The 72,089-nt window shown below is 40.3% G+C and overlaps 1 pseudogene; it reads right to left on the bottom strand.

The window, feature by feature from the left end:
* Positions 1 to 17,338: 17,338 nt before the first annotated feature.
* LOC149472874 (uncharacterized) lies at positions 17,339 to 70,384 on the bottom strand (annotated as a pseudogene).
* Positions 70,385 to 72,089: the final 1,705 nt, after the last annotated feature.

Here is a 72,089-nt window from a genome sequence, read left to right as displayed (position 1 = left end):
CTAAAATCCACCATCCCACTGCAAGACATCCTTAAAATGTCACGTAAACTGTGCATGCATTTCAGCCATTCCTACACCGCAAAGAACACCCTCATTGAGCTGCAGCGGCAGAACAGAATTCCACAGCATCGCCTGATCTGCGACGTTGCAACAAGGTGGAATTCAACCCTACACATGTTAGACCGCCTTTACGAGCAGCGAAAGGCCATCACCGATTTCCTTATGTTACAAGCGGATAAAGGTACTCCCCTGTGTAACTTAGATGTCAGCCATTGGCAGCTCATGCGTGACACCTGCCGCTTGCTCAGGCCCTTTGAGGAGGCCACGCTATTCGTGAGTCGGCAGGACTATGGGATGAACGACGTCATTCCTCTGTTGCACGTCCTGGAACAAATGCTGTTAACAATGGCTGGTCAGGGTGCGGTAGACGTGGCGCACAGATCTCAACGCCACATGACCTCTGTGGGGGCAGGACAGGAAGAAGAGGAGGAGGTAGAGGAGGACATTTGTGCTCAGGAATTATTGAGTGAAATGGGTAGTTTTTCCACTCAGCGGACAGGAGTGGAGGAGCAGGAGCATCTGGTAGAGGAGGAGGAGGAGGAGACAGAGGACCCAGACGCACCGTGGCAGTATGCTGTGGAGATGGAGGCAGGGAGTCCCTCGCATTCCTTGGCACAAATGGCCCATAGCATGCTCGGTTGCTTGCGTAGCGACAGCCGAATAATAACCATCAGACAGAGGGATGACTTTTGGCTGTCCACCTTGTTGGACCCTCGCTACCGGTCCAAAATGGTGGCCTTTTTCACACCTGCTGAGAGGGAGGCCAAAATTACGTACTATAAAAACCACCTATGTAGTCAGTTGGTCTCTGCCTTTGTGCGCCAACGTCCATCCTCAGACACTGTGGGCCCTGTGCGCTCGCGTTCCGCTGGCATGGCAGCAGGGGAGGGGTGGGGTGGTAGGAGCAGTGGCAGCTCCACCAGCAGCGGCTGCCTCAGTCTGCAGTCGATGATGAGTAGCTTTCTTCACCAGCGCAGTGAGGAAACTACTAACCAGCCGCAGCAGCAGCAGCAGCATCAGGTGGACCTGGAGCAGGAGCTCAAACAACAGGCTTGGGCCTACTTGGACAGCACCCTGCCAACCGAGGTAGACAATCCCCTTGACTACTGGGCAACGAAACTTGACCTTTGGCCCCAACTAGCTGAATTTGCCCTTGAAAGGCTGTCATGCCCGGCCAGTAGCGTGGCATCGGAGCGCGTGTTTAGTGCGGCAGGAGGTATTGTAACTCCGCGGAGGACACGACTGTCCACCCAAAGTGTGGAGAGACTCACGTTTGTGAAAATGAATCAGGCGTGGATTAGTCTGGATTTCAAACCACCAGTTCCTGACACAACTGACTAAATCCGCCATGAATCATGCCTCAAACATGTGCCACTTTCAGGTCTCCTCACACACTGCTGGTGTGTTGAATTTTTTGACATAGGGTGCTGGCAGATTACGGGCCTCCTATAGCTGCTGCCAGGCCCCTAATCTGCCATAGGCCCCTATATACCGCCTCCTCATGCTGCTGCCAAGTCCAGAGTCTCTCATGGGTCCCTGTACGGCCTCCCATTGCTGCTGTCTCCATCGCCACACTCTGCCATGTGCCACATTCAGGTCTCTTCACACTGCTTGTGTTTTCAATTTTTTGACATAGGGTGCTGGCAGATTACGGGCCTCCCATAGCTGCTGCCAGGCCCCTAATCTGCCATGGGCCCCTATATACCACCTCCTCATGCTGCTGCCAAGTCCAGAGTCTCTCATGGGTCCCTGTACGGCCTCCCATTGCTGCTGTCTCCATCGCCACACTCTGCCATGTGCCACATTCAGGTCTCTTCACACTGCTTGTGTTTTCAATTTTTTGACATAGGGTGCTGGCAGATTACGGGCCTCCCATAGCTGCTGCCAGGCCCCTAATCTGCCATGGGCCCCTATATACCGCCTCCTCATGCTGCTGCCAAGTCCAGAGTCTCTCATGGGTCCCTGTACGGCCTCCCATTGCTGCTGTCTCCATCGCCACACTCTGCCATGTGCCACATTCAGGTCTCTTCACACTGCTTGTGTTTTCAATTTTTTGACATAGGGTGCTGGCAGATTACGGGCCTCCCATAGCTGCTGCCAGGCCCCTAATCTGCCATGGGCCCCTATATACCGCCTCCTCATGCTGCTGCCAAGTCCAGAGTCTCTCATGGGTCCCTGTACGGCCTCCCATTGCTGCTGTTTCCATCGCCACACTCTGCCATGTGCCACATTCAGGTCTCTTCACACTGCTGTTGTGTTGAATTTTTTGACATAGGGTGCTGGCAGATTACGGGCCTCCCATAGCTGCTGCCAGGCCCCTAATCTGCCATGGGCCCCTATATACCGCCTCCTCATGCTGCTGCCAAGTCCAGAGTCTCTCATGGGTCCCTGTACGGCCTCCCATTGCTGCTGTCTCCATCGCCACACTCTGCCATGTGCCACATTCAGGTCTCTTCACACTGCTTGTGTTTTCAATTTTTTGACATAGGGTGCTGGCAGATTACGGGCTTCCCATAGCTGCTGCCAGGCCCCTAATCTGCCATGGGCCCCTATATACCGTCTCCTCATGCTGCTGCCAAGTCCAGAGTCTCTCATGGGTCCCTGTACGGCCTCCCATTGCTGCTGTCTCCATCGCCACACTCTGCCATGTGCCACTTTCAGGTCTCCTCACACACTGCTGTTGTGTTGAATTTTTTGACATAGGGTGCTGGCAGATTACGGGCCTCCCATAGCTGCTGCCAGGCCCCTAATCTGCCATGGGCCCCTATATACCGCCTCCTCATGCTGCTGCCAAGTCCAGAGTCTCTCATGGGTCCCTGTACGGCCTCCCATTGCTGCTGTCTCCATCGCCACACTCTGCCATGTGCCACATTCAGGTCTCTTCACACTGCTTGTGTTTTCAATTTTTTGACATAGGGTGCTGGCAGATTACGGGCCTCCCATAGCTGCTGCCAGGCCCCTAATCTGCCATGGGCCCCTATATACCACCTCCTCATGCTGCTGCCAAGTCCAGAGTCTCTCATGGGTCCCTGTACGGCCTCCCATTGCTGCTGTCTCCATCGCCACACTCTGCCATGTGCCACTTTCAGGTCTCTTCACACTGCTTGTGTTTTCAATTTTTTGACATAGGGTGCTGGCAGATTACGGGCCTCCCATAGCTGCTGCCAGGCCCCTAATCTGCCATGGGCCCCTATATACCGCCTCCTCATGCTGCTGCCAAGTCCAGAGTCTCTCATGGGTCCCTGTACGGCCTCCCATTGCTGCTGTCTCCATCGCCACACTCTGCCATGTGCCACATTCAGGTCTCTTCACACTGCTTGTGTTTTCAATTTTTTGACATAGGGTGCTGGCAGATTACGGGCCTCCCATAGCTGCTGCCAGGCCCCTAATCTGCCATGGGCCCCTATATACCACCTCCTCATGCTGCTGCCAAGTCCAGAGTCTCTCATGGGTCCCTGTACGGCCTCCCATTGCTGCTGTCTCCATCGCCACACTCTGCCATGTGCCACATTCAGGTCTCTTCACACTGCTTGTGTTTTAAATTTTTTGACATAGGGTGCTGGCAGATTACGGGCCTCCCATAGCTGCTGCCAGGCCCCTAATCTGCCATGGGCCCCTATATACCGCCTCCTCATGCTGCTGCCAAGTCCAGAGTCTCTCATGGGTCCCTGTACGGCCTCCCATTGCTGCTGTCTCCATCGCCACACTCTGCCATGTGCCACATTCAGGTCTCTTCACACTGCTTGTGTTTTCAATTTTTTGACATAGGGTGCTGGCAGATTACGGGCCTCCCATAGCTGCTGCCAGGCCCCTAATCTGCCATGGGCCCCTATATACCGCCTCCTCATGCTGCTGCCAAGTCCAGAGTCTCTCATGGGTCCCTGTACGGCCTCCCATTGCTGCTGTCTCCATCGCCACACTCTGCCATGTGCCACTTTCAGGTCTCCTCACACACTGCTGTTGTGTTGAATTTTTTGACATAGGGTGCTGGCAGATTACGGGCCTCCCATAGCTGCTGCCAGGCCCCTAATCTGCCATGGGCCCCTATATACCGCCTCCTCATGCTGCTGCCAAGTCCAGAGTCTCTCATGGGTCCCTGTACGGCCTCCCATTGCTGCTGTTTCCATCGCCACACTCTGCCATGTGCCACATTCAGGTCTCTTCACACTGCTGGTGTGTTGAATTTTTTGACATAGGGTGCTGGCAGATTACAGGCCTCCCATAGCTGCTGCCAGGCCCCTAATCTGCCATGGGCCCCTATATACCGCCTCCTCATGCTGCTGCCAAGTCCAGAGTCTCTCATGGGTCCCTGTACGGCCTCCCATTGCTGCTGTCTCCATCGCCACACTCTGCCATGTGCCACTTTCAGGTCTCCTCACACACTGCTGTTGTGTTGAATTTTTTGACATAGGGTGCTGGCAGATTACGGGCCTCCCATAGCTACTGCCAGGCCCCTAATCTGCCATGGGCCCCTATATACCGCCTCCTCATGCTGCTGCCAAGTCCAGAGTCTCTCATGGGTCCCTGTACGGCCTCCCATTGCTGCTGTTTCCATCGCCACACTCTGCCATGTGCCACATTCAGGTCTCTTCACACTGCTGGTGTGTTGAATTTTTTGACATAGGGTGCTGGCAGATTACGGGCCTCCCATAGCTGCTGCCAGGCCCCTAATCTGCCATGGGCCCCTATATACCGCCTCCTCATGCTGCTGCCAAGTCCAGAGTCTCTCATGGGTCCCTGTACGGCCTCCCATTGCTGCTGCCAGGAGGCAGCAGGGTCGCAGCAGTGTCAGTGGAGGCAAACGGCCACGGAGTAGAGCACCAGCTCCACTGCAGCCTACCACCACGGCCAGTAGTGGTGCCGGTGTGCACGGAGGAAGTAGCAGTCAGCCAGTGAGGAGTAGAGGAGGCAAAGTTTCCTACTCTGCGGTGTGGCAATTTTTCGTCAAGCCGCCCGAGGAAGTAAACGTAGCCGTATGTCGACTATGTGGCCAGAAAGTCAAGCGTGGCCAGGGGGCCCATGTTGGGACTACAGCGTTGCGTCAGCATATGCAGCGTCGCCATTCGGTGGCCTGGGAAAACCGTGATAAAGATACGGCGGTTCTGCCTGCCCCAGCCCAGGGTTCCATTTTGTCATAGGGTGCTGGCAGATTACAGGCCTCCCATAGGTGCTGCCAGGCCCCAAATCTGCCATGGACCCCCGTACCGCCTGGTCACGCTGCTGCTGGGCCCACAGTGTGACCTGGGTCCCTGTACCGCCTCCCATTGCTCCCACTCTGCCATGTGCCACTTTCAGGTCTCCTCACACTCCTGCTGGTTTCCATTTTGTCATAGGTTGCTGTATGGCCTCCCATTGCTGCTGCCTCCACCGCCACACTGTGGCTCCAAACACTGGTTTTGGCCCCGTGACTGGCCAAATGAGTGAAGTGTGCGGTGATTCTAAGATCGACGGCACTCATCTGCATGTCATACTGAGTGACAGTATTATTTCTCTTCCCCAGCAGACTCCAAGGGCATTTAAATTAAAGGTACAGTGTTCTGCACTAATATTAAGTCTCTCTGAAGCCTAGAAACACCCTTTTTTAAGTTAAATTCACAGCGAATTTATTCGACTCGAATCGAATATTGTCCACGAATTCGCCGAATCAGTCGAATCGAATTTTTCATTTCTTCGCTCATCTCTAATAGTGTCTGAACGGATCAATATCTTTGATCAGATCAGCACTATACCAGCGTTAACATTAGTATAGTGTCCCCAAAAATGCAGCGTTAGCGGGATCAGCCCCTGCACCTGCCAACACCTGCGTTAAGCCCCTACGCTTACCCCCCCCTTCTCCCCCAGCAAGTGCAGTGTCAGTAGGTCACTGTCACTTGATACATTGCACACAAAACTGCAGTGTTCACAGAATCAGGCCTGATCTCTGTTAGAACTTGCCGGTAAATTTTAATGACTCTCATATGCAGCAGAGTGCCAGTACTAGTGCCACGCTATGTTTTGGTGAACTGGCGAGTACCAGCGGTCTAGTACATCTTGGTCTTTCACATAGCTCCTTGATTTTTGGAGCTGTTTTTCACAGAATATCTGTATGCGTTGATTGTGGATCAAAGCAATTTATATGCACAACAATTTATCTCCGCCAACCCAAATTCAAACCTTGCCAGACCAGTCGCATGGAAACTCATTACAGTTTCCAAATTTACTTTTTTTTTGGGCCTAACCCTCAACATGGGCATTACTAAAAGAAATGAATTGCGGTTGTATTGGTCCGCAGACCCGATTCATCATATGCCCGTGTTCTCTGCTGCCATGGCCAGGCATAGATATGAGAGTATAATGTGTTTTATGCATTTCAACGACAATACACTCTGTCATCTTCGGGGTGACCCTGAATCTGACCGGCTCCACAAAATTCAGCCCCTCATAAATCACCTTAACCAAAAATTTGCTGATGTCTATACTCCCCAGCAAAACATCTGCGTTGATGAGTCCCTGATTAATTTTTCTGGCCGCCTTGCATTCAAACAATTTCTCCCCAGCAAGCGTGCCAGATATGGGGTCAAGATATAGAAGACCTGTGAGAGGGCAACAGGGTATACTTATAACTTTCAGATTTACGAGGGAATAGATAGTCACATGGAGCCCCCCGGATGCCCAAACTGCATGGGAAGCAGTGGCAAGATAGTTTGGGACTTGGTGCCATCCTTCTCCATATGGGGTACCACTTATACGTGGACAATTGTAATTCAAGCGTGCCACTATTTAGACATTTGTACAATCTTGGAACTGGTGCATGTGGCAAAGTGTGACCTAATGTGTGCCCACCATTAGAAGTGAGTGGATGCAGGGCGGTATATTCTAATGGTGGGCATACCACACACTTTTTCTGGCAGAGATTTCTTCTCTTTTTTTCATTCAGTCCACAGGCTGCATACAAAAAAAAAAACATAGTATACTGTATATACCCAACAAGGACCTGCGACGTACTGGTACATTACTGGACTTTGAATGGTTACACCAGGATGATGCCTACAGCTGCAGGCATCATCCTGGTATAATTTTTTTTAGGCAGCGATCGGCTTTCATGTAAAAGCAATCCTAGTGGCTAATTAGCTGCAGGATTGTTTTTACAAGCAGCGGGAGATGATACCCCCCTCCCCCGCTGCCTTCCATGGCCTTCTCGGGCAGTCCCATGCCATCGGGGGAACCTGAGAATGCAGCCGGTGTTTCTGCCAGCTGACCATAGAGCTGATTGGAGACCAGAGTGGTGCCAATCATCTCTATAGTCTAAGAATTCGGAATCTATGAGCATTTCATCACTTCAGTTTCGCAGGATATAAACAGCGCCATTTGTAAATTGGGAATGCATCTGATCACACCAATTTTGGTTTGATTAGATAATGTAAGGGCAGAGGAGATATTCAGAGTCTGATAGACCCCAGATTTCTAAAAAAAGAATATATGACAATGCCCATTTAAGTTATAGGGGATATTTCCATTCCCTGTGATAGCATTAAAAGTGATCAAAAAAAAAATGAAAGGTACAGTGTAAAAATAATTTTAAAAATCCAAATAACTTAAAAAAAAGAAAAACTCGCCCCTCCCATGCAAGCACACCTGTATGCAAAAGAATTGACCCTGTACCGGTATGTATACAGTAGTTGCACCATACATGTGAGGTATCGCCGTGAACATCAGATCAAGGGCAGTAATTCTAACACTAGACCTCCTCTGTAAATCTAAAATGGTAGCTTTTAAAGGCTTTTAAAGTGTTGCCTATGGATATTAAAAATGTATGCAGATTGTCACCATTGCACGGGGCATGCACAGTTTTAAAGCATGTCATGTTTGGTATCTATTTACTCGACATACCATCATCTTTTATATCTTTTATATCTTACCAAATAATTGGCCAATATATTGTGTTTTTGTGCATTAAAAAAAAAGTGTATTTTTTTTTTTTTTTGCTTTTGAAAAATCGCTGCGCGAGTACTATGTGCCATAAAAAATTGTAGTACCCACCATTTTATTTACTAGGGTGTCTGCTTTAAAAAAATATATAATATTTGGGGGTTTAAATTAATGTCCTAGTGAAAAATACTGATTTTTTTCATGTGAACAAAAAGTGTCAGAAAAGGCTTAGACTTCAGGCGGTTAGAAGTGTGAGTGATGTGTGGCATAAACTTCTAATACTGGGTATAAAACGCCCCACCCCCCAAAATTACCCCTTTTTGGAAAGTAGACACCTTAAACTATTTGCTGAGAGGCGTGTTGTATCAATAGAAGAATTTATTTTGTTACCACAAGTTTTTGGAAAATGACAAACATTTTTTTTTTTTACACAAAATTGTCACTTAAATGATTTACTGCTCACACATGCCATGGGTATATGTGAAATTACTCCCCAAAATACATTCTGCTACTTCTCCAAAGTATGGGGGTACCACACGTGAGAGACGGTTTGGCAGTCTAGCCAAGTACAGGACCCCAAAATCCAATAAACACCTTCAGGCTTTTAAAGGGCTTTATTTCCTCATTACACTTCCTGACTACCTATCACAGTTTCAGAGGCCCTGAAATGCCAGGATAGCACCTACCCCCCCCCCCCAAAGAACCCCTTTTTGGAAAGTAGAAACCCCAAGGAATTTGGTAAGAAGCATGGTAAGCATTTTGCAGATCTCATTTGTTGCCACAAGTTTTTGGTCAATGAAGAAAAAAAACAAAAACATATTTTTTCTATTCTTTTTTTTTATTTCAAAACCTTGTGAGAAAAAATGAGATCTGTAAAATACTCACCATGCCTCTTTTTAAATTCCTTGGGGTGTCTACTTTCCAGAAAGGGGTCATTTGGGGGGGGTTGATGCTATCCTGGCATGTCAGGGCCTTCGAAACTCTAATAGGTATTAAGGAAGTGAAATGAGGAAGTTACGCACCTTCAGACTTTCAAAGTGGTCATTGGATTTCAGGCTTCTGTATGTGGCTAGGCTCCCAAAAAGTCTCACACATGTGGTATCCCCATACTCGGTAGAAGTAGCAGAATGTATTTTGGAGTGTAATTCCACATATGCCCATGGCTTGTGTGAGAAATGAATCATTTAAATGACAACTTTGTGTAAAAAAAAAAAAAATAATAAAATGTTTTTGTCATTTTCCAGAAACTTGTAGAAAAAAATAGATCTTACATGGACTCAATATGCCTCTCAGCAGATAGCTTAGGGTGTCTACTTTCCAAAAAGGGGTCATTTGAGAGTGTTTGTACTATCCTGGTATTTTAGCACCTCATGAAATGTGATGGGCGGTCAGAAAGTAAAAGCTGTGTAAATTCCATTATCTATGCCATAGTTTGTAGGCGCTATAACTTTCACACAAAGCAATGAATATACACTTACTGGGATTTTTTTTAACCAAAAACATGTAGCAGAATACATTTTTGCCTAAATTTATGACGAAATTTTAGTTTTTTTGGATATTTTTTATGACCGAAATGAGAAAATATTGTTTTTTTATTTTTTATAATTTTTTTCTTCAAAACTTTTTTTGTTTATAGCGCCAAAAATAACAAGTGCACAGGTGATCAAATACCACCAAAAGAAATCTCTATTTGTGTGAAAAAAAGGACATAAATTTTCATTTATGTACCATATTGCTTGACTGCGCAATTGTCCGTTAAACTAGCTCAGCGCTGTATAGCAAAAAAATTACGTAAATTGCAGTATCTATACCATAGTTTGTAGATGCTATAACTTTCACACAAAGCAATCAATATACACTTATTGGGATTTTTTTTTACCAAAAACATGGAGCAGAATACATTTTGGCCTAAATTTATAACTAACTTTGAGTTTACTATATATTTTACTATATATTTTTTATAGCTGAAAGTAAAAAATATCATTTTTCTTCAAAATTTTTGGTCTTTTTTTGTTTATAGCGTGAAAAATAAAAAGCGCACAGGTGATCAAATACCACCGAAAAAAAGCTCTATTTGTGTGAAAAAAAAGGACATAAATTTCATTTGAGTGCAGCATTGCATGACCACGCAATTATCAGCTGAATTAGTGCAGCGCAGTGTAGCAAAAAGAGGCCTGGTCATTAAGGGGGTAAATCCTCAGGAGTGCAAGTAGTTAAATAAAGTTGATGTCTTTATTGTTATGGTTTATTGTTATTCATATGTTTGTCTGAAGCAATTATGTGAAAGAACCCTCTTTTTAAGGATTTAATATGTGCAGAAGAAGGGAGGAGGGAGAGAGAAACTTTTGAGAAGCTTAGGACTTATAATGTAATGATGATAATGATCCTGAGAGCGCAAAGGTTAGAAAGTGACATACATATAAAAAATAATTCCTTTCAGGTGTGTAGTGCTTTTCCCTGCAGAAGCTGACATATCTTCCCTGTTCCCAGCTGACTCTTGCTGACACAGCAAGAGTGAAGAGAGAGTATTTATTGTTGCAACACGCAGTAAATCAATGACCAAAAGATATAAAAGCAGCACTAATCACTATAACAGGTATACCAGGACAGGTGAAAAATAATCTCTGAAAATAACAAGCAGACCAATATCTTTACCCCTAATCCCTATACTAAGGGGGGATCCTAACTTAAGGCAATGCAAGAATCCAAGGTCTATAGTCTCTGTACAACACCCTCCCACTGGCCAGGGTGTTGGTATACATTGTGGACCAAATCCGGTGTTGGAGCTCCTAAACATGAGTCCCATGAACCTGGGACTTGCGCTAGCCCAGTCTCAAGCTGGTAAGGTTGATCCTTAAATAATGTGCAGGAGGTTGTGGCCAGCAGCCTCTCACCACCACATAAGTTGATGTCCCTCTTCCCACTGTTCATCTGGGTTCAGTGATGCCAGCTGCAACATGACTCTATCATGATCTGGTGGCAACACGGGACTCAGCAATAGCATTCCCACTGACTTGGTGATGTCACTAGATGAGCCTCTCAGCATCTCCAGCACTGTGGCAAATCATACAGCAGCCAGGCGGTTCTCACCCACACATTGTGGCTACACAAGTAGATTCTGACATGACAGTGCTGGAAAACTGCACAGGACAACTATGAATTTCTGACATGATAACACACTTTTTCAATAGTATATTTAACAAACTAAAAGGTAGCAAAGTTCATAGTTTGAGTTTACGTATACTTTAAAGTGCTATTATATTCAAAAACCAAAAATGTATATATTGCAGCTTACCAATCCTGAGAGTTGCATTTTTTCCTTTATTTTCACCTGGTGATGCAGCCATTAACACACTTCCTGTCTTAGGTTGTCTCCACTCCACTGGATGAGCAACAGAGACATCTTTGGACAGCAACAATGTCAGTCGATAGAGAAGGTAGAGCCAGACTAGCAGATTTACTGTAGATGAACTTGGCTAGCATATAAATCTGAACTCCATCTAACACTTTTTAAAGATACAATAACAGTTTTCTTTTTCCTTTTGGGATAAAGGGTTTACATGAATTAATTAAAGCTGACCATTGTACCCTTGTCAGTGTTAAATGGTTTGTCTTGACTCTCTAACCACCACTTTTGCAGGACCCACCACTTTTGCAGGACAGCTTGGTATTTTAAAGGATGTTGTAAAATAAAAAGAAGCCTAAAAAGGAAACTAATGCAGCCTCAACATCTAAGAATTGGTATGCTGCAATAAATTACATTTTTGTTTTTAGGATTAGTACCAATTACATTGTGCCTACACTCCCACCACCCCTGGATGTTGTACAGCAGTGTTTCTCAACTCCAGTCCTCATGGACCCCCAACAGGTCATGTTTTCAGGATTTCCCTCAGATGAAACAGCTGTGGTAATTACTAAGGCAGTGAAACTGATCAAATCACCTGTGCAAAATAATGGAAATCCTGAAAACATGACCTGTTGGGGGTCCATGAGGACTGGAATTGAGAAACACTGTTGTACGGCAACATTTACTTGGCCTTTTGCGTCATTAAAAAAATCTAAGGACAACGCTAATGCAGGTTTTTTTTAGAATAGGCTCAGTTAACAAAGTATTAACCACTTGACCTCAAGAAGGTTTTTCATCACAGAGGTTGGGTCATAGAACTGCATTGCTGCACACCTTGGGTGGGGCTCTAGTGCACTTGTGCAAGATGATGTACTGGTCCTGGCTGTGTCGCCCGCTAGCAGTATAAATCTGCTAGAGGAACTTAACCCTGCTGAACTGAGTGAGATTCAAACCCTCTATGGTCAGCTTTAGCCTCTGTTTGACTGCCATTGGGCTTCACATGTGATCAGTTATGACTTCAGTTTGACAGTTTGGTTGAAACAGAAGCAAATGTGACGGCATTACCGGCATGCTGGGAATGTAACTAATTTTTTTAAACCGTTAACTTGATGGTTTAATTCTGCTATTACATAACAATAATCATGTGACTGTAATTTTCAAATTTCTTTAGACTCATCTGAAAATAAGGACTCGTTACATACATGCAGAAAAACTGATGGAACGAATGCACAGATTTCACTTGGCATGGTGTGCCTTAGGCCTTGTTCACACTATGTGCAGAGATGCAAGTTTTTCTGCACATGTTCTGCAAGGGCGTAAATAAAACAATTGTTATCTATGAGCCCTGTTCGCACCACAACACTACTATCACGTGTGGATGTTTTCTGCGCAGGAATCTGCACCGTGTGTACAACTTAATGAAATGCTCATGAAAATTGATGTAAACTCATGTCTCTGCAAGTGAAATCTGCTCTTTTTTTCCATCAGTATGGTGTGAATGAGGCCTAAATGTCATGTTTTGAAAATAATGATCTGCCTTCACACACCAACTTACTTAATGCCCAGGAGATTGCCAGTCATTTCAAAAACAAAATCGAAACAATTTGTGATGAGATATCCAGTGTCCAGTCTTCTCCTTCAACCAACACACAAGATCCAACACCACACTCAATACTTTCCTCCTTTGACCCTGCTACCACAGAAAGTTTCCAAACTCCTTTCCGAGGCTCACCTCACCACCTGTCCTACATCTTCAATCTCTCCCTCTCCTCCGGCACCTTCCCCTTCCCACTCAAACATGCACTGGTTACCCCCATACTTTAAAAACCCTTACTGGACCCCACCTGTATAAATAACCTAAGACCCCTCTCCATGCTCCTGTTTGCCTCCAAGCTTCTTGAATGCCTTGTCCACATGAGTCTCTACCTCAGTGAAAACAACCTCCTCAATCCACTACAGTCTGGCTTCTGCCCACAGTACTCCACTGAAACTGCCCTACTAAAACTCACTAATGACCTACTAGCTGCTAAAACCAATGGCTGCTTACCGCTTACTCATACTCTTAGACCTTTCTGCTGCCTTTGACACAGTTGACCACCTGCTCCTTCTCAATAAACTCCACTCCCTTGGCCTCTCCATGACTATTTCCAGCTTCTTCTCTTACCTATCTCAGAGCACTTTCAGTGTCACATACAACACCATCTCCTATGTTCCCCTTCTTCTTTCTGTTAGGATACCTCAAAGCTCTGTCCTTGTGCCCCTCCTTTTCTCTCTCTACACCTCTTTCCTGGGCCAGTTGATAACCACCCATGGCTTCCAGTACCACCTCTATTCTGATTACACCAAGATCTATCTCTCAACTCCCCAGCTCACACCCTCGATCTCTTCATGTATCAAAAATTTACTGAGGGACATATCAGTATAGATGTCACACCACTTCCTCAAACTCAATCTTTCTAAATCTGAGCTTGTAATATTTCCTCCTCCCCGATCCCCCCATGATTTTACATTAAGATCAACAGCACAACCATAGGTCCCTCTGCACAAGCCAGGGTACTAGGTGTAATCTTAGACTCTGACCTCTCCTTAGGCCCCCACATCCAATCACTGGCTAAATCCTGCCGCTTCAACCTCTGCAACATTTCCAGAATTCACCCCTTTCTGTTTAACAAACCACAAAAATACTTATTCACTCTTTGCCTATATCCTGCCTTGACTACTGCAACTCCCTCCTTACTGGTCTACTATAATAATAATGATCCCTGTTAAGCGTTAGCATTGTAAATTGGACCTATTGCATAAAAAATAAACCCATCTCTTTTATAGCATATTGACTGATCAACTAAAGAAGTACATTTTTACTAAACCAAGCAAACTGCAAAGAAATAGGAACTTCCTTTATATGTAATCAAATAATTGAAGTGAATACAGCTTCACTGAGATACCTGAAACATTGTACTCCTTTATCAAATAATTCCTACTGTGTATATTTCACAATGGCTTTGAAATGAGCAAATTTGTTCTACCTACTAGCTTCCATTCCGGGCCAATTCTGACATTCCTCTCCTACATGTAAGAAAACATAATTTTTTTTGCTAGAAAACTACTTAGAACACTCCAAACAATATATATACATACAATATATATAGTTTTTTGTTTTTTTTAAGCAGAGGTCCTAGAGAATAAAATGATGGGTGTCATTTCTGCAGTGGTTTTTCAAACACAAATTTGACATTTGTAGGAAAAAATAAAAGACGGTTATTCTGAATAAAACAGATACCAAACTGTGGCTGTTTACATATGCGTGTGGGACCTATGTGTGCGTACACATTTGAGCATGAGTATGGGGGATGGGGGTGCCTTAATATTTTTTTTTTATTTTTTTATTTTATTTAAACGTTTGTTTTGCACTGTATCTTTAATTTTTTAATCTCTCCTATTGCTATCAGAAGTAATGAACACCATCTCTTGTGATAGTATGGGTTACAACAGGTCCTCTTTATGGAGAGATCTGGGGTCTATTAGACCCCATATCTCTCTTCTGGCCTCCAAAACATCTGAACAAACCAAGATTGGTTTGATCAACTGCTTGCTCAAGCCCGGTAACGGCTTGTTTACATGAGACCAGAACCGGAAGTGACACTTTCAGGTTTCTGATGTCACACTCACGGTGTCCCAGGAACCGGATGCTGCTGATCATATCCTTACTGGACTTTCCAATCTCACTGGAGAGCCCGCTAAAGGGAGTGGGACCCCCTTCCTCTGCCTGTAAAATTAATTCAGGGGCTTCCTAGCTGCTAGGGTTACTTTTACATTGTGCAGAATTGCTCGGGCTAAAAAAGATTTATCGGTCACCCTTCTAATACAGAGACATACCGGTAAATCAATGGACGGGAAGCAGTTAATATGTACCTAGGACAGGTCAAATATTAAAAATAGTGTTCCTGAATGCATGTACAGTATATTACAGAGTTACACTTGCATCTGTATTTGTTTTACCCACATTCTATTAAAATGTTTTGTGTGATTCATCAACAATTTGTACATAGAATATCCTGGAACAATAAGAGTAATCAAATCATTTAAAGGCTTTTCTATTCCTTTAAAATGGTGAGTCCAGGAAAATTACACATTATTATTATTACTTACTGAATTTTTATAGCCCCAACAGTCTTTGCAGCACTTTACAAAATGAAGGGAGACAGTACAGTTATAGTTATAAAACAATTCAAGACAAAAGGGTTATGGGGCCCTTTATATGACAACATATAAATAACTATAAATAATTGTTAGCAATATTCAATGTAGCAATGCTACTACTCTAGCACGGTAAACTATTTTACATTTGCAATGCCCTGAATTTAAGTATACTTGTTAAAATAAACAAGATTCGAAAATAAATTACTATATTCTGCTAGCAGATTGTAAAATGTATTACTAGATCTTGTCTAACCAGAAAGCATATAATTATATTCAGGCAAACAGCTATATACCCAGTTTTATAACATATATGTCTACTGTTTGCCCTAACAAATCATTTGTATTTAGCCAACCTTTCTTGAAATATCAACACCTATGCAGCCTCCAGGGGAGGCATCTTGATGCTGTACCAGTTCTTTCAGACAACAAATGTGAAATTATCTCACCAACTGGTGTAGGAGGCAGACTTAGGCTGCATTCACATTTGAGAGATTTGTAGCTTGAAGCTCGAAGCTCAAAAACGCTTGAGAAAAAATAAATTATTCTCAATGAAGATGGTTCACATCTCCACTACAAGTTTTCTGAAGGAAAACACATGAAGCACAAATAAGTTCTAGAGCTTTTTTATCACTCAAATTGGGCAGATTTACTCATTTTTGGCATGCTTTTAATCCCATAGAAATAAATGAAAACACACAAATTGACCGCTTTTGCGAGTATTTTGCCATGATTTTCTGCTCAAATGAAAGTTAACTCTGAAAATGGAAATGACAAAATATTTCCCAGGAAATTTACAGATCTCCATTTTGTTTAGCAGACATGGATGAGGTAGTGTCTCTGTTGGATCCTAAGAATTTTAATAGGATGGTGAAGCATCACCCCTGCCTGTATGATTTCAAAGATCCATCCTACAAGTCCTGAGTGAGGAAGTGAAGATTGGCAGCCAAGTGTTCACAAACTTGGCAGACTTCAATGCCACTGTGAAGGATGATAAAGGAAAGCTAAACCCATGCAAACCCAGCCCCGCCCACACACACGCACACACTGACCCAAGTGAGATTATATACCTATTTATTTATTTATCTATCTATATGTTTAAGAAATATCACTTACTAGACCCACCCATTATCTCTCTCCTATTTCTGTGCCCTGCAGCTGCTGCCAGGAGGAGGGATAACAAGGCTACATGGGGACACACAAGTAATAAGGTGTCAGCATGTCACAAATACATGAGGGCACTCTCTGAACCCTATTACTGGATATTGTATGGATGATGTAAACAAAAATATACATATATTTTTAAAAATACAAGACTTCTTATCAATAAAGCATTTTTTATTATTCAATACAGCTTAGAAGATTTATTGTTTTGTGATATATTGTTTTATTAACCAACAGATACATGGTAACACTTTACATGTTTGTCAAAATGTACAATTATTCAATTGCCCCCAGATGCCATGGAACCTGTCCTATTGGAGACATAAAGTAGGATGAAAATTGATCCCTAATATGTGTACATTGTCTGCTTCCTGGAACCTCAATCCAATGAGCTTTTTCCATATTGTGTATTAATGAGTCCTCAAACAAGAATCCAACAAGCTGTCTGACAAAGTTGTGCAGGGCACATGCAGCTTTAACAGCACAGATTGCATTTTGCATGTTCAAGAAGCGTGCAGAAGCTACCACTTGTTAGACACAATTTCAAACACACATCCAACAACTCTACATGCTCTTGTTAACTAATAATTGAACACTTTCTTCTGTAAAGTTAGATTGTGACCAAAGTAGGGCTGTAGCAGATGCTCACCCAGGGCAAAGACATCATCCCCCACAAAAACACTGGACAGGTAGGGTCAGTTGTGCCCAGGAGTGGACTGTTTTCAGAAAGGTCAAGTCTATTTTTATGCAGCATCTGTCCAAATGAAGAATGGCCAAAAATGCTTGAGTCAGAGCTGCTGCCATATGACCCACTATCAATATAATGAAAGAAATAATTAGCATTAGCCACTGCCAATAAAGCAAATTAAAATTTTTCTTGTAATTAAAGTATTGGCTTCAGCTGGCCATTGGCTTTATGATCCTGATGTGTTTCCCATCAATCGCTCCAAAGCAATTTGGGAAAATGCAGTATTGCCAGAAAATGCCAGAGATCTGCAACCATTCTTCTGTTGTAGGTTTTTTCATAACAACATCCTTCAACACATCCCAAATAGCTGAGCAGGTGTCATGGACTATGTAACATAGATTTTGCAGCCACAAAGGAGTAGTGTAGACTAAACAGTAATTGTCTGGTTGCCAGGTACCTACAAAGAAATAAATTGATGTTTTTTTTCAACAGTGGAGCATCTGATAGGCAAGTGGAAGAGTCTGTGGGATGCCTACGCTCAACACCAATGTCAGCTAAGAGAGTTTAGGAGTGGATCTGCGGCATATGCTCCAGCAGACTATGTCCATACCAGAGACTTGGAATTTCTTCGGTCAGTTGTGGCTTTGAAGAGCTATCATTTGTATGTATGTCATTTAAAAAATGAAAATAGCAACTTCTAACAAAGTTTTTAATTTTTTCAGTACAGAAAGCTGCTGGGACAATCCTGCTGAAAGTGAGGATTTGGATCCAGATGCAAGCAGTCAGTAAGCAGGTCAAGAACCTCTGCAGAGCCAAATGCCAACTTCAGCAAGCTCTACCTCTGGGGCACCTGTGGTAGAAGAAGAGTCCACAACCATTCATCCTCATGTACCTCCAAGACCAAACACACATGCAATGAGAAAGAGGACTTCTTACCCTTAATTTAACTGTATGCTGGGCATAATGGCCAGTATGTCGGAATGCATGAACACTGACTGACATCTCATGTGCACTTATCGGCAAGGAGGGCATTATGGAGAAGGTACCATCAGAACTCCAGGCAGACATGTTGGCAGGTACCATATGATATATTGGAACTTTTGTCCCTCCAACCATCACATATAGGTCCTCTGAACCTCCACCACCAGTTAGCCTCTATGTTAATTGATTGCCCCCCCGCCACATTCTTTAGACCCGCTCATCTGTCAACACCCCATTCTGCCCTCTATCATCTGCCAACACAATATCCTGCCTAACCCTCCTCCACTGCGAACACAGCATCATGCCCCACCATCATTTACCAACACAACATCCTGTCCACCCCCCCCCCCCCCAACACCATATCCTTCTAATTGACAGAATGTTCATCAAAATCCCCCTTCCTCTACCTGGTCACATTATACTCATGCATGAATATGGTGATGTCACCCAATGAGCCAGCCAACTCCCCACACACCTACCACCACTTCAAATTTGTTAGCTCTATTTCTTTTTTTATTGTCCCTTTTTGGGAACTTTGCATTTTTGGAGGTGGTCTGACCTTGCTGACTTCAATCTCATGGCCATTATGTCCAACATAAATTTAAATTCTGGGGAAGAACTACGTCTTGTTGTGTGCTTGCCCATGTGTGACCAGGACTGGAATTCATACTCCTGTATCCATCTGGTACTATTTCATGATGAAGTATAACAAGTTTTGGGAATGTGGAGCCTGTTGTTTTGCCTTATATGGTATTATTTTTTTAATTACATTTATTTCTATATAATGTATACTGTATATGTTGACAAAAAAAATCTCTTTCGAGAATTTTTCTTATTTTTGTACAAAGTAAAGTTTTACATTATTTTCGACAAGTGTATTTGTTTTTTATTTTATGCATATAAAAAAATAAGCATATTTGTTTCTTCATGTACCAGTTCTAAGAAACGTTTTTTAAAAAATAATACAAATTACCTCAGTGTGATGATTAGTTGTTCGACAGGAGGTATACTATGTGTCCATTCGCTGCAAATGACTGTTAAGTAAACCCAGAAACTCGTCAAAATTGTCAGAAAAAAGGGAGGTTTAGTGGACACGATAAGAAAGCAACAATGACAACAATCATAAATCAAAAGAAGTTGGACTAACCTTTTTATGGACATCCTGGTGTACTCAAAAAATGTATCTTCATGAGCATGTAGGTCACTGTTGATCCAGTATCTGCATGCCCTTCTCTTCCTCTCTTTTTCACAAAGCAAAAATTATGTAACAGTGGCTGTTGCCACAAAACACGCCATCCCATCATCACTTATCTTTGCAGAGCACGATACATCACACAACACAGCAAAGAACAGGAAGAACAATGAAAAACAGGAAGGAAGAGATTTCACCCAGGAGGCAGATGAAAAACACAAATAACATAGCAATAAATGATGAAAAAGATGATATTTTTTCCTATTAGCAAATAAAAAACTGCCAAAGCTCAAAAATTCCTGGAAAACACTGTATGAAAATGCGCAAAAATGTGCACAAATCAGGCACACAAAAAAATGCACGAAAAACATTCATAGTTGCTATGCTCAAGTGTGAATCCAGCCTAAATGGATGGAAAGAATTCATAAAGACATTCTAAACACCACCCTGGGAGAGGCAACATACAAGGTCCTTTCCCAGTGGTATTTAGTCCACTCCAGGTCTATCCCAAAGCTTCCCCTATTTGCTTTCGAGGCAGTGGACTGGAAGACACCATACTTCATGTATAGTGGACTTGCCCCAAGATACGAGGGTTGTGGACTAAAATATTTTTTCTCATCTTCTCCAACTTCCCCAATAACTGTTAACATACCTAAAAATGGAAGAATGGTACTCCTGAATTAACCAATTGCAGATATCCCTAGACCTACCCTGACTCTGATATTCTTTATGTTTTAGGTGGGAAAAAAGTTGATTGCCAAGGCATGGAAGTACTAAATTGTTCAAATAGCCGCCACTAAGAATATATTCTCCTGGATTTTGCTTTATGAGAAACTGGCTATCAGCTTACAAGATAAACAATCCAAATTCAAAAAGATCTGGGACCTTCTGCTCTGATATCTGCAGTCTACGGATAAATGTAGCGAAGTTAGTAGAGAGTAGGGGTCCGGCACTGAAGTAACTATTGCACACTGACTGTAAATTAATCTAATCATTACTTCCTTCTTCTCTCTTCTCTCTTTTTCTTCTTCTTCTTCTTCCTCTTCCCACATTCACTTCTTTCCCCTATGTTCATTGAATGTCCAATATGTTTTTTCATGGGATTCACATCCTGGGCCATAGGTCCCTATTGGTTACATTTATATGTTAATGTATGTTACAGTAAATTACCAGTGGGCTTCTGTACTCTTAAGCTGGATGGGGCCTTGACTGAGTCCTATCTTGCCAGGCTGAATGTGAAAACAAATTAAAAAAAAAATTTTCAACCATTTTTTTTTCTCATCCTCCACATCTCTTGTAACATTCTGCTAAAACTTTGTAACAGTACTGCTTGGACCTTGAAGAAGGGGACACTCCCGAAAGCGTGTCCTCAAAATTGTATGTTAATGCAAATAAAAAAGGTATCAGGGACAGTACTCAATTGTTTCTGTTTCAACCATGAGAAATCCAGAATGTCTGCACTCTTTATCAGGACTTCAATGTCATCCACAGTGCTTAAAGCTTGTCAACTAAAGCAGCCCAAATTGGTACCATGGTTAAGCATGATATCTAAAACAATACAATGGTCATTGAATAAATAGACATACTGTACGTGCTTTATACTAATGTCCACATATACAGTAAATATACATGTAATTATGTACACCTTGCCACATCTTAATTAAAATACTTTGCCATTCCAAAACTATCCAATACTGGGTTAACCATAGATAAGGCAGACAGGTGTTAGCAAAAAGGAGATCCAAGGAAGAGGATTGAAAACAATAGAAGTCAATACATCAAAACAGTGTATTTCCCAAATGGGAGGAGGGTGAGGAAATTGCAAATTTCTAGACAGTGGTGCGGCAGACAGGGCATCAGACCCCAGCTTCCTTTACCAACTTGTGGTAAATGGCTGGTCAAACTCACACCACCCTGTCACTGATAAGGACAATGACACTCTCAGCCTTACCCTGCACAAAGATTTTCCAGCTCGCAGGACCGCAACCAATGGCCAGCAGATTGGGAACAATTATTTCTGGGTTTGGTTACATGCACAGTTAACCCTTTACAACCCAATTTACTGCTAACAGATAATTTTATCGTGAATATCAACTTTCACACTAACAATTATTACTTATGAATATTGTAAATGCCTATAATATACACTGTCACCACAGACAGGAATATTCCAGAGATTTACAGTAAAGTAGTACTCTTCAAAGAGACAGGGATTCTTTAAGCTCTGTGTTAATGCATTGGAGACATTGTTGACAAGGAAAAAGAAGCAATAATGCAACAGAACAATAAAAAAGGGTTTAAAAGTGAAAATGCGTAACAAAATTCTGGTTCTGTGAGTTCAGCAAAGTCCAGTCAATGAGCAAGATGAATCAGTGGCTCTCAAAAGTCTTGGCTGAGGTTAAAAGGAGAGCTCAGGAGTGCTGATGCAGTCCCTCTTTTCCCATCCCTGAGGAAGGTGTGGACAGAAACGATCTAACCAGTTAGAAGGTCTGAGGGGTGACCCATGAGATGTGACAGTCTTTACCATCATTCAGCTGTCCCTCTGTCAGATACGGTTTTCAAAATGTATTAATATTCCAAGTATACCACATGTCATAATAGGTTTACAAACATATTATTGTTCAGTATGTAATTGTCATTACAGAGATACTAAACATATCAGTCAGATAGACAGGTCACCCAGGAGGTGGAAGGCATCTATTCCACCTCCTGTATACTGTATGACATCCTAGTCATGTGTGATATTTGTGAAATATGTGTAGATTTCGAAAGTGTGAATTGGAGAAGGGGTTTATTGCAGGTCAAGTAGGATATTTATCAGTATAGATCAGGCCTAAATGGCTTTTACAATATCAATTATCTCTGTGTACGACATATTCAGGCACGCCATATATGCCTAATGGGTTTAATTACCCTGAAGTCTATAGCATGACAGAACTGAAATGTTTTACAGTTCACAATAGGCTAATCCCAATTCCCTCAGTGGGAAGTGCGGATAACCTTTCTAGTTGTTTAATGTTAACAGACATTAAGATTATAAGCAAACCCTGATATACTACAGTGTTTCAATCCAGATCTCCTAGTAAGGCATTCAATTAGTCACTTACAGATTTTCTAATAATGGGTCTGGGCTAAGTACTGTAGGTGTTATAGCCTTACTGGAAAAGCTGGGTATTTTTAAGTCATCACCTGGGAGAGTGTCACTGGCTGTGGAGTAAGTTGGCTCTTGTATCCTCCTAAAAAATGTCATGGCTGACTTATGAATTATGAACAACACGGCTGCCCTGTGTCTTCTCACACAATTTCTGAGATGCCCAGGTTGCATTATCATCAGAAGTGGGGCTGATATGACCTGGTACAAATGGCATCTTCTACTGTCACATGACCAGTTGTGCATCATATACAGTTATAGCCAAAAATATTGGCACCCCTGTCAGATAATGCACCACTTTACCCAGAAAATTGTTGCAATTACAAATGTTTAGGCAGTCTCATGTTTATTTCTTTTGTTTGTATTGGTATGACTCAAAAAAGTGGAGAAACAAAAATCCAAATCTGACATGCAAAACCCCCAAAAATAGACTGGAAAAAATTATTGTCACCCTCAATTTAATATTTGGTAGCAAACCCTTTGAAAAAAATTATTGAATTCAATTGCTTCCTGTAACCATCAATCAGTTTATTACACCTCTCTACTGGAATTTTGGTCCAATCTTCTTTTTCCAACTGCTCCAGGTCTCTCAGATTGGAAGGGTTCCTTTTCCCAACTGCTGTTTTGAGATCGCTCCATAGGTACTCCATAGGGACTGAGATCTGGACTCGTTGCTGGCCAGTGGCATCTTATGGCACTTATTTTTGCAAATTAAAAGAAAATTTGCAGTTTCATGGTTTGTTGATTTACTATTTTCTACTGTTTTTAAATGTATTTATTTATTTTATTTTTTTTTGGGGGGGGCGCAAGTAACTGGTATTGCCTAGCACCAGCCCTGACGATAACCCTTGTGAAACCTAAATAATATAGCCTGTTAACCACTAATTTGTTATCTTTATTGTACCAATACTGTTGTTTCTTCTCCCTAACACTAAGTAAACCTCTTGAAATATACATTACCTCTTTACAAAAAATAGGTAAATATTAACTGTTCATTTTAGCCAGGAGGTATATTCACAAATAAAACAAAGATCCATTTAGTTCTCCTCTGTAGGAGCTCTTCATTGAAATCTTTCCCTTGTGGATTTTAGTGAATTCTAACCATTGCTAGAAACAGAAGACATTCTGCTTTAAATTTATTTTAAAACACAAAATGTTGTTTGCAAATTACTGTTTTCAATAGTGTAAGTATGATCATATATCCTTTTTAGAGGGAATGTTCTCTCTTCCCAATGTAATAGGATCCACAGGGACACACGAGCAAATAAATCATGACAACAATTTGGCAGTTTATAAAATGTCTCAGGTTATATCATTGCCCATTTAGTAACATAACATTTTTTTCAGTACAAATAAACTTGCAGCGGGCACATTCTCCACATTTAAATATGCCATGTGGACGAATATTACACAAGTAACTGAGGAGAATGAAAAATGACTAGGTACCAACCTATTACATAGCAAGGGGCCCTTTCTAAATATAGGGTAAGATGTTTAATCAATAAATTTAGAAACAAGTTTATCATTCAATAAAAAGTTCAACGTCTTTCCCAAATCATTCATAAGAAAATACTCTGGTTGCTGAACTGTTTAATTATTTGTGTTTTAACAAGATTTTAGATTGTTTATTTTAAAATAACAACAGTAATCTCAGATTTTCTTTAGCCCACCTCTAAGCATGTTTTAAATTTTCTACTATACCCCGGTGCCAGTAAGTGGCTCTGCAATTTCTTAGCCTCCTTTTCAAAATCTTTTTCTTCGGTGCAGTTACATTTAAGACATATAGACTGTCTTTTTGGAATGTTATGTGTAAATCTATGAAAACTGCGAGCACGTAAAATGCTGTTCCCATATTGGTGGGAAATACTTGTTTCCTATACAATCAGGTCCTGACCGTCCCAATTGTCTCCATAGGGATCAAGAGATGCAACTGATGAGCATAAAAGTTAGCCATAAAAAATAGATTATAATGTTTCATGTTCAAAACACTGTTCCACCCAGAGGTACAGGTTTGCATGCAACAAGTCATCCTCATCCTTCTAGAATTGTTAGCAAATATATCATATATTTTAAATAAGAGGATCACCTCTAAACCTGTGGACTCAGATGGTCATAGATCATCCTGCTCACATTGCTGCTACAGCTTTTCATTTCAGAAGCAGTTGGCTCTCAGAATCTTACTTTTGTGAGCTTGGGGGGGGGGCATAAAAGATGGGTCTTACCCAAAATGGAATTTTCAGAAAATCTCAAGTATTCCCCATTTTCTAAAGCCTGATCCACCAATTACAAATTCCTGTTTGTACTCCATCAACTCACTAGATGGCAATAATCTGCACCATTCTTTGTCAGTCAAAATTTTACTGCACATATCAATATACTTTTCCTTATCAAAAACAACCAGATTTCCTCCCTTAGCCGATGGTTTTGTATCAATTTTATCATTTTAAAATTTCTCAATGCCTCTTGTTGGACTGTATTCAAATTATTTCTGGACCCACTCACTGTGAGTGTCTCGATATCATTTTGCATGTCTCTGACAAAGTGATCCACACTAGCATTAATTTTTAAAGGAGAACATTTTCTTAAATGTATGAGAATATTGTTTTAGTGTTACATTTGCATTTTTGTCCCTTTTATCACCAACAATTATATAATCTACAATGGTTTCTTCCTCTTCTAATTCCATAAGAATTTTTTAAATTTGATGTGTACTGGGGAAGGAAAGATATGTGTGCTAGGGGAGGGAGTAGGGAGAGAAATGTACTGGAGGGGGGAGAAATGTGTTTTGGGGGGTTGGAGGGAGAGAGATATGCACTTGGGGAGGGGGAAGAGATGTGTCCTGGCGAGGGGCAGAGAGGTGTGTACTGCAGTAGGGAGGGGGAGATGTATACTGGGTGGGGAAGAAATGTGTACTTGGGAGAATTGAGTACTAAGGGGAGAGGTAAATTTGACCCCTGAACTGTATGTAATGCAGGCTTGCCTATACATTATGGACCCCATCCCCTGCACTTGGTGTGTTATGTACTCCTGACTTCTGCACTCTGTGTGTTATGTACTCCTGCCCCTGAGCTCTGTGTATTAAGTATTACTGACCTTTCCACTCTGTGGATTGCATACTCTGGACCCCTATACACTGTGCTGTATACACATATGACACCAGAACTCTGTGCATAGTCCTATCCCCAAGATGTACATACTCCTGACCCCCACACTCTGTGTATTACCTACTTCTAACCCTTGCACTTTGTGCATTACCTACTCCTGACCTCTGAATTCTGTGTGCTACATGCTCTTGACCTTGCACTAGGGACTCACCAGAGTACACACCACAGAACAGAACACCAAAACCATTTGGTGCAGAAAGGGTTGGAAAGGTCTAGAGTCCACTCTGATTCAGAGAGGCATAAATTTAGTGCTGAAGATTACACTCATGAGCTACCTGGGTAATGGACAAGGCATTACTTCAGTATGTATAGAGGGAATCAGTGGATGCCAGCCTATGGATTTTGGAGGTTGTCCTAGAGAAAAGCACTTGCTTCCAGTGACTGAAGCCTGTGTTGAAGTGAGATTTGGTAGTTGTAACTGTGGCCTTGGGGCTAGTGTAACAGTGCCCTGTGACCACGGTATGGTGCTCTCTATCCTGGATACAAGGGGAGAACACCACTTTGTCACAAACAGTTGGAGTTTTTGGAGTTTTATGCACCTTTGCGATAAGGCGCCCCACTGTCCAGAAAATCATTCTAATTGAGCATTGATGGATTTATTTATTTATACACCACTTTAAATTTTCGTAGTCCACACATGATATCTTGGCAAATACTAAATAATTCACAGAAAATGAAAGGGTTCAGTCAGTGTTCAAATTTCAGGTGTATAGTAAGCCCTAAAAAGAACAAATGATAAGTTATTGGTGTAGTTGTGCTTAGATCAGAGTTTTTTTGGCAGTATTCAACATGAGGGCCCAAAAGTAGAAGGAATCAACAATATTGGAATTTAGCCTGACTTACTGAGGGTTTTTTTTTACCAAAATTAACTAAGGATAGTTGAGCAATTTGTGTGGCTTTTTAAAATTTAAAGCTGTGCTACAGGCACAAAAACGTTCTTTTATATACATTCCTCAATAGCTGCAAAATATATAAATCCATTTGTGTGTATCAAATGTCTTTGCAAGCCCAATTATAACCTTGTAAAAGTAGAAGTGATATAATCACTGTGCTGCATATAGCCTGTGTGGAGAGCAAAGCTGTGTGAGGGACCCATCGAATCACACCCACTGCCTGCAGAAAACTAGAGGAAGGGGCAGATACAAGACCAATCACCCTGCACAAGGAGAGAGCAGCAGTGACTGGAAGCTCCTGTAATAGTCACATCAAGATTCTTTTCTTATCTCGAAGTTCAGTATTAGGAAGGTTAGAAATGGATACATCACTATGCCTTCAAAAGTGTACTTATAACCAAGACTTTCTTTTAGTTTTGGATGGAAAGGCTAGAACCACTGTCACGTTATACTGCTTTCTGAGTCTCTGTTAGAAAGATTTCCTCTCAATTTATATTCTGGGGACAACACTTTACTAGACAGAAAATGAGGGTGTGACAGGCTAGCACTCTGTCATTGTGGAAAGCAGCAGCTACTGCAGGTTCAGCAGTAAAAGGGTGCTAGATCAGCTGTAAGATTCAGTGGAGACAGGTCAAGATAGCCAGGAGGCTGTACTTTGCTTTGTAGCATGTGTGATGCTAAAAGTGCTAAGAAGGAAACCTGATGTAAGGGTGTTTGCTGAGGAATAAAAGTGAGTGGAAAGCCCTTTAAACTCACATTGGCAATTGGACTTGAAGCTCTACATTTGATGCTTAATTTTCACAAGAGGAAACCTGCAACATGGAAACAGACAACAGTAAAAAGCTGCCAGAGGCTCTAGCAGTCCTCTACCTGACACTTCTGGATGTGTTGAATACTGTGTCCCCCACTGGATACTGCATGCAACAGACTGCTATGTCACTATAGTACACAATAATGATGGACAGCAATAGGGAATAACCATGGAACCCAGTGGAGGACACACTATCCAGACAGATACAGAATGTTGCAAGCTGGCTTTGCTTGTATAATTCATATGGTTTTTTAATTCCTTTATTTCTTTCTTTTCTTGGATTTTGTTGGCCAATTTATTTACTGTGTTTGAGCCATTAAAATTTGTATTGGGTTGGGTTGGTAGTGCCGCATTAAAAACTGTTTTGTACCAGTAACATAATTTGTGCGGCTTCGTAAAAGGAACAAATTGCAAAACAAATTGCACTTTAAGTGAGTTACAAACTTCCTTAGTTTCCAGATGGAAAAACAAATGTCGGTTACTATAAAATTAATGGATCCTGGATCTTCTTTCACCGTGCTCATAATGACTATGGATAAGCTCAAAGTTAAGTCCAAACACAAGTTACTGTTTGGATGTTGGTCCAGACAGCTGACTTTTTACTTGTTCACTGGTAGCCAAATTCATTGTACTGTAGTAGTAGAAATCTTCATCCTATACAAGAAAGTGGCAGGTGCCAGTATCCACCACATGCTTAGCAACCAGTGACACCACCTTGCTCCATTCATCTACTGGCTGGGTATCCCTTGCCATGTAAACATAGGAGCAGAGTTAGTGTGACATCACTGATCATGCACTGCTCAAAAAAATTAAAGGAACACTTTTTACTCAGAGTATAGCATTAAGTCAATCAAACTCCTGGAAAATTGATCTGGTCAGTTAAGTAGCAGAGGGGGTTGTTAAGCAGTTTCAGCTGCTTTGGTGTTAATGAAATTAACAACAGGTGCACTAGATGGGCAGCAATGAGACGACCCCCAACCAAAACAGGAATGGTTTTACAGCTGACATTTTTTCCCTACTCATCTTTTCTGACTGTTTTTCACTAGTTTTGCACTTGGCTAGGGTTAGTGTCACTACTGGTAGCATTAGGCGATACCTGGACCCTACAGACGTTGCAAAGGCAGTCAAACTCCTCCAGGGTGGCACATCAATACGTGCCTTTGCCAGAAGGTTTGCTGTGTCTCCCACCACAATCTCAAGAGCATAGAGGAGATTCCAGGAGACAGGCAGTTACTCTAAGAGAGCTGGACAGGGCCATAGAAGGTCCTTAAGCAATCAGCAGGACCGGTATCTGCTCATTTGTGCAAGGAGGAACAAGATGAGCACTGCCAGAGCCCTACAAAATGACCTCCAGCAGGCCACTGATGTGAATGTCTCTGACCAAACAATCAGAAACAGACTTCTTGAGGGTGGCCTGAGGGCCTGACAGCCTCTAGTGGGCCCTGTGCTCCCTGCCCGGCACTATAGAGCTCTATAGAGCTCTATAGAGCATTTGCCATTCAACACCGGTATTGTCCGGTCTGCCACTGGTAACCTGTGCTTTTCACAGATGAGAGCAGGTTCACCCTGAGCACATATGACAGACATGAAAGAGTCTGGAGTAGCCATGGAGAGCATTATGCTGCCCATTTTGGTGGTGGGTCAGTGATGGTCTGGGGAGGCATATTCATGGAGGGATTTACAGGCCTCTACAGGCTAGACAATGACACCCTGACTGCCATTAGGTATCGGGATGAAATCCTTGGACCATTGTCAGACCCTGCGCTGCTGCCGTAGATCCTGGGTTACTCCTGGTGCATGACAATGCCTGGCCTCATGTGGCAAGAGTATGCAGGCAGTTCCTGGAGAATTGATACCATTGAATGGCCCCCATGCTCACCTGACCTAAATCCAGTAGAACACCTCTGTGATATCATGTTTTGGTTCATCCAATACCTCCAGGTTGCACCTCAGACTGTCCAGGAGCTCAATGATGCCCTGGTCCAGATCTGGGAGGAAATACCCCAGGACACCATCCATCAGGCATGCATACAAGCCCGCAGGGGCCATACAAACTACTGACTACCATTTTGAGTTGCTGCAATTAAATTTCAGCAAAATGGACTAGGCTGCTGGATCACTTTTTTCACTTTGATTTTCGGGGTGATTTTGAATTCACTCCTCTGTTGGTTGATAATTTTCATTTCCAACAAATGATGGGGCATCCTTACATTCCTAACACATTACCCAGTCCATATCAGTATAGATATCCAGCATGGTATTTTCCCCATTGAGATCTGATATGTTTTCAAAGTGTTCCTTTAATTTTTTGGAGCAGTGTATATGACCAAATGGCCACAATTGGGCAATGACATTATTCAAATATGACCGTGGCTATATTTGGTCAATGAAGTCACCTAGAAGGCTCTGCCCCTTTGTTTACTTTAGTGGGTTTTGATGGGGACCGGGAGCTGTCATTTGGCATGAGTGAAGCAATGGGATTGGACATGACAGTGCTTTTTTTTCTTTCTGTGGGTAGATGGGCAGTATACATTTTGATTGACATAGATCTGCATTTCTGGATGATGTGATTGTTGATTAATTTACATCACTGGGCATTTTTATTGTTTTATTTTATTAAAGAACTCTCAAAAACTGTATGTGTGTCTACTTAATTTTCACTTTTTTGTGTGAATAAGAAGGGTACTATGATGTATCCCTTAATTATTGACACATAACTGGGGACCCCCTTATTGATAAGCCACCCCACTTGTAGATACCCACAGCCACTAGGCCAGCATTGTGGGGAAGAGGCTCTTGCCCTTGACAACATGGGAGCACGATGCTTTGCCTGTTGACGTTCATGTGTTTAAGGATGCTGTACAAGCACTTTAGTTGGGGCAGAGGCTCACTTTGATATTTTTGCCATGGGTGCCAGAGAACCTTTGCACTGCCTACAATTAAACATACTTAAAAAAAATGTGATGCACTGTGTGTTCTGACACCTTTCTATTGAAACTAGCATTCACTTTTCAGCAATCTGAGCTACAGCAGCTCTACTATCACAAACCAGCCTTCAGTTCCCCCAAGTGCAACAGTGAGCCTTGGCTATTCATGACCCTGTCACCAATTCACTGGTTTTCTTTCCTTGGACCACTTTGGTAGGTCCTAACCATTGCAAACTGGGAATATTCCACATGAGCGCCAATTTTGGAGTTGCTCTGACGTAGTCATCCAGCCATTACTATTTGTTCCTTGTCAAAGTCTCTCAAATCCTTACGTTTGTCCATTTTTTCTGATTTTAACACATCAATATCAGGGACAACATGTTTACTTGCTGCCTAATATACCTTGCCCACTTTCAGATGCCATTGTAGCGATGTAATCAATGTTATTCACTTTACCTGTCAGTGGTCATAATGTTATTAATGATCAGTGTATATACAGTTTAGGGATCTGGAATGTGTGTGATAAGTACAAATAATATACTATAGGTTTAAATCAAGAATGGCATTAGTCTCCATTATTGATTTGTATATTGACTGGAGATTAAAGCCCCAGAGTCGTTTAATCAAATCACAAAGTTATTCATGGATGCACTTTTTCAGGGCTCCTACACTTAGGAAGCCTGATCCAATGATCAAGCACAGGTGAACATTTTGAACGAAAAGAAAAACATAATTTTATTTCTGCTGGCACTTCACAGCAATGCTACAGATGTGCATTGGCAAAATACTTCAGTGATTTCTGGCAACACATATACAGTACTAACCATCTGGCCTTTTTAACAGTCATCAAATGGGAACTAATGTGATGTTTTATTATTGTTGTTAGGTTGATGCAAAAATGTCAGTTCTATGAAAGGAAGAGATTTTATTCTGAGAGCTATTGCAATTGTTTATGTGTTATTTGTTTGCTTTTGTTTCATGATAAAGTATACCTGTCATTAAAATGAACCTCATATAACAAACTAAAAGCTAAGATAAACCTCCTAATGTGCATGTACATAGCTTTTTCTCCATAGAACTTTACCTCAAGGACCCTGAAGCTCCCAGGCATGCTCAGAGGTTTCAGCTAAAGGTCAGTCGCATTCTTTCATTACATTTGGATATATGTAGAGGATGGGTGCCAAACCTCTTGCTAGCAATTGCATTATTTTCATACTGGGCATTCCAAGTTCATGCAAAGGTGAAGACTCTAGGGTCCATTTACATTTTTGAAGTGTATTAATGCACTTGCATTAATGCATGTTCTAACTTGCAATTACAAGCATTGCATTAGGGCAGCCCATTAAAAATAATAAATGCTGCCATTGCATTCTGTGTGTATCTATCTTGCAGTGCCTACTTTTGCATTGAAATGTTACATTAATAAAATAATCTGAATGACCGTCTTAATTTACCCATAGGCATGATTTGACAATTTCTGCTGGATTAAAGTGCTTGTAAAGGCTGAATGTTTTTACCCTAATGCATTGTATGTTCTGTGTTAGAGGATCTCCCCAGCCCCCCTTATGCTTACGTGAGCCTGATCTTGATCCAGCCATGTACATGAGAGCAGCAGCTCTCTCTGCTATCTCCCTCCTCAGTGGACAGATTGATAGCAGTAGGAGCCATTGGCTTCCGCTGTTGTCAATCAAATTCTGTGACAAGGAAGCGGGGGTGGCTAAGCCACCTTGCCTGTGTCTACGGAGCAAGCCCGCATGAGTGCCCTCATAGAAAGCAGATTTCTATGAGATCACTCATTTAAGAGATGGACCCAGGAGCAACGACAGGGGACCCGAGAAAAGGAGAATCGGCTGCTCTATGCAATACCATTGCACAGAGCAGGTAAGTCTAACATTGTTTTTTATTTTTAATGAAAGAAATTGAAGCTTTAGTATCACTTTAAGTATATGGGAGACTTCCAACCAACATTCAAGAACCAAATAACATTAACACAGGCTGGCTTTGGACCATCAAGTCCCAAAAGAACATTTAAAGCAGAATAAGATTTGCTAAAATGGGCACAGACCACCCATTTCAAACCCTTGATAATTAATTGAAAAGTTACTCATTGATTAAGTAAGATGTTAACAAGTATAAATACTCTCAATAGTTTCCCCACTGTGGTAAAGTGGGGAGTCTTTGCTCTTTTTGCTAATCACTTTGTCCAGCAGTACTGGATGTGTGAATTGTAGAACTCTCCTATCATCCTTATCACCTCTTTCCTCTAAGAGTAAATCCTCATATTTCAATAAGTTACATTTGACATCTCTTTGTCCTCTTCAATTATAGCTTCATAATTTGTCACAATAATGTTATTGTGACACGTTGGTGGGCTAAACCAAGTTCTTGCTTCTGATATGATTACTGCTGTTAGAGTTAATTTGCTACAGACACAGCATTTCATTGAGGAATACAGTAGCACTAAATTGTCATATTTTAGTATCACCATTTTCACATTTCTCACTTTTTAAATTGCCAGATGCTCCTCAAAACACACATAGACCAGTACTGTAGGTGAAAGTGGTAATAATGTCTAGTAAACAAAATGCTGCTCCCTTTGCAAGTTAAAGCAGAAATTCACCCAAAAGGAGACATTCTACTGTTCCTCCTCATCCCCTCCCCTCCCTGTCAACATTGTCATATTTTTTTTTAGGGGGGGTGCAGGTACAGTACCTGGTTTTGACAGGTACCGGCTCCCACTTCTGCTCTGATCGTCTAGGCGATTGGGGCAGAAGTTCATTTCCCACCCTCCTCTCCCCGCAGCCTCTGCGGGACCATTCACATGGCACAGCTCAGCTTACAAATGTGCAGTGGGCAGCTGGCTGTGAAGCCTCAACCAGTCAGTCGGCTGCCCACAGTTATGATGCTGAGGATGCTGAAGAAAACGTATGAATACATCCCTGGATTCCTAGACAGGTGAATGGCTGTTTTTTAAAAGTCAGCAGCTACAGTTTGTATAGCTGATGATTTTAATTTTCACACAGGGGACTAAAGCAACACTTTAATGGCATAATGTGTTAGTACACTACATAGACATCATATGCAAGCACATTATGAAAGACTTTCCTCTCAAATGAACCCCTCCAGAAGTGCGCTGTCAATTCTGATAGGGCTTCCATCTTCACCCAGTCTCCCTTCCGGGTTTGCGGGCTCCAGTCATTTCAATGCACGAGCCGCGATGATGTCACTCCTGCACATGTGCACGGGAGTGATGGCCATGGCACAGAGCTCTGGACTGACAACACATTCACCGTGATCTCAATTCAGAGCGCAGTGTGCATATGCCGTTGATGTCACAGCTGCAAAACGTGAATATCGTTTTGGAGATATTCAAGCTTATAATAAAACTTACCAGTAGGGAAAAGTGACCAATCGGTGTTTACTACCGCTTTAATGCATATAGAACTGAGTTCTGTGTTTTTGTAACAAAATTGTTGCAAATGAATCAGGTATTTCCTGATTAACCAGAACAGTAATTTTGTTTTTAGAATTTTACTGTAGATAAGTAAACTATTGTAGCTTTTAAGATTACCCTTGTGGAGTAATGTATGATGGAAGAGAAGGTGAAATAAAAGGCTTAAGTGAGAATTATGTTACATGTAAAAAATAAATCGGTAATGAACAAAAGCAGATTCATTATTTCTTGCCCTGCAACAAAAGAACAATAGTGCAACCATTCTTTCTCTTTTTAACTGCTAGTGGAAAACTGTGCTTTGCATTCAAATATGTCTCTGAGAAACCGAGAAAACTATTATCTGCACAGTGGCTAAAATGCCACTTATTCATATTCAAGTTTTTAAGTGTGCAAGGCTCTTATTAATGCAGGAATAATATATATATATATATATATATATATATATATATATATATAGTATGGGGTTTTTTTGTTTTCTTTTTCCTATTATTTTTTTTATTTATGTAAATATTTTTACCATAGCATGGTAATGAATAAAACTTGTTTGCCCTAGAGATAATACATATTATAATTGTTCTTGATTTATTTTTCTTTTAATTGCTTGAATTGTGAATTGTGTTTTATGATTCTTCTTAAATGTCTCTAAAAAAACTACAGAAAATGTATTTTATTCTGTGTGGTCTGCTGATTGGTAAGCAAATAAAATGCTTTAATTTGTGCTGAACATAATTTGTCAAGAAACAGGCATGAGCAAAAAAGGCAGCATATTCGAGCATGGTTGATTTGTTCTTTTTATTTTAGTTTATTGGACTTAAGAAGTGTACTTCCTTACTTCATTATTTCTGTAAACCAGTGCAAGAAGTGTAGACTGCCCTGTGAGGCCCAGAGCCTGGGTGGTAAAATTTAATATTTTAATTGGATAAGCCTTTTTTTAAAGCCAATCTAAGATGTTTTCTCCTATAATGATGGGAGAAACAAATCTCAGGCTTTGTAGAAATTTTTTTAAAACCGTTAGCTTTCAATAAAGACATCTATCGGAAATGTATGGGTACTGCGATGGGAAGTAAAATGGCACCCCAATATGCCAATTTATTTATGGCTGACCTGGAGGAAAAATTCCTGAACAGCATATCGCTATATTGATTATATTTTCATCATATGGACAGGAGGTGAAGAAAACCTAAAACATTTTTACTCATTGATCAACACTTTGCATCCATCAATCAAACAAAAAACGGAATACTTAAACACACAGGTCAACTTCCTAGACACCACAGTATACATTAGGGATGATACGCTTCACACCTCAATATACAGGAAACCCACTGACAGATGCAACTACCTCCACAGTTCTAGCTTCCACCCCCAACACACAAAACGTGCCATCATACACAGTCAGGCCATTAGATACCACCAAATATGTTCTGACCCAAGAGACAGAGATAAACATCTCAGGACACTAGCAGACTCCTTCCATAAGAAAGGTTACAAGGACAAAACTATCAACACCAGCATAAACACAGCCTTGAGAACCCGAAGAGAAAATCTACTTCAGTAGAAAGAGAAAAAAAAACAACCGTGTACCTCTAGTAACCACATACAACCCAGCACTAGAAGGAATAAGAAAAATAATCACAGATTTACAACCCATCATAACAGAGGATGGAACCCTAAAATAAATATTCTGGCAACCACCAATACTGGCTTTCAGACAACCCCCCAACCTCAAAAATAAACTAATCAGTAGGAAACTTCCTTCTGATCAAGATGTCACAAATAATGGAAGCAAACCCTGCAATAAAAAACGCTGCAAACTGTGCAGCCAAATCAATCCATCAAAAAGTGTCAGACACTCAAAAGGGATCTTCAGTATCTCCGGATCATACAGCTGCACCTCTAGTAATGTTGTGTACCTTATCCAGTGCAGAAAATGTAGCAAAGGATCTTACGTTGGCAAAATAGGACAGAAGTTGCAAACAAGGATGAATTTGCACAGACATACCATCAAGGAACATAAAGAAGATGACTTTTGCACACCTGTGGGACACCATTTTGCACAACCAGACCACACTATGGAAGACCTCAATATTTTAGTTCTTAAAGGAAATTTCAAATCCATTCAGGAAAGGAAAACTTTTGAACTAAGAATGATAATTCTATTTGACACAAGAGATAATGGCCTTAATTTGGACATGGGATTCCTCACTCATTATCCAACAGTTTTATGACCCCCTCAGTGAGTGTTGTCCCCCCCCCCCCAGTCTTTGCTTTTGCTGCGTCTTATCTCTAGTCTAATCCTAGTCTTTTAACCATTGTGTACATCTGTTTGTGTGTGTTTCTTTTTTTTTTGTCTTTTTTTTCCCCCTTTCAACATCTCTCCTAACATTCTGCTAAAACTTTGTAGTAGTACTGCCTGGACCTTGAAGAAGGGGACATACCCCGAAAGCTTGTCCTCAAAATTGTATGTTAGTGCAAATAAAAAAAGTATCACGTCAGAACACAATTGTTTCTGTCACAGATAATTAACATACAATATACAATACATTAAATGCACATATAATCTTATGGGAAGATTTATATTAAAATGAGTGGTCTGCAGATAGGGTCTTTTTAATGCCACTTCTGCTTGATAAATGTCCTTAGCTTTTACATTTTTCTACATCACTGCAGAAAATTGACTTTATATTGTGTGGCCCATAGACTCACTGGTGCATAGTATATTTCAACTTGTGCAGGTAATAATAACACCATAAAACAACAAAACTAATTTGACTGATAGACACTGCAAGAAAAATATTGTTAGACTGTGTCTTGCCTTGTTTTCATGGAATAGCAAGTTAAAGTGTTACTAAACCCAGGACCCTGAATTCACTATATTTGGTCTCCCACAGTACACAGAACATGGAAATGTAATTATTTTAGTAAATATAAACTGCTAAATACCTTTTCTCATCAGCAGTTAGAGCAATCTTGTGACTTCTATCAGTGTTCAGCAGAGCACTGGTTAAAGCTTGTAGGAGGAGTTTTTTTCTGCTCTAGGATGATGCAGAACCCCTGACCTCTGTCTGAATAGTGCCTAATGGCCCTGTGCTGATCACATGCACTCTCCCAAGAAAAAAAAAAGCAATACACACCAACCTGAGCATTTGCAGAGTGACTCCACATGATATGTCTTATCAAGAGATAAGAGAGGGGACACTGGAAGAAAGGTAAGATCAGAGAAGTCAGAATCAAATAGCCTTTTTACACAATGCAGAGGATTAACCCCTTAGGTTACACAGTGAGTATAACAAGCATGCTTTACTGCATATACAGACTGATTTTACTGTTGTGGGATTAGTAACACTAAGATACAACAAATGGAAGTTTTAAAATCAACAAGATCAATTGAAGAATAAAAATATGTGGGTTGCAGCCAGTGAGTCATCACTTAAAAAAATCACCAGTGATTTTCAAAGCTCATCGCATCTGGTACCTGGGACTGATATGTTTTTAACCCATACACCCCTCCCCCCCTCAGCGTCTGAAGAAATAAAGCAATCTGCACAGGTGCACTATGCTGGATTGTGGGTCTAGCCAAGTTGTGCTATCAGTTGGAGGGGCATAAGGGGCATAGTTAAATAATATGAGAGCCTACTCCCTCACACATACACATCACACAGCCCCATATGCCACAATTCTTTTACCCACAGAATATTCTATACCGGCTGTACCGTGCTTTTCTATACACATCCTATTTTAAAGAAGAACTTAAGGAGTAATGTACTTAGAGTGCAGTAGTCAGGATTATGGAATGTAAAATACAGTGAGGGGAATTTATCAAAACTGGAGCAGACAGAATCTGGAGCAGCTACACATGGCAACCAATCAGCTTCTATCTTCAATTTTTTCAGTTAAGCTTTGAAAATTAAATCTAGAAGCTACTCTAGATTATGTCTGCTCTAGTTTTAATAAATTCCCTTCAGTGTCTATAATGCAGGGGTCAGGAATATGTAAGGCACAGGCCACTTTACAGTGCACAACCAAAATGACCCCCTCTTTCCAGCACAAATCACCCCTGGAGACCAAATCCCCCACAATACAGATCTCCCCTAACATCTCTAAGTCCCCCACCAACCTACCCCCTCAGAAAAAACACCGTTAGCACAAACCACTGAGAGCAGACTCCCCTCCAAACACAGACTGATGCCCCCAACACAGATCCATCAGTACAGACAGACTTCCCAGCACAAAGCCCTCAGTACAAACTCCACTAGCACAGACCCATCTACACAGACCTCCCCCCTTCCCCAGCACAGGTCCTTCAGTACAGATGGATCCCCCCAACACAGACCAAGCCATGTCACCCTGAAAGTCACCCTCTATACACACTATATGGTGCGATATTTGTAGGGCCCTCTGATCCCTCTTGTAATGAATTGTATTGTAACTGTACTGACAACCTGCATTTGTACAAACCTTTAGTACTGAATAATAATAATATTAGCCTTCAAAGGGGTTTGCCATTTTCTGCCTTTATGATGAGTTTAATGATTGGGAAAGCCATCAGTTCAAGCCCAGACACATTCACATATCTCTAATAAAAAGTTGTTGGGAAGCAATGGGATGTAGAAGATGGCAGGGGAGCCTTTTTACTGCTGCAACACATGTGAACACCCATTAAATTCCAATTTAAACCCAAAACAGCTTGGACTTTTGGAACAAAATGACTATCTTACCCAAGCCAGTTAAACAAATTTGGACTTTGGACTGGTTCAATATTTGTTAGAACTTTTCTCATCTCTAGTAGTAGTATCTAGGCATGAGGATTAGAAACTAACATTTTACCGAGCTTAAAATAAGCGAATGTAGATATATATTATTCCTATGGACAGACTTAGCATACTGAGTCATTTTGCCACTTCTTTGCTTTATATGCCTTGTATGATTTTCTTCCTCTAAAAGCCCATAGAAATTCATTTCATCTTAGAAAACCACAAGCCTTAAAAATAAAACAGGAACATAATCATAATGTTGAATGAAAGACATTTTTCCCAAAATCTATTTATACCATTTGGTCCATCATTGAACCACAGAATCCAAAATGCTGCTGCGATGTTGAGTTTTCCCTGAATACATAAACACATCTCAAAATGAGAAATATAATTTATATTTAAAAATTTACTACGTCTACCATAAGGCTTGGAACTTACCTTTTAATTAGGAATGGAATGCATTAACAGAATATAATCTTTTCTATTCCTCTGCAGTGACTATTATCAGAAAAATAGCTTAAGAAATTTGGTCTTTCAAATACATTGTGTTAAACATTTTTTTTTGTTCTGCAAGCAATGTGTATTTCCGATCTATCTGACAAAGTATTCTGAAAGGGTATGGCATTTGCAAGGAATTACACAAGGAAAATGATTTGGCAGAAATGCTGCATAAAGTAATTCTCGTTTACAATCAGATTTTAGTGATTATGTCCAGGACCTTCTTTATTCTGCTCAAGTGATCAGGTTTTATTTTAAATTCACTGATTCATGTGAAACCGAAAATTAACCATCTGCCAGTGAAATTGTTATAAACCCTCTTTTAAAGCAAAGTGATTCAAATGGGCACTAAAAGCAGGTGCAGTTCAGAACTTTTAAAGAATACATCCATTGATTATTACAATATAGTTTGACTTCTTTACAGATTTCCAGTGAAAATCTTTTGCAGACATTTTTCTCATCATCTGTTCAGAAAGTTCATTCAAAAAGACTTACCGACCTTTGTATGCTTCATCTTTACTCTGTTATCTATCACCCCTTGTATACACTATGTAATATCACCCATAGACATAAAGAAAAATTAAAGACAATACTTTTTTTCATTTTGGTTAGAGTAATTTGGTTAGAGAAATGGACCCCTATCAGTTTTTTTTTTGGGGGGGGGGTTGCCATATGTATCCCCTTGGGGAGATTTACTTTAACTTTCTATCCTATAGCCAAAATAGGAAGTGAGTGGAAATCCCTGCAAATTAAGGGAATCCCTTGGGCCCCTCAGGTCACCAGAACTTATGTCCCCATTGGAAGGATTTCTTTTACTTTCACTTGCAATGATAATGGTAAACAGGACAAACAGAGACAGTGATCTCTCTAATGGGGGTACAGACAGCAAGAAAAACCTAATAGGTGTTTTAATCCATCTCCACTCTATCCAAAAGTAAAAAAAGTTTTGCCTTTAGTTATATTTTAAAGGACAACTTAACCTTTAGCAAAGTTTTGCTTTAATAAATACCCTACTTCAAATCACCCAAAGGTTATTTAGTTTCAATTTATTTAACCACTTCCCGACCGTCCTATAGCAGAAATACTGCTACAGGGTGGCACGGGGGCACAAAATCACCCATCTCCGGGTAGGGCGCACGCGCGCCCTACCTGCCACCATTCTTGGCTGCAGCTGTCAATCACTGGGCCCCAGCTGGTGATTACTCGCAGGCACCCGGTAATTGCCGAGTATGTCCGACAGGGAGAACTGTTTGTAAACAAAACAGTTTTCCTCCGTCAGCTCGTGCACACTGCTTTGGATGGCTGTGCACAGCCATGCAAAGCAATGTGCTTAGAGTGAAGCACACAGACACAGCTTATAGTAAAACAGCACACAGTGTAAGCACAACACAGCACACAGTTAACCCTATGATCGCTTCTCATGTTAACCCCTTCCTGCCCAGTGCCATTAGTACAGTGTCAGTGTTTCTTTTTAGCACTGATCACTGTATTGTTGTCACTGGGGATGTCAGTGACACCAAGTCAGTTCCTCCCAGTGTCAGAATGCTCTTCACAGTCCCGCAGTGCTGCTATAAGTCGCTGATCGCCGCCATTACTAGTAAAAATTTAAAAAAATCCCAGTATATATACCGCCACTTGTAAATGCTATAACTTTCATGTAAACCAATTAATTTACACGTATTGGGACTTGTTTTAGCAAAGACGTAGCAGAATACATTTTGGCCTAAATTTATGACAAAATTAGTTTTTTTAAAGTTTTTTACTGGACATGTTTAATAGCAAAAAGTCAAAAATATAGTTTTTTTCTCAAAATTGTCAGTCTTTTTTAGTTTATAGCGCAAAAAATAAAAAACACAGAAGCGATCAATTACCAAAAAAGAAAGCTCTATTCATGGAAAAAAAAGGACGTCAATTTAGTTTGGGTGCAGTGTTGCATGACTGCGCTATTGGCAGTTAAAGTAACGCAGCACCGTAATGCAAATGGCCTGGTCAGGAAGGGGGGTAAATCCTCTGGAGGGTAAGTGGTTAAATTAAGAATCCAACAGAAACAATGATGAAATGCTTCAACCAAGGCTATAAAGGTCACGCAGATTGAGGAACATGGCAAACTGGGTATTTCAGCAGGATTATCACACTGCTGGAATATCAAGGAACTAATTTTGATTACAGCACCAGATCACTATGTGCATCAAACTATTATAGCAGTCTACTTTTTTTTAATTTAGCTTATGATAATAAAGGTATCTGTTTTGATGTTTTTGTTTTTTGTTTTTGTTATTAGTCAAACCATTAGTTTCTATTGCAAGTCACGTTTACTGTTGAGTTTAGCCAATTCACTCAGCAATATGACAAAGAAGCAACTTACGAAGCAGAAACATCAGAAAGATATATGCCAGAATTGAATGAGTCATCTTATCAATGTCTAATCAAACAGTATTGTCAGCACAGCAGAGCAATACAAAGCACCTTGTCTACATGGTAAAACACAGCACAGCACACTGTTAACCCTTTGATTGCCCCAGATGTTAACCTTTTCCTGCCCAGTGTCATTAGTACAGTGACAGTGTTTTATTAGCACTGATCACTGTATTAGTGTCACTGGGGATGTCAGTGGCAGTTAGTCAGTTCCCAACCAGTGTCAGAATGTCCACTGCAGTCCCACATTCCCGCAATAAGTCGCTGATCGCCATCATTACTGGTAAAAATAAAAATAAAAATCCCAGTATATATACCGCCATTTGTAGTTGCTATAACTTTCACGTAAACCAGTTAATTTACATGTATTGGGATTTATTTTTCAGCAAAGACATGTCACAGAATACATTTTGTCCTAAATTTATGAAGAAACTTTATTTTTAACATTTTTTTTACTGGACATGTTTTATAGCAAAAAGTCAAAAATATTTTTTTTTTTTGCAAAATTATCGGTCTGTTTTGTTTATAGCGCAAAAAAAAAAAAACGCACAGGTGACCAAATACCACTGAAAGAAAGCTCTATTTGTAGGGAAAAAATACATAAATGTACAATGTTGCATGGCCGCACAATTGTAAGTTAAAGTAACGCAGCACAGTATTGCAAAAAATGGCCTGGTCAGTAAGAGGGGTAAATCCTCTAGAGGGCAAGTGGTTAAATCATGAGCACTACAGCTTTCATGTCTGTCTTCATTCCTTTGGCAGCCCTACTAATCTTCATAGAAGTATTTTCTAAGAGTTTTTTATATTAATTTTTATAGATTTCCTATGAAATCTATGAATTTTAATGTTCCCATTGCAAGATATCAGTGTGGATGCAAGCTCTTGAAATATATCTATATAACTAAAAATAAAGAATGCCATGCACCAAACCTAAAGTGTACTGCTGTTTTGTTTGTGTGGTATTCAATGTCACTGTGCAGTGGGAGAGCATGATTGCCTTTAGTTCTACATGGAAATAAAACTGAATGTAAAAAAATGGTAAGATGGACCTTTATGTTTGGTGTACTTATTTTACTTGTAAGATGTGATTTGGTTGCATTCCTTAAAATGAAATTTGCAAGTCGATTGCAAAACATTGGGTGATCACAGCTATGTAACAGGTAGATTGCAACTTCACTGTGCCAGCCTTCAGCTCCTGACCTCACCTGTGGCCTCTTACACCTGAGATCAGAGTGGCAAAGGGCATTGCATATGCGTTGTATGAGATTGCAAAGGGGAAACCTAGGAGACATTCTGTCATTTTGCCAGGCACCACTGCATCTGAGGTCTGGTGATTGAATCTTCCGAGGATGTGGTGTCAAGCATTTGTGCTGTGGTTGATTTTAGTTTAAGGTGGTAGATGTTTGTACTGGAACAGGGGTATTTTTTCTTTTGTGGGGAGGTGTATGTTAGTTACCCCTGCTCTTGTGTTGGTAATGCTGACCTCTGCACTATGCATTACCTACTATTGGCCGTTCTACTTTATACTACTCATTCCTGTCCCTGTTACATGCTATTGTCCTCTGAACTCTGCATTAAGTCCTGTATTACTTACTTACTCCTTACCTCTGCACTCTGTGTTATTTACTAATGACCTCTGAAGTTTGCATTACTTACTCCTGACCCCTTAATTAGACATTATCCTCTACTGAACCCTGAACTCTTCAAACCTTTCTTAACCACTTGCCCTCCTGAGGATTTACCCCCCTTCCTGACCAGGCCATATTTTGCGATACGGAGCTGCATTATTTTAACTGACAATTGTGCGGTCATGCAACACTGCACCCAAATGAAATTAACATTGTTTTTTTCCCACAAATAGAGCTTTCTTTTGGTGGGATTTGATCACCTGTGTGTTTTTTATTTTTTGTGCTATACACAAAAAAAACCAACAATTTTGGAAAAAAACCCTATATTTTTGACTTTTTGTTATTAAACATGTCCAGTAATAAAATTTTAAAAATCAAATAAATTTAGGCCAAAATGTATTCTGCTACATGTCTTTGCTAAAAAAAAATCTACTATCAATGGCGACGAGCAGTGACATATAGCTGGACTGCGGAGGTCATTCTAACACTGGGGGAAACTAACTTGGTGTCACTGACATCCCCAGTGACACCAATATAGTGATCAGTGCTAATAAAAAGCACTGACAGTATACTAATGGCACAGGGCAGGAAGGGGTTAACATGAGGGGGATGAAAGGGTTAACTGTGCGATGTGTGCTTTTTTTTACTATGTGGGCGGTGTGTGTGTTTCACTGCAATCATGCTGCTTTGTATGGCTCTGCTATGCAAAGCCATACAAAGCAGTGTGCAGGAGCTGATGGGGAGTGATCTGTATTGTTTACATACAGGTCTCTCCCCCGTCTTAAATCCTCAGAGATTGCCCGGTGCTCTCGGGGAAACACCATCTAGGACCCGCTGATTGACAGCCGAGGTCGCGAATGGTGGTGTGAATAGGGCGCACCCACCCAGAACTGCAAAATCACATATATATATATATATATATATATATGAGTTTGCACACCTGTGCTGCCCTGTAGCAGTATTTCTGCTATAGGACGGCACAAAAGTGGTTAAGCCTGGTACACAGGTACTGCATATCGGCCGGTATCAGGTGGTTCAAAAGAAACTGACCGATAATTGGCCCATGCGTACAGCAGCCTGTCTGACAGAAGCTGGCCAAAAAGTCCAGCTTCTGTACAACAGTCATGCTAGAAAAACATCAGCTGCTTGGCATCCAATTAGTGCTCTCAGCCAGTGGATGTGAACACTTACCGGAGTGTTCTGGCGGGGTGACAGTCCCCCTGTCAGAACATAATCGCTCAGAGGGAGATTGTTGTACTAACATTGAATAGTTATTAAAGAGACCTCCTTGCAAGCTCCTCAGTGGGCTGAACGAAAAAAAACTCAGTGTATAGCAGGCATGATTTTTAGTAGGGCCTTGCTAGGTTATCTCTTTACAAATGCATGCTCTCCTCAAAGTTGTTCAAGCAGCTCTCCATCTCTCTATGTTTGCCTACCCCTGATCTAACATATAAAAAAAAACAAAAAATAATATATTTTAGCACTCATATCTGCATGATCTGTTGAGAATCACACTAGGTAATCATAATTCATGAATTTTATAATTCTCTGAAGATTTGACAAATATGCTTCCACATAGTCAGGTGAAACAAAACATATCAGTTTGCCTGATATTGTTTATTGATTCACTCATCACTAATTACACATCCTGAAAGAACAATTCCAGCTTAATAAACCTTTAGCTGAAAGGGAATGGCTAATTTAAATGAAGCTGCTTTGCATCCGTGTAGATAGAACGGAGCTATTCTTGGATTTTGCCTGCATAAATATGATGCATTGCAGAAATTGCTTTATTTTCAGAAATGACCAGCCTACAGTGATAATTGGATGCTATACAGATTGACTACACTCCACTAAAACTTTACTGCTCGCTTTCTGCTGAGGTGATTTAACAAACCATTGCAAAATAGCTCCCATATCTGATTTCTATTATCAAGTAGAAAGTCCTAAACATTGGCTTCTCAGTAAGTACAAACAAAGGTAATCAGTGGCAGACTTGTCTCAAGGTCATTTGCCTCATGGAAAAAATTACTTAGGGAAATCAGATGAAGATTACAAGCAAAGTACAAGCGAAAAGAGCAATTAACATTTTTAAATAAATCCATTACAAGCTCATTTGTGTAACTGTTTAATAGTGCAAATCCTAATTATTCAGTATTTTTTCAGTACTAATTTTCTAGTAGTAGTGCTAAAATCGAATAAATATATTATATTATGTTATCAAGGCTAATTAATTCAGCATTTAAACTGACATGCTGTACACTTTTAAAGGCATAGTCATCTTTTAGATACTTTTAATATCAAATAAATACTTTAGCAATAGAAGTTGTCCCTTGTGGGAAAGTTAATTCTTATGTTAAAATGTTCCTATTTTATATTTTTTGTCTGTTAAATATAACATTCTAAAGGGTTGCTTGCCTGTTTGAGAAGTGCAAAAAATACCAGTTGATCCTGACAAAAATCCAGTGTTGTCCCGTGTTTGTTGATTTTTACATTCATATCTCAAACAGAGTTATTGGGATGTCTTAGGACTGCAGGGCTCCTCCTATGTCACAGAGAAGAGTGAGGAGATGTGCTAATACTTTTTCTGAGCGGAAAAGCTGCTCCTGCATACAGCAAGTGAGTGTTGCCACCCTAGGACTGGAAGTGTTACTGGTGGGATCACCAAGTGCAAATAAAGCAGAAAAAAAACCTAAAAAAAAAGTAATACACTCATCAAATATAAGAACTAATTAGCTTACAAAATTTTATTTGTATTTTTGGTTTTAGATACACTTTAATCAATTGATCTATTGATTTGCCAATAACTTTGTTATTAATTAAACTGTATTATATTTCAGCTTAGCAATCATTAGATGTGGTGGCAGCATCAGTTTTCTTTTCTTTGGATTTTTCCCTCTGTTTTCCCCTTCTGATCTGGCAAGTAATACACCTCCAGTATTAATGAAACACCACTCTGGAGGAATGAGCCAGGGCACAGCAGACAGCACTGTCGTCAGTCTGGGGAAGAGGGGAGTGTTAAATGTATTAGCAGATTTTAATACAATAACAAATTGAAGTCAAACTCCAGCTAGCACTTTATAATCAGCTACAGTGAACAGTTTTGTGATAAACTATTTAGAAAAAGAGAGACCACTTGATGGACTTTATAGGCGCTAATTTAGTTAGTGCCTATAAAGTCCATCAAGAGGTCTCTCTTTTTCTAAATAGTTTGAATAGGATCTAGCACTTTGGAGTGTTGTTTATATACCCACAGTAACCACCCTGTGTTGGGTTTCTATTCCCATATTTCAGTTTTGGGATAAAGGTTTTACATGCAGATATAAAAGCTGACTATTTTAATTGCCCCTGCCAGTGTTGAATGGTCTCATCCACGTAAACTATATTCAACTGTAGAGCTTGAGCTTCTGAAAAACAGCAGGCTTACTGGCTGAATAAAATAGGAAAAAAAGGGAGGCGCCACTGAGTGTAGTATTAGTATGTGGTTTCATACAGCAAAGGTAAGTTACACTCACAAGAGAGTAGAACAGTGATCGCTTGTGATCAGTGATGCACAAGTACAGTGTAGCCCAAAGTCCAGGGAAGGAGTCCTGCTGTCACAAATGGTGAGGAATGCCATCACCGCAGTCCTGGCAAGGAAACGCCGACCAGGAGTGGAAGAACCAGCGTGGAACGCATCTGCAGGTGGAAGTGACATCACCAGACATGGAACAGTGCTTGTGCAGGCATGCTATGCTCTCTGAGCTCTCCAGCTCCTTGTAAAGGCTGAATCACCAGATGAAAAAAGAAGAAAGAAAGTCTAAAAAAGGAAACTAATACAGCCATCACATCTATGAATTGGTAAGCTGCAATATAATAAATGATTGCTTTTGGGTTTAATACCGCTCTAAGAGACTGAAGAGTAATGTTTATTTTTTGTGGAAGAAAAGAAAACAAGCTTTTCTTTTCGTATGATTGATTTACAAGAACTGTTTTATTTTCTATAGATTGTTACAACAAAAAACTAAGGCAAAATGGAGTAAAAAAACATACTTCTTTCTATTTTGACCAGTGGTAGTTTAAATGCAGCTATTGTTAGTGCAAATAAAAAGTACACAATTTATTCTGAAATGTCTTTCATTAATTACATCACTGATATTATGTTCCTGATACAAAATATAGTATAATTATTTACTAATAAAATTAAACATGTTTATCAAAATAGAGAATTTTGGAAACCGCGCGAACTGTGCACAAAACCACAATCAGCTGCAAACACAATAGAGGATATCCTCTCTAATACCAAATTCTTTAAGATAAAGTGTTTAGTGTACTATCTGCAAACAATATGAATACAGAAGAGTTAATTAAAAACATGATTCAAAATATTCACCATGTAAATGAATAAAAACTAAAAAACAAAAAGTCCACAGGGAATAGATTCTAATATATTAACATTCAAATATATCAGTGGAAAAAAAACTAAAAGTCCACGGTGGGTGAATTAAAAAACATCAGCATTCAAAGTTCTTCTCTTCATCCACCAGCATCAATGCTACTCATCACCACAGTGCAAATAAGATGCAGGTTTACCAGACTAAAAGACTAAATTCTCTATATTCTCTATATGCTCCACCAGAAAGTCAACTCTTCATGTCAATCCAAATAATGATCACCAATACCATTCCTCAGATGTATAGTGAATTCAGAGTAGGTGGTATATATATATATATATGTATATAAAATAAGAATGCACTTACAAGCAAAGTACATGCATATGTGTATCAATAATCACCAAGCCGGCATGGAAAACAACAAATTTCGGTGATTTTATGCACGATGATGTCAGAGGAGGCTCCGCCCAACACATTTCGTCATAAGCAGAAGGCTTCCGGGGCTTAAGTAAGTGCATTCTTAGGTACTATTAAAGATTTTTAAGTGGTTTTACACTATGAGGATCTGCTTATTCTGCATGTATTTTGCATGAAAAAGGTTGCTGCAGCATTTTGAAAACTCAGCAGCTGGGAAATAGCACCATGTAAGTTCCTACATCTACGAACATGCTGCATTATTAGATGTATGGGGATGCCATTAAATATGAATAACAGCCTGGCATGTTTTTAAAGAGCAGTGCTTTTTGGCTGCGAGTGGTTGCAGGTGTGGGAACAGCTGTGATTCCCACACCCGCAACCACTCACAATAATGTGAACCTAGCCTTAAAGGTAATGTTCTGTATATCAGTTTTTGTATATATTTTCTTTAATTATGTTATTGTTAGGACATTAGCCAAATTAGTCTTTCCTGTTTACTAAAAAAAAAAAAAAAGCCGGTTGTGTTATGGCTCAAAAGCTCAAGCTCTAATTGTCATATTTGATATACCTAAATGCACCAGGGGAGTGACTCATTCCTCCTAATCCTTACTTAAAGTGACATTAAAGCTTTTTTCTTAATTCTTACTATCAGGCAATGACACATTTCACTGCTTTTTTATTTCTGCAGAGTTTCCATCCTCTGGATTTCAATGTGTCATGCAGCAATAGTGCAGTTCTCTTCTTTTATAGTGTCTCCTTTCCTTTACAGGGACCTGTAGAATCACTCTTGTATGTGCGCTTAAGGCCAAATCTCTCCAAACTCTTAGAAGCCGTGTCCCTGTTCCTGCATCCTTCCTCTACAAAACCAACAGATGAACAACAGATATCCATTATGTCTTGCTACACAGAGAATACTCTCCCAACAGGCGGTTTAGAGGTAGTTGTGCTTAGGGATCGAGAGCCAGTAGCCAGGAGCTCAGTGAATTCAAGTGTGGTACCATGATAGGTTGCCACCTGTGCAATAAATCCATCTGTGAAATTTCCTTGTTACTAAATATTCCACAGTCATCTGTGAGTTGTATTATAACAAAGTGGAAGCAACTGGGAGCAACAGCATTTTACAGGCTATGAAAAAGGACAGAGACGGGTCAGCGCATGCTGAAGCGCACAATGCGTAGAAGTCGCCAACTGTCTGCAGAGTCAGTAGCTAAAGACCTCCAAACTTCATGTGGACTTCATATTAACACAACACCAATGCATAGAGAGCTTCATAGAATGGATTTCCATGGCCAGGCAGCTGCATCCAAGCCTTACATCACCAAGTGCAATGCAAAGCGTCGGATGCAGGGGTGTAAAGCATGCCGCCACTGGACTCTAGAGCAGTGAATACATGTTCTCTGAAGTGACGAATTATGCTTCTTTGTCTGGCAATCCGATAGATGTGTCTGGGTTTGGCAGTTGCCAGGAGAACGGTACTTGCCTGACTTGGCCCTTTAGTTCCACTGATGGGAATACATAAGGCGTCAGCATGTCAAGACATTTTGGACAATTTCATGCTCCCAACTTTGTAAGAACAGTTTGGGGGTGGCCTCTTCCTGTTCCAACATAACTGGGCACCAGTGCACAAAGCAAGGTCCATAAAGACATGGATGAATGAGTTTGGGGTGGAGGAACTTAACTAGCTTGCATAAAGTACTGACCTAAATGCAATAGAACACCTTTGGGATGAATTAGAACAGAGACTGCGAGTCAAGCCTCCTCATCTGACATCAGTGCCTGACCTCACAAATGTAGTTCTGCAAAAATGGTCAAACATTCTCATAGACACACTCCTAAACCTTGTGGACAGCCTTCCCAGAAGAGTTGAAGCTGTTATAGCTGCAAAAGGTGGGCCAACTCTATATTGAACCCTACAGACTATGATTGAGATGCCATTAAAGTTCATGTTTGTGTAAAGAGGCAGGAGTCCCAATACTTTTGGCAATACAGTACACGTGTATATATATATATATGTATATATATATATATATATATATATATACTGTATATATATATATATATAAATATATATATTATATATATATATATATGGATTTATTTACTGCAGCTGTAACTTTTTAAACATTTGTACCCCTTAGGTTTATAAAATGTTATTCAATGAACCTTGAAGGAATGAAATTCAGACCTGTGGATGTTTGCATATGTTTAAATTGCAGCCAGAGTACCACATTTACATTGGTGTACATCCGACCATGAATCTTGCTCCCTTCCATGTTGGCCAAAATCACTGTCCAATAGAGAGTCAAGGGTAGTGAGATGGGTCACACCAGTAAGTGACTACAGGAGTTCTAGTTTCTGTTTGCAAAAAAGCATGACTTCATACTAGGGTATCGTGGTCATAAACTAAGCATGCATGTATTACCCAGTAGCTGGTTTACACTGATAGAAATGCTTGCTGCAATAAAATATCATTAATCGTTCTGAAAAATAAGTCACTTATTATTTAGATACTGCTATCTATATTTTTTTACATTTCCTAAATTACTGTACAGCCTAAACAATTGTACAGAACGATTTACATGCCACAATTATTATTGTAATACCAATAAATGTCATGTTCCAAGAAAAGTGTTTTATAAAAGAGCATAATGTTGACCCATTTAGGATGCATCCACGATATGTTTTTAGCAATATTCCTCTGAGCTATATAAATGTGAAAATGCGTACCAACATATGAAAAATAGAACATGGTACATTGTAAAATTTTAAAGCAGCAATAACAGTTCAGAAAGCTATACTGTAAATTACAGTATTGAAAGACATTTGTTCTATTTTTAATGCAAATTACACTAAAAGCTATCATGTGTGAATAAGCCTTAGCTAGAAAATGACTGGAGTGTCAACCAAATCGAGGATACAGTTGAACTGAGATTTCAGAATCTGTTAATATTTTCAGAAAATAACAAAAATAGAAAATAAAAGCTACAACAATAAAAAATATTTATAAATAAGTGTGTGGCAAGTTTAACTGGTGACATAATAAAGGCAAATTCAGTCTGCCTGCTCTGCTGATTTCAACAAAATAATGGAAAACCATACATGTAAATGTTACTAATTATCTTATAAACGTATTTAAATATGTCTTGTTAAACACTCGTCTTGGTAAATAAGTACTGAGAGTAACCCTCCAAACCAAATTACACAAGACACAGAGATCACCTGAAAAATCATACAGTTTTTCATCTGCATGCCATGCTCTCAATACCCACCCAAAAGGAATTTAATCATTTTGTATGGTAATGTTTTAGTTGTGGAAATAAATAATGTGAATATAACCATGTTTATGATTATTTTAAAGAAAATCATGAAGGCAGTAGTCTCGAGTGTTGCTGAACTGTTCTGGGCCTGGCTTCAAAATTTAAGATTAAGAACATTATAATGGTTTTTAAAAAATCAGTTCACCCAAAAATAATATGTTTTTTCAGCATAATCACCTAAAGCATTTTGAAAATATGAATCCAATGAGATATCAGTAAATTTGACCTTGGCACAGTTGTTTTCAAGCCTAGGTAACCAAAACAGTGGAGACATCGAATGTCTGGAGGAAAAGAGATTTAATCTCCAAATATAGAAAGGCTTCTTCACAGTAGGAGCTGTGAAAATGTTGAATAGACTGCCTCAAGAACTAGTTCTGACAGCTCAGTAGATTGTTTAAAAAAAAAGGCCTGGATTAATTCCTAAATGCACACAATATAAATGGATACTAATATTTAAAGGTAGTGTTGTTCCAGGGAATATCCAATAGCCTCTTGGGGGACAAGGAAGCATTTTTTCCCTGCTGGAGCAAATTGGATCATGCTTTATTGAGGTTTTCTTGCCTTCCTCCAAATTAACTGTGGGTATAGGATAGGGTATATGGATATTTTAGATTTGTGTGTATTTGTTTTTCTCTCTCTGTGGGTTGAACTGGATAGATTTTTTTTAAAACCAGGCTAACTATGTAACTTTTTTACTTAATCCAACCTCTAAAGTTAACTGTTAGACCAGTACCTGTATGAAACTATTAACCTATTTTTAAACCCTTGATGTTCAATCCTAACTGTAACTCTAAGCCTTAACATTAACCTATAAACCCTTACCCCTAACCAATCTCTTAGCCTAATCCTACACACTCACATTTAAAGAACCATATTTACTGCATTGGACCCCACAGAAAAGGCACATCTGCCAGTCTTGTGTTAAGATCTTGCAGGGAACTAAGATCTTGTCCCAAAAAATAAATGAGCTGATGTTCTCATGGATAGCCAGACACTGGCCAATAGTTTTAAAAGACTGTCCCAGCTGTAATTGGTGGAGCAGGTAAACAAAACTCAAAACAATAAAAGGGCCAGTCCTCCCAAATATCACCTAAAGAGACAATTGGCTAGTGGGTCACATCACCCAAAATGTCCTTATATCTTTAGGGGCTCCAGCAGTGTGACCTACCTGCCCAAATTATTTGCTCTTTTCCTTCCTCCCTCTGTGTTCTGGCTGTTCCAATCAGTGTTTGGGTGCTTTTACTCCTTCTCTTAATTTTTCACAATATAATTGATAAATGCAACAAGGAGGTTGGTTCTATCTTCTAATAAATAATCTAGCAGGTGTTCAGACCTAGAAAATGAAACACAAAAATCTATACACAGGAGTATTTGACAGATACGGTATACGAAATTATCAGGTGATTTAGGCCTACAGCATTTGCCAAAAAAATAGTTACCTGCATGAAAAGGTTGTATATCAGACACCTAAAACTGTTTATTGTAAATTACTAGTAACCATAAAATGTTTTAGCATTTATTATAAAAATCTGTTGTTATGTTTTGAAGGCAAATATTATATCTGTTTAAAATTCTTCAGCTAAGAATGTTATGGCTATTTATTTTGTAAAACAAAAAAACTAGCAAAAATATTAATTTGTCTTACTTCCCTTTTTGCTATTATTTGGCAAATATTTTCCTCTGACTCAAAATTATTATAACATCAACAGCAAAGGAGAGTAACTACTATACCCCATCATAAACACAAGTTCCCCTTTAGTAAGTCATAGCTATAATGTATACATTTTAAATCATCCCAAAAACACATTTAAAAGATGTCAGAAATAGAAATACAGAATGGGAACATGTTGATAACCATTAAGCTGATGTATGTACACTTTTAGAACCAAATGGTATTTATTTATTAATCAGTTCCCCGTCGCCCTATAGCAGAAATATTGCTACAGGGTGGCAGGGCTGGGAAAAATCACGTATACAGGTGAAACTAGAAAAATTAGAATATCGTGCAAAAGTTCATTTGTTTCAGTAATGAATCTTAAAAGGTGAAACTAATATATGAGATAGACTCATTACATGCAAAGCGAGATAGTTCAAGCCGTGATTTGTCATAATTGTGATGATTATGGCTTACAGCTCATGAAAACCCCAAATCCACAATCTCAGAAAATTAGAATATTACATGCAATCAATAAAACAAGGATTGTACATAGAACAATATTGGACCTCTGAAAAGTATAAGCATGCATATGTACTCAGTACTTGGTTTGGGCCCCTTTTGCAGCAATTACTGCCTCAATGCGGCGTGGCATGGAAGCTATCAGCCTGTGGCACTGCTGAGGTGTTATGGAAGACTAGGAGCCTTCAGCTCTTCTGCATTGTTCGGTCTCATGTCTCTCATCTTTCTCTTGGCAATGCCCCATAGATTCTCTATGGGGTTCAGGTCAGGCGAGTTTGCTGGCCAATCAAGCACAGTAATCCCACGGTCATTGAACCAGGTTTTGGTGCTTTTGACAGTGTGGGCAGGTGCCAAGTCCTGCTGGAAAATTAAGTCAGCATCCCCATAAAGCTCATCTGCGGAAGGAAGCATGAAGTGCTCCAAAATCTCCTGGTAGACGGCTGCATTTACACTGGACTTAATGAAGCACAGTGGACCAACACCAGCAGATGACATGGCTCCCCAAATCAACACAGACTGTGGAAACTTCACACTGGACTTCAAGCATCTTGCAGTGTGTGCCTCTCCATTCTTCCTCCGTACTCTGGGTCCTTGGTTTCCAAATGAGATGCAAAAGTTGCTCTCATCAGAAAAGAGGACTTTGGACCACTGAGCAACAGACCAGGTCTGTTTTTCTTTAGTCCAGGCAAGACGCTTCTGATGTTGTATGTTGTTCAGGAGCGGCTTGACAAGAGGAATATGACATTTGAAGCCCATGTCTAGGATCTGTCTGTGTGTGGTGGCTCTTGATGCACTGACTCCAGCTTCAGTCCACTCCTTGTGAAAGTCCCCAACACTTTTGAATGGCCTTTTCCTGACAATCCTCTCCAGGCTGTGGTCATCCCTGCTGCTTGTGCACTTTTTTTCTTCCACATTTTTCCCTTCCACATAACTTTCAATTAATGTGCTTTGATACAGCACTTTGGGAACATCCAACTTCTTTTGCAATTACCTTTTGAGGCTTTCCCTCCTTATGGAGGGTGTCAATGATGGTTTTCTGCACAACTGTCAGGTCAGTAGTCTTTCCCATGATTGTAATTCCTACTGAACCAGACTGAGAGACCATTTAAAGGCTCAGGAACCCTTTGCATGTGTTATGGCTTAATTAGCTGATTAGAGTGGGACACTTTGAGCCTAGAATATTGCACCTTTTCACACTATTCTAATTTTCTGAGATTGTGGATTTGGGGTTTTCATGAGCTGTAAGCCATAATCATCACAATTATGACAAATCACGGCTTGAACTATCTTGCTTTGCATGTAATGAGTCTATCTCATATATTAGTTTTACCTTTTAAGTTGCATTACTGAAATAAATGAACTTTTACAAGATATTCAAATTTTTTGAGTTTCACCTGTACATGTACATGTGATTTTGCATTTCCAGGTAAGGGTGCTTCGCCCTACCCACGCCGCCATTTCCGGCTATAGCTGTCGATCACCAGGTCCTGGTAAACAACACAGATCTCTCTGCCAGCACTGACATTCTACATAGCAGAGCAATACAAAGCAGCATGTTTCCCTTGTAAAACACATAGTAAAACAGCACACAGTTAACCCTTTGATCGACCCAGATGTTAACCCCTTCCTGCCCAGTGCCATTAGTACAGTGTCAGTGTCAGCACTTTTTATTAGCACTGATCACTGTATTAGTGTCACTGGGGATGTAAGTGGCAGTTACTCAGTCCCCCCCCCCCCCAGTGTCAGAATGCCTGCTGCAGTCCCACAGTTGCTGATCACCGCCATTACTAGCTTAAAAATAAATAAATAAATAAAAATTCCAGTATATACCGCCATTTGTAAACGCTATAACATTTACGTAAACCAATCAATTTACGCATATTAGGATTTTTTTAGCAAAGACATGTAGCAGAATACATTTTGGCCTAAATTTATGACAAAATTTGATTTTTAAATTTTTTTTTAATGGATATGTTTTATAGCAAAAAGTCAAAAATATAGTTTTTTTCTCAAAATTGTCGGTCTTTTTTTGTTTATAGCGCAAAAAAATAAAAACCACAGAGGCAATCAAATACCACCAAAAGAAAGCTCTGTGGGAAAAAAAGGACATACATTTCATTTGGGTGACTGATGTGAATGTACAATATATATGTAAAGCGCTGCACAAATTGACAGCGCTATATAAATACCTGAAATAAATAAATTTGGGTGCAGCGTTTCATGACCGTGTAATTGTCAGTTAAAGTAACGCAGCGCCGTATCGCAAAAAGGCCTGGTCAGGTGGGTAAATCCTCTGGAGGGCAAGTGGTTAATATATTATAATGTATCAGTAACTCCATCAAATAAACCTACAGTATGTTACATTTTTTGTAAGATAGGTGATAAGTTACAAATTAAAAATACATTATATTTTTATATATACAGTATAATTAAAAATATTGTACATTTCCAAATGATTTAAATGTTTTATAACAATTTAAATACAAGTGTGTGGCACTTTTATTGTATATTATACAAAGCCTCTTAGTGCAACTTTCCAGCTGCAGCTCTGACACCGATATCTGCAATGTTTAGCTATCTTATACTGCCACCTATTTGTTCAGAAAAGCATTTCATTCTACAAACGATTTTAACAAGCTGTACTAAATCCAACAAAACAAACAGAATTGAAGATAGTTAATATCTAAATTAGCTGCTTTTCATTTATGCAATGAACATATCCTCTAATGGTACTAACTGAGACTTTTTCCCAACACTCATAATCATCAATGTGTATGTTTAAATTTTTGGCTTTACAAACTACATAGATATTTCCCTGAACTGTAAAATTCTAAGTACTTAAATAGAGATGGTAAAGCTGAAAAGAAATGCTTGCAATTTCCGTTGAAATAAATAGCAATACAAAGAGAAGAATTTACAGTGAACCTGCCACCTGAGACTGTATATTAAAATGACGCAGTTTGCCATTTAATCAAGGTGCATATGCATACTCTTCCTTTTAATCAAAGCTGTTCCTGTGCATTTCAAGACCTACGACTGCAAATTTTGATTCTGAGCCCAAGTTAAGAACTGCAACACCCCTCAAGAGTCTAAAAGCAAAGCGGGAAATTAACCCCTTAAGAAAAATGTGATGTCCTACAGCGGATCAAGCACCAGATATATTGATTATTTTAAATGTTAGTATATTAAGTAATAAGTAAGTATAACACTAAAATGTATTTATTAGTTCTTTCAGAGGTCACAGCATTCCTACTAATAATGCCTTCATCTGGTTTTCTTCCCTGAACGACAGCGCCATCTATACTAAGGTATCTTCAAGAGTTAGCATCTACTTCCTGGACCTAGATGCGGGCTCAGAGATGACACAATAATGTAAGTCCTGATGCTTGTGCACTTACTGACTGTGTTTACAAATGTCTGACACAGAAGAACCATCTTCTGCAGCCTCCCACCTTGTGACTCTGGTATCTAGGGGAGTAAAGACTGAGGAAATGTTTCATTCTGCTTGCAGCATACTGATGTCATTACATTATTCTAGCCTAGGCAGAGGCATTTGACAAGAGCTTATGGGCTTTTTTTTGTTGATAAAATACAGCTAAAAAAAAAATTACTGACATGTCACAATATTGTGTATTGTGACGTGTCAGTAATTTATTCATGCATACTTGTAAAGTTATTATTACACACTTGTAAAGTAGACCTCTAAAACTTTGCATTATAACAAGTGTGTTCATTTTTATTTCTGCTCACATTTGTAGTTTTACATGACATTGTAGGTACCATTTTTCTACAACAATACAATGTTAGTATCAGGGGCGGACTGACAACTCATGGGGCCCCCGGGCAATAGGGGATCATGGGGCCCCTGTGTCCTTGACCAAACTCAAAAAGGGCCTATAAAAAAGGTACCAGGGGCCCCCTACTGACCCCGGGCCCTCGGGCAGTGCCCGAGTTTCCAAATGGTCAGTCCGCCCCTGGTTAGTATGTTTTAGGCACTGATAAAATGAGCAACATATTGAGCTTCTGTGAATTTATAATAGTATAAAGAAAATAATAACACATAATTGTTCATTACCCCGTACACAAATAAATACCTGCTTACTAATACCACTGAAGAACACATCTGTAGCCACATTTTTAATAAGGCAATGATATTATCAATAGTATGAAACAAGCATTGCTAACAACATTTTTTCTATTGACAGTTTAAAGTGTCTTTTTTTTTTTTTTTGCTATTCATCTAATAGTAATTGTGCATAGGGGCAGCTGCAAGCTCTTAATTGCTCCTTCCTTCCTTCCCTGACATTCTTTGATGTTTAAAAATCAATTTTATCACTATAAGCTTTTTCTTCGTTGGTACCTTGTATCCTTTCTAATATCAAAAGCAGCTCCGCATTATCCTCCTATTTATTTTAGAGGCAGTTCCTGATCAAGTGAGATTGCCAAATAGCCCAGATATTCTTGCTGAAAATGTATTAAAGCAGTCTTTAGTAGATCTTTGGAGAAGAAAAATAACAATTACACCATAGAACTAGCTTCTGTACTGACAGAGTGTGGAAAGGGATTCAGAAATCATCAATAGTCCCTAAGTAATGGAGATCTTGTCTTATGGATAAAGACATATAGATAAGATAGGTGGTGATACTTGAAACTGGGATCAACTGTACATTGGGCACAGCATCTGCACAGCCATTTTGAAAAGTCAGCCTCAGAACAGAAAAGATAAAATTGCAGATTGCAGAACAATGGCAGTATAACAATGGCACGTAATTGAAAATAAAACAGTATCCACTTACATATCAAAAAAGGAACATCCAGTCTGGTAGAGAAGCATCACACTCATGGAATATTTTTTATTATTTATTACAGGTACTTGTATAGCACTGTCAATTTATACAGTGCTTTACATATATATCGTATATTTACATCAGACCCTAACCTCAAGGAACTTACAATCTAATTCACATTCATACATCCACATACTAAGGACAATTTAGACAGGAGCCAATTAACTTACAAACATGTCTTTGGAGTGTGAGAGAAACCTGAGTGCCCGGAGGAAACCCATGCAGACAAAGGGAGGACATGCAAGCTCCATGCCATGGTTGGGGTTTAGAGCAACATCAGTGAGATGAAGGGGAAAGAGCCAGGATCCACACGCTACTCAATGGTATGAAACAGCAGGGACTAGAGGACTACAGGCAGCCGGCGAAAGCAGTGCCTGTACAGGAGAGATGCAGGAAGACAGGGTTTTGGCAGACACAGCCAGCATGATTCCCTGTGATCAGGGGAATCACTGGGGGGACAATATGTTTCTGTGCTAGTATGCCCCTTTCTAAAGCCTCCTAGCCTAGTAATCCTGAGGAGGATTATTGTCAAAGCTTTTAAGCCAACCTTAATATCCTTTATAAGTTAAAAAAAATACTGAAACAATAATTTTAAGGTTTTTAACTACCTTAAAGGGAAACAAACTAGACAAATTCAACCAAACTTAAAAAATATGGGTTAAAAAAATTGCCCTTCTTTTTGCAGTGCTTTCACATACAGTCTTTTTGAAGAACTCCAATTTCTGCGTTGTGTTTATTGATGCCAATATTCCCTCCCAGTCTAAGTCTTGGAGAGTAGCTCTCAGCCTTGGAAAATGAGCTCTCTTAAAATTGAGAGTTTTTCTATTTCCTGAATGTGCTTACTGTTTACAGCTAACAATAAATGAAACAATGTTGTGGTCACTGCTACTCAGATTCTTTTATATGGACATTCGTAATAAGCTCTGCATGGTTTGAGATTACCAGGTCCAGCAGAGCATCATTCCTAGTTGCGGCCTCTATGAACTGTACCATAAAATTGTCCTGTAGTAGGTTTAAACATTTTTGCCCTTTAACTGTTCCTGCACTACCATTACTCCAGTCAACTTCCAGGTAGTTAAAATTCGCCCATTATTATCACTGTCCCAGCCCTTGCAACCCTTTCGATCTGTGCTAGGAGCTGAGTCTCCACCTCCTCATTAACACTGGGAGGACTACAACAAACCCCAATGATTACCTTTGTAGTACGCACCCCCATGTGCAGTTCCATCCATAATGCTTCAGCCTCATCACACTCTCCATCAGCTAGATCCTCTTTCACACTCTCTCTGAGATCACTTGTCGCATAGAGACAGACACCACCACCTTTCCTATTTACCCTGTCTCCCCAAAAGAGAACATATCCAGGAATATTAATGGCCCAGTCATGTGAAGAATGAAGCCAAGATTCAGCAATACCAATTAAATCATAGTTCTCTTCATACACCAAAGCTTCCAACTCACCTATTTTGCTTAGCAGACTTCTGGCATTGGTGATCAAACACTTTAATTCATTAACACCTTGTTCACATGTATTTTGCATATTTGTTATTTTCATACAAATGGTACCAATTCCACTGGTTGTTTGTAACATGGGAACCTTGTTATTTATCTGCCATAGCCCTCCCCCCATCTTTTCCCATTCTACCCACCAATAAGTACTGACCCCTGTCTGATCTGTCTACCCCATTATAACCTAATTCTCCCTCCCCCCTTGATCCTAGTTTAAATAGTCCTCCAGCCTTCCCATAAACCTCTCCCCCAGCTTAGCAGACCCCCTTCCATCTAGGTGCAAACCATCTCTAGCATATAGGTTGCACTCCAATGAAAAGTCAGCCCAGTGCTCCGGAAACCCAAATCCTTCCCTCTTACACCAGGTCTTCAGCCATGCATTGAGTTCTCTAATATCCCTCTGTCTTTCCTGAGTTGCACATGGCACAGGTAATATTTCAGAGCAAGTGGACCTGCCAATTCTGGTGTTCAGTGGCAAATGCCAGTTGAGCTCTATGGTGCCGAGCAGTGAGCACAGGGCCCACTAGAGGACGTCGGGCCCCTCAGGCCACCCTTATGAAGTCTGTTCCTGATTGTTTGGTCAGAGACATTCACACCAGTGGCCTGCTGGAGGTCATTTTGAAGGGCTCTGGTAGTGCTCATCCTGTTCATACTTGCACGAAGGAGTAGATACCTGTCCTGCTGATGGGTTAAGGACATTCTACGACCCTGTCCAGCTCTCCTAGAGTAACTGCCTGTCTCCTGGAATTTCCTCCATGTTCTTGAGACTGTGCTGGGAGACAGCAAACCTGGAAATGGCATGTATTGATGTGCCATCCTGGAGGAGTTGGACTGCCTTTGCAACCTTTGTAGAGTCCAGGTAGCACCTCATGCTACCAGTACTGACACTGACCCTAGCCAAATGCAAATGCAAAACTAGTGAACAACAGTCAGAAAAGATGAGTAGGGAAAAAAATGTCAGTGGCCTCCACCTGTTAGACTATTCCTGTTCTGGGGGTCATCTCATTATTATCCATCTAGTGCACCTGTTGTTAATGTCATTAACACCAAAGCAGCTGAAACTGCTTACCAACCCCCTCTGCTACTTAACTGACCTGATCAATATCCCAGGAGTTTAATTGACTTGATGCTATACTCTGATGAAAAAGTGTTCCTTTAATTTTTTTGAGCAGTGTATCTTACTGAAAGCCTTTAACCTATAATGTGGTGAGGCATATATACTATATTGCCAAAACTATTAGGACACCCCTCCGAATCATTTGATTCAAGTGTTCCAATCACTTCCATGGCCACAGGTGTATAAAATCAAGCACCTAGGCAGGCAGACTGTTTCTACAAGCATTTGTGAAAGAATGGTTTGCTCTCAGGAGCTCAGTGAATTCAAGCGTGGTACCGTGATAGGTTGCCACCTGTGCAATAAGTCCATCCGTGAAATTTCCTTGCTACTAAATATTCCACGGTCAACTGTTAGTGGTATTATAACAAAGTGGAAGTAACTGGGAACAACAGCAACTCAGCCACAAAAAATTACAGAGCGGAGACAGCGCATGCTGAAGCGCATAGTGCGCAGAAATCGCCAACTGTCTGCAGAGTCAATAGCTAAAGACCTCCAAACTTCATGATGCTTTCAGATTAGCACAACACCAGTGCGTAGAGCGCTTCATAGAATGGGTTTCTATGGCCCAGCAACTGCATACAAGACTTACATCATCAAGTGCAATGCAAAGCATCAGATTCAGTGGTGTAAAGCTCGCCACCACTGGAATCTAGAGCAGTGGAGACATGTTCTCTGCAGTGATGAATCATGCTTCTTTGTCTGGAAATCTGATAGATGTTTCTGGGTTTGGCCGTTGCCAGGAGAATGGTACTTGCCTGACTCATTGTGCCAAGTGTAAAGTTTGGTGGAGGGGAGATTATGGTGTGGGGTTGTTTTTCAGGGGTTGGGCTTGGCGCCTTAGTTCCTGTGAAGTGAATTCTTAAGGCATCAGCATACCAAGACATTTTGGACAATTTCATGCTCCCAACTTTGTGGGAACAGTTTGGGAATGGCCCCTTCCTGGTCGAACATGACTGCACACCAGTGCACAAAGCAAGGTCCATAAAGACATGGATGTGCGAGTTTGGGGTGGAGTCCTGACCTCAACCCGATAGAACACCTCTGGGCTGAATTAGAGGCGCAACTGCGAGCCAGGCCTTCTTGTCCGACATCAATGCCTGACCTCACAAATGCGCTTCTGGAAGAATGGTTAAACATTCCCATAGACACACTCCTAAACCTTGTGGACAGTCTTCCAAGAAGATTTGAAGTTGTTATAGCTGCAAAGTGTGGGTCAACTCAATACTGAACCCTATGAACTAAGACTGGGATGCCATTAAAGTTCATGTGCGTGTAAAGGCAGGCGTCCCAATACTTTTGGCAATATAGTGTATATGAAACACCAAAACTTGCATTTTTTACTGGCCAAACCTATGTGCACCACTATTTTTTGTTTTTTACATAAGCTGAATATTTGTATTACTTACAACAATCTGTTTATTACCACACCTGCATGCCATTATCAGTATATGATCTGAATTGTAAATTACAAAATTTGAATAAAAATCTAGTGAAAGAAAAATCAACTTTACCTCAAGTGTGCAAGATGCAGTTTGTGTTGGTGTAACAAGAAAAAAAAATGTCACCATCTCACCTTTTCCAGTTTTTTGGATTGGTTTTTACTATTGGCTTCAAGTCCACTATGATAACACATACTATATGGCTGAAAGTATATCAATGCCTCTTCAGATGTTCTCAGTGAAGGGTACTGCTATTGATACAAAGACATCTTAAACAGCTGTGTACTTCCAACTTCCAAACTGTGTACTTCCAACCTCCAACTTCCAAACAGTTTGTAGAAGGACCGTTGCTGTTTCAGCATGACTTTTCCTCTTTTACAAAGCCAGGTCCATACCTGCTTAGTGTGACAAGTTTAGTGTAAAGCAGCTTGAGTGACCTGCAGAGATCTCTGACCCTAACCCTACAGAACACATTTGGGAAAAATGTAAACACTAATTGCAAGTCACATCTTCTTGTCTATTATTAGTACCTGACCTCACTAATGATCTTTTGGCTGAATGGGCATTCAGCCAAAAGGCACACTCCTAAATCTTGTAGAAAGCCTTCCCAGAAGAGTAAAAGCTGTTAGAGCTGAAAGGGGGGGGGGGACTCTTTTTCATAGGCAGATTTTCAGATGCTGTAACAATGTTGAATGTTGTGTTGGAACATACACATTAACAAAAGTGCCTTTTAAAGTTTTCTTAAAAGATAACATGACCTGTAGATTTAGGGACTGGTTACTATTTTAGCATTTTTGAAATCTTTGTTGTATTATCAGTACTTCCAAAATGTTGTCTGTTCAACAATTTCCTAAGCTCTCAAGAAGAAAATTTTAATAATCGCTTTCGCTAACTATGCATAGGGTTGTATTTTACTATGCAATTTTTACTGAGATAAATATATTGGCATACCAAAATAACTATGTCTTTAAAATCAACATTATTTATGTCTTTTAATTTCAAAGGGGAACAGTAGCAAGTTAATTTACAGTCCATGTGTAGCATTAATCTTTGTACTACATTTAAATAAGCATTGCATAAAAATCCACTTTCCTAATGAATGAAATTTATTTTGGCAGAGTATTTAGCATACTCACTGATATTTATCTGAGCAGGCAGTTTTTGAAGAATATCTAAAAACATTAGATTTCTTTATTAATAAAATTTCTGATTGGATTGTAAATGTGAAAACACATTTTATTTTAAAATGAAGTAATAGAAAAGTATAGAGCAGTTTGATTTAAATAAAATTTAAGCCTGGCCTTAAAGTAAAAAATTGAGCTAAGCATTTCCTTTGTTTTAGAGTGTGGAAAACATAGAACACTGTTTTTATTTGTGGAGTCTGTGTATTTTTGCATTCCTTTTGAGGAGAACCTTGTCATCTCCTGTCCAAGTGAAGGTGGTCACAAAGACAGGAACTAGAATTTTTTCAGGTACAAACTTGACAGAGGTTCTAAATATTTTTAAACCTTTTTCCTCCAATTCTAAAGTGTATATTTTGAAGAAAAACTGGTGATCAAAATATAGCGTCAAAATATACATATACATTGTCATCATTTAACAAGGAAGGCATTCTATTTATGCTAACTGCATCTTCAACAACAGAATGTCCTACATCCAGAACAGTCAAATAGATTAATATGTGGGTTCTAGCAACAGAGGGCTTCCTAATTGCTAAGGAGTGATAAACTGCACTTATAGCTGAATAACAGCTCCATGTAATCAAATTGAGCAAATTTGGGAAGGAAAAAAATTCCAGTTCATCAATGTCCATATTGTGAATAATTAACCTCAATATATTATAGGCATTTAATCTGGGACTCCTGACAGCTGGATTATGTTGGCCTTCAACGTCTATTACTGCTGTAACAGTATACCCTACTACACCCAGAAGTAGTTCCTCGACTGGCCAAAATGAAGAAAGAACTACAGTGGGTACTATGATGTGTCAGTGGGTATGTGGAGGAAAAGATGCTTTATAGCACTCTAGCCTTTGTGAAACATCTTTCCAGGCTTCAGTATTTAGTGGGTATTTTGCATTTCATATGGAAGAGAAAAATATATATGTGTGTGTGTGTGTGTGTGTGTGTGTGTGTAAAGCTAACCCCAGAGAAGCCTTTGGATTGTTTTGGTCTCTTCTGCCCTACACTAGTGATTGATGACGCACCCCAACCTGGCCCCAAACAATACCACAATATACTTGCATGTTGTGAATGGACGTTATGGAATATCAATGCCCTATAGAAATGAAATGGTAGGTAATGCTTGTTACACAAAGGGAGCTTTTCTTTTCTTTCAAGCCATCAGGCTGAACAAAACAAACACTCTCAGCTCACACTACTAACACATACAATGTTAGTGAGGTGATCTCTCCGCTGAGCCATTGCGTGCTGACAGTGGGACCGACCCCTCCAATAGGACACACTAATCAGATGCTCATTTTCCAGCATGTCCATTCGACAGATGCCGGTCCAACTGGCTTCTGTTGAACAAGATGCTGTACACACAGGCCGAAGGTTGGCCGGTTCCAGCCGAAATGACCATTTTTGGCCTGATTTTTGGCCAGTGTGTACCCAGCTTAAGACAGACAGCAAACTCAATTGGTGCAAGGTACAACTGTAAGCACAATTGTATCTAACAGTCCCAAACCCTAACAATTAATAAAAGATGTTTTCTCAAACTAGGTATGTCTCAGAGTGTGCAGCAATCAACAAAAAGGTTTTAAGTGAAGCGGATGATTAAGATTCTCTCACTATCAGCAGCTGGACCTTGATCTCTGGTAGTCCTGAGGTAGCCATCAAAAGGTCCCTCTTTCTGGCTGGCATCAAACAGCTGTGGCATATGTTCCTCACCCTAAGGATTCCACAACAGCTAGATACTGCTGGAACACAGTAATAGAAACAGGATTGAATCAGCAGCAGCGGTACAGGAATGGGTCACTTAGCCCGGGTTACCTAAAAAACTAAAAAAAAAAGGATTATTTATAGCAATTTAATGCACAAAAAATGTGTGTCAAGTCACATCAATGGAAGCAATGCACGTCCATTTTTCAAGCATTTTTATACATTATAATGCACTTTTATATGTGATCAGGCCCTTAAACACAGTAGAACTCGATTTGGGAAACATAAAGTTTGTTTATACTTCCCAGATAAATTCTACTGTGGTTAAATAAATCATATGTAGTAGGCCAATGTGAGTGTAACCTTACCTTTTAGTTGAGCCTTGAGTTGAAGTTCATTGGCACGTGCCGTTGCTGTTAACATGTTGTGTTACATTTATGTGCAGTTTTTCAAAATGCCTTTACTTTCTTTTCAAATCTTTTTTATCAAAATTTTACACACATATGTATCAACCACAATACAGGTTCACAGTAAAAAAAGAATCACAACTGTTTCTTCATATTATAATATACATACATGACCAAGATATGCGTAAAATATCAAAGATAGCAAGCACAAAAAAGTTATACTTCCAATCAATATCACTTACACAAAATAAACCGTATGTACATAGCGGTTTGTTGAATCTATCCACATAAGACCCGACACGGCGGGCCCACCTGAACCTGATTTCCAAGAAGAATATATATATAGATAACATGGAGAAGAAAAAGAAAGAAAAAAAAACAGAAACCAGATGGGAAGAAAAGAAGGGGAGGGGAAAAAGAATAAAGAAAGAGCAACCACAGAAAAAAGAAGAAACCAGAGCTGTCATATTATCCTTTATGGCTTATCATGCAATAATTTCTAAATAGTAACATGAAATGGCATAGATAATGCTTTCCAGTGGGACCATTTTGCATCAAACTTTTCCAAAGAAAAGTGACTAAATGCCAGAACCCTCTCATACACATAATGTGTCTATACTCTTTGGATGACTTCTGAGATGCAAGGAGAATTCAATGATTTCCATCTACTGGTAATAGCCAATCTAGCAGCAACAAGAATGTGACCTATAATTGTTCTATATTTACTAGGAAAGAGGTTCAACTGAAGGTTAAGAAAGGCCAAATGGGGAGTCGGAGAGGAAAATGTACCTGACACTCTAGAAATAAGTACGAAGACCTCCCTCCAGAATGTTTGTAGACAAGGGCACTTCCACAAAATGTGAAGTATATTTCCCTCTCCACCGCAATTTCTCCAACATAATGGGGTTGTGTTAGGATACATTTTAGACAATTTATAAGGAGTGAAGTAGCTATCAAAATGCCTTTACTTTCTCAGGGTGGGTAACAATAGTGAAGCATGCCTGTACAATGTGTGTCAGCACATTCTCTTGTTGTATCCATTGAGAGAGCATGTGACAGGATGACAACACAGGAGCACAACTGGGAGACATGGACGGAGCATTGTCACCCTCTAACAGGAAGTACCTGAACAAGGACCTCTAGGGCCATATCACAAGGTATTAGGATAATGAAAGCAGGGGCTGAAAATCAGTTTTGAAATTACTTTCACATGTTAAAGTTTATGTGAAATTTAATGATTGCTTTCTCATAAACATTAACCCATCATGCTCAGTATATTCATAAGGTATTATTATAATGAATATGTTTCAGAGTAAAATAGTGTTCAAGCTCAAAGTATAATTAAATGAAGAATTCCAGCATTTGCACTTAACACTAATGGGAATAGCTAACTTTTAGGAAAGATTTCTCTCTCCTACCCATGGAGAGCATCCTGCGGTTTCAGCCTAACTGGAGGTTTTTAATTAAAAATGAAGCACATAGAGGGAGTTAGTAAAAACATTGCATGGAATAGATTACATTATTTTATTATTTTAGGCAAAAGATAAAATAAGGTCCTGTTTTTCTGTGTTTTCAGATTATATCTGGGGTCAAGGATCTGGATTACGTTACTGTTTATAATGTAGTCTTGTTTTGAAATATCCTTTGCAGGATAGGGACAGTGTTAAGCAGGATCCAGTGTTTGATAAATACACATTTTTAATTTTTTTTAAGGGCTGGTCTGAAGAAAGAATGAAAATAAGGAGTGTTGACTCAGAACATACTGAACATACAAGATTATCTTGACTGCCAGGTAACTATCCCTTTCATAAAGAATTCAGCAACCTCAATTTTTTTCCCATTATGGGTTTTCTGCAAAGCAGGAAGTCATGATGCCAGATGAAAAAAGGAGCATCAGTAGAGCCAGAACCTGAAAGTACCTAACTTTCGCCAGAGTCTCTGGTTGTGAGGAAAGGAATTGTGTTGCAAGGAAATCTGACTCTTGCTGATAGCAACTAGGCAGTAACTAAAGATAATGGAATGTAGAGAGTAACAACAGACAGTAAACATAGATGAGCTGGACATTCATGGATCCAAAATCATCCAGTTCAGCAGGGACCAGACGAATTTCAATCCATATATTGCCACCCTGGTTGTACAGAAGTTGATCTGTCAATTGACTTCTGCATAACCACCCTGTTGTTTTTTTTCTGAATGATGAGTGCTGCCCAGTATAACCAGCAACACTATTCATTGTGTTCTGACAGCGGGGGAAGGCTCCCTGCCATGAGAGGACAATAGCTCATGTTAATATCTATAGATTATGAGATTTAAAGTGTTACTAAACCCACAACAATAAAATCAGTATGTATATGCAGTAAAGCATGCTTGTTATACTCACTGTGGAACCTAATGGGTTAATCCTCTGTATTGTGTACAAAGGCTGTTTGATGCTGACTTCTCTGCCCCTCCTCTTGTTGAAATGTCCACCTGATACAGACTGAATTTGTAATCACATGCACATGCTCAGTTTGGTGTGAATTGCTAGAGAGTTGTTTTTTTCTTGGGAGGGTGCATGTGATCAGCACAGGGCCAATCAGCTGATGAGAAAAGGTATTTAGCAGTTTATATTTACTAAAATAATTGCATTTCCATGTTGTGTGTACTGTGGGAGACCAGATATAGTGAATGCAGGGTCCTGGGTTTAGTGTCACTTTAATATTTCTCTAATATGATTTGGTAAATGAAGAGTTCTTACCCAGAAGTAAAAGCATCAACACAGCAACAGAAATTTAGTGGTAGATAGTGTGAGGGTCTAAACTAACACACAGCAATCTATCTATTTACAGAAAAGAAACATTATTAAGAGAGCTCTAACATACTGTACTACTAAATACATACAGTGAAACAGAAAAGACAAAGACAAATATTTATATATACTGTATATGCGGCCCTGACAGCTTTTCTGGCTTATACTACTGCAAGTTCTCTCACTGGCTGGTGCCCCATCTTACTTGGGCAAGAAACCCTCTCCCAATGCCCTGTGGGCACATATCTCTATGATCCTGAAATCTGAAGCCCTAAGCCTTCTGGCCGATATCTCTGCTGAATGAGAACATAAAACTTCTAGGCAAAATCCTGTGTACTTGCACCAATTGATCCACAGGGACCCGGTCAGATTCATCCCATGTCGTCAGGCAGCAGACAATGTCCAGAAAGTGGTATATCTTATCTCTTTAATGAGCGCAACATTCAGTGGTTTCTCCTTTCCCTCGACATCTATAAGGTGTTTGACACCCTTTCCTGGGAGTACCTGAGATATGTGTTACACCACTGGGGCTTTGGAGACTTATTCCTAAATTGGCTGTCAGTCTTATATTCTTTCCCAGAGATTTCTGTCTGCTATGTGGGCTTCTTTTCTGCCTCTTCCCCATTTTCCGGGGTGTCCCCTCTCCCCAGCCCTTTTCATCCTGGCCTTGGAACCCCTGGCAGCTGCCTTCCATGCTGACCACTACATTTCAAGGATTTTTTATGATGGTGTATCCTATAAAGTGAATTATCATGGATTGGGCGCATCAATGCTATCAAGATGACCATGCTTCCTAAGGTCCTGTACTATTTCCGGACACTACCAGTCCAAGTCCCCGCATTTTTCTGCACTTTATTTGAGCCCATAAATGCCCCAGGGTAGCTTGTACCACCCTCTTTGCCCATAGGCTGAGGGGTGGACTTGGAGTTCCGAATTTATCCAAATACTATTTGGCAGCACAAATTTCTCAGCTTACAATGCAGCATGTGACCTCAGACATTCCCCTGTGGGTGCTCCTTGAAATCCCCAATTGTCCACCCTCCTTTGGCTCCCCCCTCTTTCTTGCCCACCCCTTCCTCTCATGGGCCACAGCCTGGTACTCGGCCATCTTGATGTTCCCTTTTCTCCAGCTCCTACAACCTTCTGAACAACCCTGTTTTCCCACCTGCACTGGACCAACTTTTGCCTGATGGCCAGCCCGTGGATATTCTCAGGACAGCCACTTCCTGGGGGCCTGTACCTTCTCCTTGTGAGTATCTATCTCCAACTCTGCCATTGGATTTCCAACCTTCACCACAACTCCTCTTTCCCATTTCAGAAAACGTAATTTGAACACATCTGTCTTCACTCGCCAGGAGCTCGGGACACCATCTCCTCCATCTATTCTTCCCTATCCACAGGAAGCTCGTCCCACTCCCACCTGTACATTTCCAAATGGGAATGAGATGTAACAACCCCTATAGACGTGGAGGACTGGAGCAAGGCTTGGTCTGCTATAGCCAAATGTTCCTTCAACACTGCCATTATGGAGGTGGCCCATAAAGTCCTCCTCCGCTGTAATTGGGTCTCAGCCCACATAGCTCAATTGAATCCATCATGCAGTGATAGATGCTTCAGGGGCTGTGGCCAATGTGGAGATGAGATCTATATATGGCGGTCCTTCCCCCATATGGTGGGTTTTTGGTTGTGAGTCACTGCCTCCTTTCAACCTTCTTTCATGTACCCTTCTGTAGGGACCCCCTGACATGCACTTCTCCACTGCCCGCTTCATGTCTCTTCTCTTGCCAAAAAACTGGCCACATACCTTTTCATAGCCGTGAAATGCACCATTGCTAGGACATGGAAGAAGTCCTCAATGGGGTTCTCAGAGGTAAAGAGCATCTTGACCACTTTTATGATTCATGAGAAAATAACGAGTATACTCCAAGACTCCCATCCCAAGTGCCTTAAAGTGTGGTGCCCCTGGTGGTCCTATGCTCTTCCCTCTCTGCCTCTGATTAGCCTGGGAATTCTGGGCCATTGTGAGACACCACCTGACTTGCAGGCACCTTTTTCTGTTCTCCTCTAACTCTGCTCCTTTCTCTCTTTGTTCTCCCTTGCTCTCTCATTGTTTTCTTTCCCACCTTTTTCTTACCCCTGCCTTATCGCCTCCCTCTCCCCCCTCAATTTTTTTTCATTTTTCTCTTTCCCATTACTTTGCCCCCCTCCTCTACCTATGGTAGGGTAAACCCACCCTTCCAAGCTACCACACCCTGGGTCTCCATACCCAATAGTATGCTGCCATCTCTGGTACTGACTGCTGGATGCCATTTGTCCTTTATTGTACTGGATTTCTTAATACTGCGATATGTTTGTAACTACCTATTTCTTTTGAGTCTCTGTCCTCTGCACGGCACCCAACCGTTTATTTTTTTTGCTGTGTTAACATTTCTTAATAAAAAATATTGTACCAGATATACTGTAAGTGCAAGGGATAAATTCCATATTTACCATGGAACTGTGCGTGAGGGCCCCATTCTGGTAACTGGTGTTCCAAAAACTTCTCCACCCTTCTCCCTCTAGAGTGTGTAATGATATAGGCCTCTCCTTTATTGGTTTTCATCAAGTGACTCTGATTGGTGGGCCTCTCTATTCCCTCTAATCAAATCTTACTCATCCTTTTTATGATCGGCTAATTACCAATCCCCTGCATTTAACATAAGTCAGTCCCCTTTAATGCAAACCCATAGCACAAACTTTTTGAAGGTAAAATTAAGTATGCAAGTTCATGACCTTCTGGGAAATTAAGTATTCATAAAAAGGCTGGCCACCTTCATTGCATATCTAAATGGGATCCTTTGAAGTGGATATTTGTGAAGCAGACAGGTTTGGGTCCCATTGCTATATGAACATACTCTGGCACTGAACTGTCTGAAAGAGGGTTCCCAGAAGAGGATTGTCAAGCCTTTTAGCACACAGTAGTAATTAATAGAATATTCACTCTGGCAACTTAAGCCCTGTACACACAATGCGAAAATTGGACGAATGATTGTCTACTTTTTTTTGCATGTTAGTCTCATATCGATAATGAAAAGGTTACTAAAGTTACAAAAATTCTCCTAGGAAATAATAATAATTCGGAAGTGATGTCATGTATTGTAATGTATTTGTATTGTATTTTTGGATGAAAACGGTACTGATTAAATGAAAATCGTATGATCTTGCATCGTATCAGAGACATTTTTGTGCTCATCCCTTTAAATTACTTTGGACGAAAGCTGTGTACTAACGATCAGATTGTACGATCAAGTCAAAAGTTGTATTTTTTGTATGATTTTCTGATCATGTGTACTAGGCTTTCAACCATCCCCAAATATATTCATAATTACAATATTATTTACAGCTGTTAATGAAAATTTCACATAAACTCATATAACACTCCTGGCTGAATGAAAAAAAATGTGTAATGTATGGTCTGCCTAAGACAAAATACAATGATAAAGGTTATGACAGAGACAAATCTTAATCACCCAAAGACCGCCCTATAGTAGATATACTGCTACAGGGCAAGCCCTCCTGTGCAAAATCACCTATATAAATGTGATTC

This window comes from Staurois parvus, unplaced genomic scaffold (genome assembly GCF_062004578.1).
Source record: "Staurois parvus isolate SC_StPar_1 unplaced genomic scaffold, SC_StPar_1.0 ptg000019l, whole genome shotgun sequence".
NCBI lineage: Eukaryota > Metazoa > Chordata > Amphibia > Anura > Ranidae > Staurois > Staurois parvus.
This window is presented reverse-complemented; position numbering and strand designations above follow the sequence as displayed.